This window comes from Salvelinus fontinalis, chromosome 35 (genome assembly GCF_029448725.1).
Source record: "Salvelinus fontinalis isolate EN_2023a chromosome 35, ASM2944872v1, whole genome shotgun sequence".
In the NCBI taxonomy this organism is placed as follows: Eukaryota; Metazoa; Chordata; class Actinopteri; order Salmoniformes; family Salmonidae; genus Salvelinus; species Salvelinus fontinalis.
The window spans coordinates 1,018,699-1,086,198 of NC_074699.1; the positions used below are offsets into that span (position 1 = coordinate 1,018,699).

Sequence of the window (67,500 nt, forward strand, 5' to 3'; positions counted from 1 at the left end):
ACAGATATATCCTATCCTTATACACCATATCCTGATATATCCTATCCTAATACATCCTATCCTGATATATCCTATCCTGATATATCCTATCCTGATATATCCTATCCTTATACACCATATCCTGATATATCCTATCCTAATACATCCTATCCTGATATATCCTATCCTGATATATCCTATCCTGATATATCCTATCCTAATATATCCTATCCTGATATATCTATTCTATCCTATCCTGATATATTCTATCCTTATACACCATATCCTGATATATCCTATCCTGATATATCCTATCCTTATACACCATATCCTGATATATCCTATCCTATCCTTATACACCATATCCTGATATATCCTATCCTGATATTTCCTATCCTATCCTGATATATCCTATCCTTATACATCATTTCCTGATATATCCTATCCTATCCTGATATATCCTGTCCTATCCTGATACATCCTATCCTGATATATCCTATCCTATCCTGATATATCCTATCCTGATATATCTATTCTATCATATCCTGATATATTCTATCCTATCCTGATATATCCTATCATATTCTGATATATCCTATCCTGATATATCTATTCTATCCTATCCTGATATATCCTATCCTGTCCCACAATATACATGACTTGTAGCCTATGCAGTACAAAGCCATCAAGACAATTTTATTGTCTGCAAACAGTGTCAAATATGAAATATATTTATGTCAAATTCTGGACTGCATTGATGATACATTGTGTCTTGGTTTGGCAGGGACAGAGCACATCACAGGAGGTTGGCGGTAATGGCTGGAGTGGAATCAGTGGAATTATATTCGCTCAGTTCCAGACATTATTATGAGCCGTCCTCCCCTCAGCAGCCTCCACTGGTGCACATTAATCAACATTTCAGTAAAAGTGCTGGTTTTAGCCAGCCTGCTAATTTTCAACTGTAGTCCCTGGACAGGTTACCCACAATTTGATAGACACACATCTCTGACAGCATGCCAGCACGGATTGGGTGCGTTCAAGAAATACAAATTTGAAGACCGTTAGCGCTTATGCAGACATTGTAAATCTATGACATTCAGCGCAGGTCTGGGCCAAATGTGTGTATCTGGAACGCACCCATTTGCAATGCGCATGCGCAGCTGCCTTAACTCCTGGAACGCACCCATCATCACATGATTTTGACTCGACGTCGACATTGTCAGGTGATAAAATTCTGTTGTTGTTATCTCAGGTCAAATTGTCCAGTCATTGTGCTGGCGGATCGGGTTGTAGCTAAAGTTATTCTGCAGCTGTAAAATGAAGGTTTTGTACCTGTGTCTTTTCGCGGCACTTGCTTTGGCATCTGATGCACTCGTCCGGTAAGTAAAGTCAAGTTATATTAGCCAAGCTAGCTTGTCAGCTAGAAAAGCAATGATCTTCAAGCAGTTGAGCTAACGTTACGTCCTCAATCAAATAGCTAGCTAGTATTACAAAATAGATATGCCTAGCTAGGTTTGTAAATATTTACTTTGCTGAATGAATAGTGAAGATGACCTGGGGCTACAAAGTGACGATAGCTAAATGTGATCAAGTCGCGCTAGAGAAAGGTGTTTTTTTTAAATTCCCATTAGCTAGTGTTAAGTTTCTCGCCCGAGCAAACATGTGACAATGTCAAAATAGATATCCCAAACACGATTTAAGGCTGGTTTACAGACTGTCTGACCTGTGTCATGTAGTAGTAAATTAGATTAAGGCTGGTTTACAGACCGTCTGACCTGTGTCATGTAGTAGTAAATTAGATTAAGGCTGGTTTACAGACCGTCTGACCTGTGTCATGTAGTAGTAAATTAGATTAAGGCTGGTTTACAGACCGTCTGACCTGTGTCATGTAGTAGTACATTAGATTAAGGCTGGTTTACAGACCGTCTGACCTGTGTCATGTAGTAGTAAATTAGATTAAGGCTGGTTTACAGACCGTCTGACCTGTGTCATGTAGTAGTAAATTAGATTAAGGCTGGTTTACAGACCGTCTGACCTGTGTCATGTAGTAGTAAATTAGATTAAGGCTGGTTTACAGACCGTCTGACATGTGTCATGTAGTAGTAAATTAGATTAAGGCTGGTTTACAGACCGTCTGACCTGTGTCATGTAGAAGTAAATTAGATTAAGGCTGGTTTACAGACCGTCTGACCTGTGTCATGTAGTAGTAAATTAGATTAAGGCTGGTTTACAGACCGTCTGACCTGTGTCATGTAGTAGTAAATTAGATTAAGGCTGGTTTACAGACCGTCTGACCTGTGTCATGTAGTAGTAAATTAGATTAAGGCTGGTTTACAGACCGTCTGACCTGTGTCATGTAGTAGTACATTAGATTAAGGCTGGTTTACAGACCGTCTGACCTGTGTCATGTAGTAGTAAATTAGATTAAGGCTGGTTTATAGACCGTCTGACCTGTGTCATGTAGTAGTAAATTAGATTAAGGCTGGTTTATAGACCGTCTGACCTGTGTCATGTAGTAACACAACTGTCGTAGCGAAATCATGAACATTTATATTGTCGTCCGACATCAAACTTGTCGCATTAAATCAGCACAGCAGCCCGGTGCTCCAAATTGTATACTTTATCTATTTTAACATAAATAAACCCATCCGTTAATGTTAATTAATGGTAACCCAGGCAACTAAAAGCTATTTTCTAAACAATGTTTTGGTTCGTTGCTAGCTAACTAATTGGCTCGCTAGTTCAAATAACGTTAATGACTATAGTATAACTGACGTCTTAACGTCAGCTACTTTTTATTCATTTTTACAGGAAACTAAACCCACACCATTATTTACAAGGTAGTGGTGAATTTACAGAAAATGGTGGGATGAAATAAAAGTAGGTCATTCTATCGGAGGATTTTATAATTCCTGCATCAACTTGTCACAGTACGATTTGGTCTGGTTGCGGTGGCTGTCCGGTAACCACGACAACGGGCGTTGCGACAGTTGCAGATAACATTTTTAAGTGTCGTTTAGACCAGTGACACTTGTCCCATTATAAATGTCTACAGACATGTCGTTAGACCAACTATAAACTGGCCTTAACCTGTCTGATAACATAACCATCTGCTTCGTCAATTGAACTGGGACCTTCCTATGTATTCTTGTCATGTTGTCTTTGATTAATGTATGCCTCATTGATTGTTATATTGTTCATTTTTCCCATTCGGCAATGTCCTTGTAAAACAGATATTACACATAGCTAGGTTACCACATGCAGCACTTGTTCTAGCTAGCAAAGGATGTTGGCACCAGTGTTCTTCACTGTGTCTGTCTGAGATTAGGAGACCTGACACTATTCAGAAGTTGTTTCCCAGCAGGAACTAGGTTGAGTAGATACTGGACAGGGCTGACCAGTAGGCCTGCTGAGATTCTGCTTGACCTACCAACTGTTCAGGGCTGGCTAACCATTTCAAAGGAGTTCTCTAATGGATTCTCTCTCGCTATGTCTCCCTCTCTTTCCCTCCCCCTGTATCTATCTCTCTTCCCCTTTCTCTCCTTCTCTCTCTCCTACAGAATTCCGTTGAGGAAGTTCCGTTCCATCAGGCGTACCCTGACTGACTCGGGCAGGGCAGCAGAAGAGCTGTTGGCCGGGAAGGAACACACTAAGTACAGTAACCTGGGCTTCCCCTCCTCCAGCAATGGACCCACTCCAGAAACCCTGAAGAACTTTATGGATGTAAGAAGATCCTCTAGTCACTACTAACCAGGGACCTGGGAGTGGACTAGTTACCCTTTGGGATGTGTCCCAGATGGCTCTCTATGTAGTGCACTACATTTGATCAGAGCCGTGCTATGGACCCTGGTCAAAAGTAGTGCACTTTAATAGGAAGTAGGGTGCCATTTGGGATGTAGGTGACCTGTGCCAATGGAGTGGTCACCCTTGACTTCCCTAATGCACTGTAGCACAAGCTAAAAGCCAGGTAGGCAGGCCAGGAGAAAACCAACAAAGAATCTCTTGTCGCCAGTCCGGCCTTTCCTTCTAGTCCTCCTAGCTAGCTGAATTAGTAGCGTTACAAGGCAAAGCCCAATCCCCCTCCCTGTCCTGAAGGGAAGATCTCTTCTGATTTCACATTTCCCATTAAAGTTGGGTAATCAGATTTGTTAGTTTCTATGTGTGACGGAACAAGAATGTTTGTCATATGACAAGTAACTCAGCTTCCCATCAGTGTTGGGTCTAGTGATGGGATCGTTTTCTCTGTGTGACCGAACAGGAACTAGGAATAGTTGGTCATATGACCGGTGACTGAGAGCAAGGAAGGCCTGATCTTCTAAGCTCCCTGAGCCTGATCAGCTGACAATTTGTAGACATAATGTACGGTTTATCCTCGGCAAATCCACTAGGCTATGTGTTGTTTATGTAGTTTAATCTAAACACCAAAGAAAATAGGGCTTGGAAACTCTAGGGACAGTTTATTTTTTTTTAGGTCACCATCTAGTACTGGGTCAGACCCCCCCCCCCCCCCCCTTGCATACAGAACATCTAGAGTTATTCGGGGCACTGGCTGTTGCTCAATTGGTATCAAGGGACTTAACGTGTGCCATGAAAACATTCAATGGAACAGTAACTGAATGCCTCGATGCCGGTCTGCCTGCTTTATATAGCAAGCCCTGGCCACTTGACTCACTATCTGTAGGAGGAAAACATATTAGTGGTGTACCTAATAAACTGGCCAACGAGTGTGTTGATGAGATCAGTTCCCCAGCATTGGATAAACATTCTGAGTAGCCTACACAGTACAGTAATCGTTCTGGTTTCTGAGTGTTTTGTCCGGGACTCTGATAGTTCCTTCCACCGAGCTGAGTGATGCGCAAACACAGGAAACGGTTGTGGTTTCCACTGTTTCCTAGACTCTCACAGAAAGTGAGTTGCGATACTGTTTCCTAGACTCTCACAGAAAGAGAGTTGCGATATGTTGATTAATCCAACGGTCGGTACAAGGTTACACACACACACACACACACACACATCTACCATATAAAATGTAATGCAATTCCTCCTATGAAGCTTGAAAAGTTTGAATTGTGAATGAATACAGTTTTAAACATGGAAGGGTTTCAGCCACTTCATAACAACTTGCAGAGTAATTGAACTTTCACGTCAAACCACTTGGATATCAACCAACCACAATACAACAACAGTAAATGAATGAACCTGTTGTCCCTTCAATAGTCAGCTCAATAATTAAGAGAAAGGTTGTGTCCAAAAATGGCTCCCTATTCCAAACAAGGCTCTGGTCTAAAGTAGTGCACTATATAAGGAATAGGGTCCTGGTCTAAAGTAGTGCACTATATAGGAAGTTGGGCCATTTGTTGCGCACACACTAAGACTGCTGATCTAATCACAATGAAGTGGTCGAGCAGTCTCAAGAGATTGAATTGACTGAAGAGGTTCATTTCCTATGAGTCCTAGAAAGAGGAAGTTGAGTCACGTATTGTTAAATGTTGAGTAATGGTTCATTCTCTGCTTGCAACAGAAGGTTAGTTTGACTGTTAGAAGGTGACTAGGAGAAGAGAAATCACTGAGACCTATTGGATTGACCGAAGATATATAAAGTGCTAGATTGGAGTCCTAGAAAGAGGGAAGTTGACTCATCGGTTTAAACTGTGTAAATATTATTTGCTCTTGAACAGAAGGTGACTTGTATGTTCAACAGCATGACTAGGGAAAAGAGATCACTCTGACCTGTTTTACTATCAGACAAACAGTTTCTGACACTGGCAGAGCCAACTTTTCTGTTAGTCTTGGAAGTAGAATGGACTGAACTAATCACATGACGTGCATGAACAGACAAGTTTAGGTAGATCGTGCCAGATGTGTTCAGGCCAGCTCAACCTGTTGGAAGGGATTTACCAGATGTGTTCAGGCCAGCTCAACCTGTTGGAAGGGATTTACCAGATGTGTTCAGGCCAGCTCAACCTGTTGGAAGGGATTTACCAGATGTGTTCAGGCCAGCTCAACCTGTTGGAAGGGATTACCAGATGTGTTCAGGCCAGCTCAACCTGTTGGAAGGGATTACCAGATGTGTTCAGGCCAGCTCAACCTGTTGGAAGGGATTACCAGATGTGTTCAGGCCAGCTCAACCCGTTGGAAGGGATTTACCAGATGTGTTCAGGCCAGCTCAACCTGTTGGAAGGGATTACCAGATGTGTTCAGGCCAGCTCAACCTGTTGGAAGGGATTACCAGATGTGTTCAGGCCAGCTCAACCTGTTGGAAGGGATTACCAGATGTGTTCAGGCCAGCTCAACCTGTTGGAAGGGATTTACCAGATGTGTTCAGGCCAGCTCAACCTGTTGGAAGGGATTACCAGATGTGTTCAGGCCAGCTCAACCTGTTGGAAGGGATTACCAGATGTGTTCAGGCCAGCTCAACCTGTTGGAAGGGATTACCTTCACTGTATCCCTACAACGTGACAATAGCAAAGCATAGTGGTGCTTGTTCTTCTGAGGGAATAGGTATATGAAGAACCAGCAGAAACTGGCCCTCCTTCCTCCACCAGTTTGGAGTCCACTTTAATGTAAAGATCCTACTACCTGCTTTCTAGTCCGGGAGCAGTCTGCTTGATTGGGGTCCTTGAAACCACAGTTTTTATTTGATGCAGCCGTGTGTGTGTGTGTTTTCCAGGCTCAGTACTACGGTGAGATCGGCCTGGGGACTCCCGTCCAGACATTCACTGTGGTGTTTGATACAGGCTCCTCCAACTTGTGGGTCCCTTCTATCCACTGCTCCTTCACAGACATCGCCTGCTGTAAGTCTACACTACACTGACTCAATCCCATATGTATTCATACACTTTGTCACGTCCTCTCAGATCCTCCACAAGTCCATAGGGGTCTAGGGTTGCGTTTTGGGAAGGGGCCATTGACTCGTACACACGTGACTGGAGCTAGAAGGACCTACTCACCTCCAGAACACTGATTTTTATAAGCAGCACAAATATTAACAAGCTGTATGTTCATTTTAGTCCAATTCTAGTTTTAATCTGTTTCTAAGGATCCTGTTTTATTGTTTCTTTGTTTGTGCTTCCTGCCAAATGCCTTTCCTCCATGAATGCTTCAACGTGTTTTTCCTTCTATGTTATATAACCATTGATATTGGCCATTTTTGACAGATTAAAGTGACCCTTCCCTTCTCTCTGTGTGTCAGTGCTTCACCACAAGTATAACGGTGCCAAGTCCAGCACGTATGTAAAGAATGGAACGGCCTTCGCCATCCAGTATGGGTCTGGCAGTCTGTCTGGGTACCTCAGCCAAGACACATGCACGGTAGGTTCCAAGGTTACACTCTTGTTGAATAGGCCTAGCATCTAAAAAAGGTGCCGTATAAATCAAATCCATTGTCACTATTGTACTATTCTCCAAAGCAATAACCTTTTTTTTAAGGATGTTTTTTTTGTGTTCTTAATGATTTTAAACAGCGTTAACCACTTTTCTGCCTGAAATGTATTTTATTTGACGATATAAAAATACAATCTCTGTGTGTTAGGTGTCAGTTTGGAGACCTGACGGTCTATAGAGGTTTTTAATGGATGTGCTGCTCATCTCTCTGGTAGATTGGAGGCCTGTCCATAGAGGAACAGGGGTTCGGTGAGGCCATCAAGCAGCCTGGTGTAGCCTTCATCGCTGCTAAGTTTGATGGCATTCTGGGCATGGCCTACCCCCGGATCTCTGTGGACGGGGTCGCTCCACCGTTCGACAACATCATGAGCCAGAAGAAAGTAGAGCAGAACGTGTTCTCCTTCTACCTCAACAGGTGACACGGAGAGGAGTGCCTCACCTATTTATTTTTTGTCTCCGGAGTCCTTTTTGGAGGTTTAGGCCTGGTTACCTTGACACGGATTAAGCCTAGTACTGAACTAAAAAGCCCATGTCTATTGAAATAGCTGGTTATTTTTATTTAACCTTTTATTTAACTAGGCAAGTCAGTTAAGAAAAATTATTTACAATGACGGCCTAGCAAAAGGCCTCAAGTACCAGGTTTAATCTGTATCCAGGAAACTAGCACAACAAGTCTGAGTTTGTTTCTGCTCCGCAAAGACATTATAAAAATAGTAAAATGACTGTTTGGTCCTGTGTGTGTCAGGAACCCAGACTCTGAGCCCGGTGGTGAGCTCCTACTGGGAGGAACTGACCCCAAGTACTACAGTGGAGACTTCCAATACCTCAACGTCAGCCGCCAGGCCTACTGGCAGATCCACATGGACGGGTGAGGGCTCTTCCTTGACCCGTTGTTTATATGCTGCCACTTCTGCCGCTGCTTGTGTTAGTTAGTGTATTCTAACGCCGCCATAACAATCTACATTAACCATCTGTTGTTGGTGGAAACTATATTAGTATGTCTGTGGTCAGTTCTGTGTCAGAATTATTCCGTTTACAACATTTGAGGACTTTTTGAGCAAGTGAAATGGACGCCACAAACATTTTGTGAATACCCACCGTATTCCCTTGAGAATCTCAGAAAACTTACCCGTGACCTCTGGCTCCACACGTCAAACAGAAGCTTCTGGAAAACAACATTCTGCGAGCTAGAAGCCTTCTAAGAGGAACCAAGGCTGGCCGAGGTAAACGAAGATTTGCACTGTTGGTTTCAGTCTCATGTAGAAGTGCCAAGAGACTTAACTACAATTAAGAAGGCATAAGATGCTAAATCTCCCCACTGTCTGCTAAATATCCTAACCTGCAATTCTATATCTCTGCAAAACTAAGTCAATGAGTTTGAACTTCTGCTCCGATCATCCAGGACAGAAATTGGTTGTTTAACAGAAACATGGACACATGAGAACATTCCAGATGAGTCTCTAAACAGAGGCTGTTCAGAAAGGACAGAAATCTGTCTCGATGTGAAAGGAAGAGTGGATGTATGTGTATAGTCCCCAGGTTAGGAGACGGGCGGACCTAAAGGGATGAGGTTGTGTCTGGATACAGTTGCGGCTAATGAGAAGAAACTGCCACAGGAAGCCATTGGATGATCTCATGAACACCATCGACTCTGAAGTTGAAGTCGCCTAAAGCAGGTGTTGTCTTATGTGGGGACTTCAATCATCTACCTACCAAGGCCCTCATCAAATCCCAACCAGATCTAAAACAGGCTGACAAAAACAATGACTAACAATGTACCTTCAGTCTGGAAGACCACTAACACCTCCCTCCTTAGTTACCACCTATCAACTGGTCTCGTTCCTGAGGTCCTGGAGGGAAAAGTGATTGTCCAACTAAAAAAAAAAAAAAAAAAAAATGCCCCAACCAGCTCCACTAATCCCGGGTGGACGGCCTGTTCCAGGTGGAACCAGCTCCACTAATCCCGGGTGGACGGCCTGTTCCAGGTGGAACCAGCTCCACTAATCCCGGGTGGACGGCCTGTTCCAGGTGGAACCAGCTCCACTAATCCCGGGTGGACGGCCTGTTCCAGGTGGAACCAGCTCCACTAATCCCGGGTGGACGGCCTGTTCCAGGTGGAACCAGCTCCACTAATCCCGGGTGGACGGCCTGTTCCAGGTGGAACGTGCACAAAAAGGGTAAGCAAGATGGTAACAAAACGGAGACATCCCACTGACCCTTCCACCACTACAGTCACAGAGGTCAAGCAGCAGTAAGATTGGTCACTGACATGATGCACCAACCTGACCACCCGATCTACTGGTACAGAGAAGAGGAGATGGTACTGGACCCTCCTCTATATGATCTACTACCACAGAGGAGATGGTACTGGACCCTCCTCTATATGATCTACTACCACAGAGGAGATGGTACTGGACCCTCCTCTATATGATCTACTACCACAGAGGAGATGGTACTGGACCCTCCTCTATATGATCTACTACCACAGAGAAGAGGAGATGGTACTGGACCCTCCTCTATATGATCTACTACCACAGAGAAGAGGAGATGGTACTGGACCCTCCTCTACATGATCTACTACCACAGAGAAGAGGAGATGGTACTGGACCCTCCTCTACATGATCTACTACCACAGAGAAGAGGAGATGGTACTGGACCCTCCTCTATATGATCTACTACCACAGAGAAGAGGAGATGGTACTGGACCCTCCTCTATATGATCTACTACCACAGAGAAGAGGAGATGGTACTGGACCCTCTTCTACATGATCTACTACCACAGAGAAGAGGAGATGGTACTGGACCCTCCTCTACATGATCTACTACCACAGAGAAGAGGAGATGGTACTGGACCCTCCTCTACATGATCTACTACCACAGAGAAGAGGAGATGGTACTGGACCCTCCTCTATATGATCTACTACCACAGAGAAGAGGAGATGGTACTGGACCCTCCTCTATATGATCTACTACCACAGAGGAGATGGTACTGGACCCTCCTCTACATGATCTACTACCACAGAGGAGATGGTACTGGACCCTCCTCTACATGATCTACTACCACAGAAGAGGAGATGGTACTGGACCCTCCTCTACATGATCTACTGGTACAGAGAAGAGGAGATGGTACTGGACCCTCCTCTATATGATCTATTACCACAGAGAAGAGGAGATGGTACTGGACCCTCCTCTATATGATCTACTACCACAGAGAAGAGGAGATGGTACTGGACCCTCCTCTATATGATCTACTACCACAGAGAAGAGGAGATGGTACTGGACCCTCCTCTATATGATCTACTACCACAGAGAAGAGGAGATGGTACTGGACCCTCCTCTATATGATCTACTACCACAGAGAAGAGGAGATGGTACTGGACCCTCCTCTATATGATCTACTACCACAGAGAAGAGGAGATGGTACTGGACCCTCCTCTATATGATCTACTACCACAGAGAAGAGGAGATGGTACTGGACCCTCCTCTATATGATCTACTACCACAGAGAAGAGGAGATGGTACTGGACCCTCCTCTATATGATCTACTACCACAGAGAAGAGGAGATGGTACTGAACCCTCTATATGATCTACTACCACAGAGAAGAGTAGATGGAACTGGACCCTCCTCTATATGATCTACTACCACAGAAAAGAGGAGATGGTACTGGACCCTCCTCTACATGATATACTACCACAGAGAAGAGGAGATGGTACTGGACCCTCCTCTACATGATCTACCTCCACAGAGAAGAGGAGATGGTACTGGACCCTCCTCTACATGATCTACCACCACAGAGAAGAGGAGATGGTACTGGACCCTCCTCTATATGATCTACTACCACAGAGAAGAGGAGATGGTACTGGACCCTCCTCTATATGATCTACTACCACAGAGAAGAGGAGATGGTACTGGACCCTCCTCTATATGATCTACTACCACAGAGAAGAGGAGATGGTACTGGACCCTCCTCTACATGATCTACTACCACAGAGGAGACGGTACTGGACCCTCCTCTACGTGATCTACTACCACAGAGAAGAGGAGATGGTACTGGACCCTCCTCTACATGATCTACTACCACAGAGAAGAGATGGTACTGGACCCTCCTCTACATGATCTACTATCACAGAGAAGAGGAGATGGTACTGGACCCTCCTCTATATGATCTACTACCACAGAGAAGAGGAGATGGTACTGGACCCTCCTCTATATGATCTACTACCACAGAGAAGAGGAGATGGTACTGGACCCTCCTCTACATGATCTACTACCACAGAGAAGAGGAGATGGTACTGGACCCTCCTCTACATGATCTACTACCACAGAGAAGAGGAGATGGTACTGGACCCTCCTCTACATGATCTACTACCACAGAGGAGACGGTACTGGACCCTCCTCTACGTGATCTACTACCACAGAGAAGAGGAGATGGTACTGGACCCTCCTCTACATGATCTACTACCACAGAGAAGAGATGGTACTGGACCCTCCTCTACATGATCTACTATCACAGAGAAGAGGAGATGGTACTGGACCCTCCTCTATATGATCTACTACCACAGAGAAGAGGAGATGGTACTGGACCCTCCTCTACATGATCTACTACCACAGAGAAGAGGAGATGGTACTGGACCCTCCTCTACATGATCTACTACCACAGAGAAGAGGAGATGGTACTGGACCCTCCTCTACATGATCTACTACCACAGAGGAGACGGTACTGGACCCTCCTCTACGTGATCTACTACCACAGAGAAGAGGAGATGGTACTGGACCCTCCTCTACATGATCTACTACCACAGAGAAGAGGCGATGGTACTGGACCCTCCTCTACATGATCTACTATCACAGAGAAGAGGAGATGGTACTGGACCCTCCTCTATATGATCTACTACCACAGAGAAGAGGAGATGGTACTGGACCCTCCTCTACATGATCTACTATCACAGAGAAGAGGAGATGGTACTGGACCCTCCTCTATATGATCTACTACCACAGAGAAGAGGAGATGGTACTGGACCCTCCTCTACATGATCTACTACCACAGAGAAGAGGAGATGGTACTGGACCCTCCTCTACATGATCTACTACCACAGAGAAGAGGAGATGGTACTGGACCCTCCTCTATATGATCTACTACCACAGAGAAGAGGAGATGGTACTGGACCCTCCTCTACATGATCTACTACCACAGAGAAGAGGAGATGGTACTGGACCCTCCTCTACCTGATCTACTACCACAGAGAAGAGGAGATGGTACTGGACCCTCCTCTATATGATCTACTACCACAGAGAAGAGGAGATGGTACTGGACCCTCCTCTACATGATCTACTACCACAGAGAAGAGGAGATGGTACTGGACCCTCCTCTACATGATCTACTACCACAGAGAAGAGGAGATGGTACTGGACCCTCCTCTACATGATCTACTACCACAGAGGAGACGGTACTGGACCCTCCTCTACGTGATCTACTACCACAGAGAAGACGAGATGGTACTGGACCCTCCTCTACATGATCTACTACCACAGAGAAGAGGAGATGGTACTGGACCCTCCTCTACATGATCTACTACCACAGAGGAGACGGTACTGGACCCTCCTCTACGTGATCTACTACCACAGAGAAGAGGAGATGGTACTGGACCCTCCTCTACATGATCTACTACCACAGAGAAGAGGCGATGGTACTGGACCCTCCTCTACATGATCTACTATCACAGAGAAGAGGAGATGGTACTGGACCCTCCTCTATATGATCTACTACCACAGAGAAGAGGAGATGGTACTGGACCCTCCTCTACATGATCTACTATCACAGAGAAGAGGAGATGGTACTGGACCCTCCTCTATATGATCTACTACCACAGAGAAGAGGAGATGGTACTGGACCCTCCTCTACATGATCTACTACCACAGAGAAGAGGAGATGGTACTGGACCCTCCTCTACATGATCTACTACCACAGAGAAGAGGAGATGGTACTGGACCCTCCTCTATATGATCTACTACCACAGAGAAGAGGAGATGGTACTGGACCCTCCTCTACATGATCTACTACCACAGAGAAGAGGAGATGGTACTGGACCCTCCTCTACCTGATCTACTACCACAGAGAAGAGGAGATGGTACTGGACCCTCCTCTATATGATCTACTACCACAGAGAAGAGGAGATGGTACTGGACCCTCCTCTACATGATCTACTACCACAGAGAAGAGGAGATGGTACTGGACCCTCCTCTACATGATCTACTACCACAGAGGAGACGGTACTGGACCCTCCTCTACATGATCTACTACCACAGAGAAGAGGAGATGGTACTGGACCCTCCTCTACGTGATCTACTACCACAGAGAAGACGAGATGGTACTGGACCCTCCTCTACATGATCTACTACCACAGAGAAGAGGAGATGGTACTGGACCCTCCTCTATATGATCTACTACCACAGAGAAGAGGAGATGGTACTGGACCCTCCTCTATATGATCTACTACCACAGAGAAGAGGAGATGGTACTGGACCCTCCTCTATATGATCTACTACCACAGAGAAGAGGAGATGGTACTGGACCCTCCTCTACATGATCTACTACCACAGAGAAGAGGAGATGGTACTGGACCCTCCTCTACCTGATCTACTACCACAGAGAAGAGGAGATGGTACTGGACCCTCCTCTATATGATCTACTACCACAGAGAAGAGGAGATGGTACTGGACCCTCCTCTACCTGATCTACTACCACAGAGAAGAGGAGATGGTACTGGACCCTCTATATGATCTACTACCACAGAGAAGAGGAGATGGTACTGGACCCTCCTCTACATGATCTACTACCACAGAGAAGAGGAGACGGTACTGGCAAAGTCCTCCAGAGTCAACTACACAGCATCAAATTTGTTTACCGTAGCCACTGCAATCAGACATTTTAATGGCCAAATGTGACTTTAAACAAATTTCTTGTCATTGAGGACCTTTTTAAATTGAATGTTTTATATATTTTTTTATCTTGTTTTAAAGTATTGTCTAGATTTAACTGTGCATTCTGCAAAATTCAGTTTTGTGGACTGCGAGCATGAATGAAATCAACACTGTTTTCACTATGTAGGGAGGGAACTGTAAACCTAAATGACTTATTGGTTTGGTGTTTTAAATAGAGAAGCCTGTGAAAAGGCTTTTACTGCTTTGAGGACAATTAATCTATTGTTACCTTGTGTAACCATGCAGCCCTGCTTCCACCAAGAGAGCTGGATTCAACCCTGTGTGTGTTTGTACAGGATGGCTGTGGGGAGCCAGCTGAGTCTGTGTAAGGGAGGCTGTGAGGCCATCGTGGACACCGGCACGTCCCTCATCACCGGCCCCGCGGCCGAGGTCAAGGTCCTGCAGAAGGCCATCGGAGCAACCCCACTCATCCAGGGAGAGGTAAGACACAGGATCAACCCCACTCCTCTAGTTCAACACTGTGGTCCCCGACTACACCTACGTTCCTCCTCCTCTAGTTCAACACTGTGGTCCCCGACTACAGCTACGTTCCTCCTCCTCCTCTAGTTCAACACTGTGGTCCCCGACTACACCTACGTTCCTCCTCCTCTAGTTCAACACTGTGGTCCCCGACTACAGCTACGTTCCTCCTCCTCTAGTTCAACACTGTGGTCCCCGACTACAGCTACGTTCCTCCTCCTCCTCTAGTTCAACACTGTGGTCCCCGACTACAGCTACGTTCCTCCTCCTCTAGTTCAACACTGTGGTCCCCGACTACAGCTACGTTCCTCCTCCTCTAGTTCAACACTGTGGTCCCCGACTACAGCTACGTTCCTCCTCCTCTAGTTCAACACTGTGGTCCCCGACTACAGCTACGTTCCTCCTCCTCCTCTAGTTCAACACTGTGGTCCCCGACTACAGCTAAATGAAGTCCCACTTGACCTGGCCCGTCTCCTATTACTTAGAGAACTGTACTCCACTTTATTTCCTGAATACAGTAGCACCTTCACTGACTGTTTCTGCTTGTGTTTCAGTACCTGGTGAACTGTGATAAGATTCCCACCATGCCTGTCATCACATTCAACCTGGGAGGACAGTCCTACAGTCTGACTGCAGAGCAGTACGTCCTCAAGGTGAGTCTCTCACTATCTTTATTTTTTTCTCTCCTCTCTGTCTCTATCTGGAGATGCTACATGTAAATGTGCAGTGGAGGCAGATATCCAGCAGAGGGCGGTAGAGTCTAATTCAACATTCATAGCAACAGTGTCCGCTCAGTCACTATACCACACAAACAGGGCATTGTTTAGTTCACTCAGCCATTCTCACAACCATGGCAGATAACGTACATTGATTTGAATGTTTGTCTCAGAATGTAATTGTTATTTAAACAATTACTACTGCGTAATAATGGCCTATTGAACTTTCCTTACAAACCGTCCCTCTGTTGGCTACAATGTTAGTATTTTTTGTCGTTTGGTCATTACATATCAGGCGCTTGTTCATTAGTGCACACCGTAGCAAAACATTGTGCAACAGAAAACAAAAATGAGCATTTCAGCAATGAACAAGTTCAGATAGATAGTACCCCTCTGTTTCAAACTGTTACGTGCTTACTGGACACGATCTGGGCCCTGTGTGGGACTGTCTCTGTATTGCTTCCCCCTTCTGCTCTGCGTCTGACTGTGCGTCTCTGTATTGCTTCCCCCTTCTGCTCTGCGTCTGACTGTGCGTCTCTGTATTGCTTCCCCCTTCTGCTCTGCGTCTGACTGTATTCCTTTCCTCCTCCAGGAGAGCCAGGCTGGTAAGACCATCTGCCTGAGTGGCTTCATGGGCCTGGACATCCCCGCCCCCGCCGGGCCGCTGTGGATCCTGGGAGATGTATTCATTGGTCAATACTACACTGTGTTCGACCGTGACAACAACAGGGTGGGCTTCGCTAAGTCCAAGTAGAACTACAACCATGGCTACGTCCTCATTCTCCACTATCCATCATCTACCCTTCTCCTGAAGTGTGCACTTGTTCTGCACACTACTTGTCATGGGTTTGGAGAATTGGGAAGCAGTCAATGTTTTAGGACAATGTTTTGCGGTACGTTTAAAGTGGATGAAGATTTGACAGGCAAAATCAAAGTGTGGGGGAAAGACACTACTTGTAACTTGCACAAGCTTTCCGTTGCTTTAATGAAATCTTTTAAACTAGCAATTAGATTTGTGTCGAGTTCAAATGCACTGATCTAAACAAGCATTATTTGCTGTGAAAGTGAAGCAGAAAACATGGTGTTGGAGGTACAGGATCGGGAGTCCAAGATGACTATCAGAACAGACCGTTTGAGTGTTTCCATCTGAGTGATCTGCTGTACGTGTTAAATCAGGGACTTGGTGTTTTTTTTAAAGCAACCGAACAATCTAACATTTTAATTTGCGTTTTGTAGGCAATGGACCTCTTGTCAATGACTTTTAAGATGTATCTTCAAATGATTGGATTCAATAAAATGATTGTAAAAAGTGAAGTGCTCCTTTCTCTGAATGTCACTGTCGTTCCCCCTTCTAATAGATGTTGTACAGTAGGGGTACTCCACTCCTGCTTCAGAAGATCAGCTCACACAAAGGTCAAAGGTCAGGGTTGATATTGTCATTTATCAGCGTAGTAACAAACCCACCACCAAGTGACCCATGTGACCCCCCCAAACTGGTCACACCCCTCTTGTTAGTGGAGATCATTTAAAAGCTCATTTCCTGCAGTTCTATACATTTTGACCTGCCTTGCGTGTTCATATGATACCCGAGTGACTCAACATCAATGGCGGGCCACTGGGGATGAGGCCTCTGGTCATTGTGATCTGGATGACTACATGCTTTTAGATGGGTAAGTTAGGCTCACCAGCTATCTAGCACAACCAAATTTCAAAATTAAAACCTTGTACATTTTTTCCCCACATCAGTCACTTCAATCAAACTGTATTATTTGATCAAACATCTCTAATAACCAGGGTTGGGGTCCAGTCAGATTCATAGAATAAACCACATTAGAAATGTTCCCCTTTCTAAAAGGCATTGAAGAGAATTGGAATGTCTGTGTACTTCCTGAATTGACCACAAGCCTGCTTTAATAACTCATAAATAGTATAAAATGTCAGAATTTGTATCCACATACTTTACATACTGTAATAAGGTTATTACATTTCATACTTTTTCTTCAAACATAAATAAAATTGTAATACAACATGTCCTCAATTTGTTTAGTATTCAGTAGATGTGTTCTCCTTCCAAACTTTATTTCAGTGGTAAAAAAAAATGTCCTCATTTTAAATAGTATTTTTTCCCCTCATTAGTAATGCTCGTAAAATCTTTCCCACGGACTTGATGGATTCGCTCTCAGAACAATCATTAAAAGATACCAAGTTAAAAAAGTATTGTATCCAACTTGATCCCCTTCTTGTGGTTCTTCATGGAAAATGTCTTTATATATTGAATAACTCACCATACATTGAAAGAATAACTCCCCATGTATTGAATTTAATATCTCACCATAGTGTGATGGAAGCCACATAATGTAGACACACACTTATCCAAAAAGGTCATATCCCTCCAATCTGTGAACTAATGTCCATATTCTAGAATCCCACTCTGGAATCAGGTTTTCCCTTGATGATGGAAACTCCACTTCTCTTCCTGGCTGGGGTTTGTTCTGTAGAGCGGTCCGGCTGGGGTTTGTTCTGTAGAGCGGTCCGGCTGGGGTTTGTTCTGTAGAGCGGTCCGGCTGGGGTTTGTTCTGTAGAGCGGTCCGTTCGTACTGGACATCTTCACATACCTTCTTGTTTTACTCTGTTTTCTTCTGTTTAGTGCCTCAACATCCTCTCCCTATAGAATATAACCCAGATATCCTCTCCCTGTAGAATATAACCCAGATATCCTCTCCCTGTAGACTATAACCCAGATATCCTCTCTCTGTAGACTATAACCCAGATATCCTCTCCCTATAGACTATAACCCAGATATCCTCTCCCTGTAGACTATAACCCAGATATCCTCTCCCTATAGACTATAACCCAGATATCCTCTCCCTATAGACTATAACCCAGATATCCTCTCCCTGTAGACTATAACCCAGATATCCTCTGTAGACTATAACCCAGATATCCTCTCCCTGTAGACTGTAACCCAGATATCCTCTCCCTATAGAATATAACCCAGATATCCTCTCAACCCTCCTTCTCTTTTTCCTCTTTAGTAGCTGAATCAGACTCTCCATGGCTCTCCTGGTCGCCATGCCCACCATCGATCTCTGTCTGACTAGACATGCTCCTGTCTCCCCCCTCCATCTCCTCCATATCCAACACCTCCTCCTCAGTCTCCTCCTCCTGACCCAGAGTATCCGGGATGATCTCCACCTCGATCCCAGACGCATCCTCGTTCTCCTTAAACCACACTGACTTCCCTCCTTCCTTCCTTCCCCCCTTGGCGAGGATGGACCTCATCCCGTCCTTGTCTCCTCCTTCTCCTCTCCCAGCTCCCCTAGCAGGGCTGCTGGCCGGGCTGGGCTTGGCATGGTGGTTGTGGTTGGCGTACAGGCCGCAGAAGCCACAGTGGCGGTCGCTCCGGCGTCGCTCCAGGGGGATGGCCCTGCCTCTGTCCCCAGGGACTGTAGCACCTCGGCCCCTCTTGTCTACCGGCTCTGGGCGTCTGGGTCCGCCGCGCAGGGCATCACCCTCGGTACCCTGGTAGCCATCGTTGGTGTACTGCAGGGTGTCCTTGGGTCTCCCTTGGGGCCTCGCCATCTTCAGACATGGAGCCAAACACTACAGACAGGACAGAAGACAGGACAGCAACCATGTCAAATCTGACAGGTACAAGGATCACAGGATCAGGGCTTTATGTGTTCTGTATATCACTTGGTTGAATAAATAGTAACAAAATAAATAATACAAGTAGATAAATAGTCATAAATAATAGCAATAAAGTTGTCCTATGAGTTAAAAACTAAAGCACTAGAGAGAGGAGTAGAGAGAGAGAGAACTGTCATCTACACAGAAGTTAATGAACCATTGATCTCTAGGCATTGTTCAATGTCACAGACGCTTCTGCCTTCCTATAGCGTTAGGTTCATTTATTCTGCTTTAACAGACAGACAGACAGACAGACAGAGCCCTTCTGTGAAGTACTACTCATAAATATTCAGTGAAGCTGTTCAATTCGATCAGGATAAATGCCTTGTTCACAGGCCTTCCATCAGCGTCTAATCCTGTCCAGGGTGTTTCAACCAGCCATCACAGCTCCATCCAACAGCCCCGGCTAGCCTGCTAACCTGGTCCCAGATCTGTTTGTTAAGGTGTTGGTGTTGGCAAGACAACACAAACAGTTCTGACACTAGGTTACCTTCCTGTTAGGGCTAATGGCCGCCTCAAAAACACTTGCAGGACAGGACTTTCACCAAGTGTCATGCTGCAGAACTTCCTCAATACCAGCATCCCACTGGGAGAAACCCACAAGAACGGCTCTCCAACTGGTGATGACTAGTGGGGAAACTCTATCGTCTCTGACTTCTCCCTCATACTGACCTCTGATGTTACATCCCACTGGGAGAAACCCACAAGAACGGCTCTCCAACTGGTGATGACTAGTGGGGAAACTCTATCGTCTCTGACTTCTCCCTCATACTGACCTCTGATGTTACATCCCACTGGGAGAAACGCACAAGAACGGCCCTCCAACTGGTGATTACTAGTGGGGAAACTCTATCGTCTCTGACTTCTCCCTCATACTGACCTCTGATGTTACATCCCACTGGGAGAAACGCACAAGAACGGCCCTCCAACTGGTGATTACTAGTGGGGGAAACTCTATCGTCTCTGACTTCTCCCTCATACTGACCTCTGATGTTACATCCCACTGGGAGAAACGCACAAGAACGGCCCTCCAACTGGTGATTACTAGTGGGGGAAACTCTATCGTCTCTGACTTCTCCCTCATACTGACCTCTGATGTCGAATACTAAAGGAAATGACCTCTATAACAATTTTGGCAGTAAAATACAACAAAACATTATTCATGCAAACAATAATCTATTAATATGGTTTTTGAACACTATAATTGGTTTGCGTGTCTGAAAGCTGTGCTGTTAGTGTGTGGTTGACGCAGCTTGTTTGCCATTAGAGTTTAAAGCACATCAAGGCATACAACTCGTTGATCCCAGTTTACAAGTAGTATTTTGGGAGTTTCCCAGTTGTCTTGAACGCAGCATCAGTTCTGAGCTGAACTCACAGAACGCTGCTCACCTCAGTTATCTTATCCAGGTTGGCGCCTCCTTTCTTCAGGCGGGAGATCAGGAAGCCAATCACGATGAAGCAGAGAACCAAGATGGCTGCCATGACCAATCCTAGCAGAGCCATGTCCCCCGCCCGGTACCCTGCCCCCGAGGGCAAAGGGACCGCCACAGCTGTAGAGGGTCAGAGGTCAGGGAAAATAGTCAGTCAAGGCAACCAGTCAAGATATCAATCAACCAATCAAGACATCAAATCAAGATATCAATCAACCAATATATTAATCATCACAATAGTATAATAATATAGCCTTTAATTTGGAGAGTACAGATCCTGCTCTTGGTAGGAGTAGATCATCACCAATAACGCAGCCTTTAATATGGAGAGTACAGATCCTGCTGTTGGTAGGAGTAGATCATCACCAATAATACAGCCTTTAATATGGAGAGTACAGATCCTGCTGTTGGTAGGAGTAGATCATCACCAATAATACAGCCTTTAATATGGAGAGTACAGATCCTGCTGTTGGTAGGAGTAGATCATCACCAATAATACAGCCTTTAATATGGAGAGTACAGATCCTGCTGTTGGTAGGAGTAGATCATCACCAATAATACAGCCTTTAATATGGAGAGTACAGATCCTGCTGTTGGTAGGAGTAGATCATCTGAACAGTCAGTCGTCCACCATCAGGGGCTCATGTCCCTTTGCTGTGAGTTAACCTGCCCTTGTGGTGCTATGTGAAAGTCTTACCTGGTATAACCAGGACAGAGAGGGCCGCTGTACCAAACTCCCCTGTAGACAGGTCCATAGCACGTATCTACACACACATCACAAGGAAAAATACATTATTATCATGCCTATGAATATCTCTGCAACCCCTCCAGCGTTAACCAAAACATTCATCAAAACAATTATAGTAGTCTAGTAAGAGGCAGGTAACCACTCGGCTGCAGAGCGAAGGACTCTGCCTTTACAACCCTCTTCAGAAGAACAATGAGGCAGGTAACCACTCAGCTGCAGAGCGAAGGACTCTGCCTTTACAACCCTCTTCAGAAGAACAATGAGGCAGGTAACCACTCAGCTGCAGAGCGAAGGACTCTGCCTTTACAACCCTCTTCAGAAGAACAATGAGGCAGGTAACCACTCAGCTGAAGGACTCTGTCTTCACAACCCTCTTCAGAAGAACAATGAGGCAGGTAACCACTCAGCTGCAGAGCGAAGGACTCTGTCTACACAACCCTCTTCAGAAGAACAATGAGGCAGGTAACCACTCAGCTGAAGGACTCTGTCTACACAACCCTCTTCAGAAGAACAATGAGGCAGGTAACCACTCACCTGCAGAGCGAAGGACTCTGTCTTCACTATCCTCTTGAGAAGAACAAACCCTTCGGTTGTCACGTTGACATAACTGCTGTACTGCACCTCATATCTCATGTCTGGGTTTACACCCTAAAACACATACACACAAATAAACACCCACACACAAACAAGCTGATTAAAGTTGTGTGTCAGTGTTTCAAATCCCACACAGAACAGAAGCGTAACTACCCAGAATTGAAGGTAATTGTGTCATTTCTAGGACTTTCACGGTGCCAGACGAGTATGTCTCTACTGTATATGAGACGTAACATTACATTTAGAGGTCCCATGAACAAACACAGACTGAGATTGTAAGACAAGTGTCTGCTAAAATGATTCAAATGTAAATGTTGATCTCTTTTTGACTCTTACGGTGGCAAAGTCCTCGTCTCTGGCCCTGACTCTGAAGGGTCTGTTGGAGGTTCTGTCTCGTAGGATCATGGTCTCTGGGACTGAGTTACTGTAGATGTATCCTTCATAACGCTCCTTCTCGAACCGAGGAGGGTTCCTGCTCTTCCTCAGCACCTCGATGGTGACCTGAGTCACCGCAAACTGGTCCCTGTTGGTGACCTGGGAGGCCTGGGAGAGATGGGAGAGATTGAAGAGATGGGAGAGACGGAAAGATGGGAGAGATGGTGAGATGGGAGAGATGGATAGATGGAGAGATGGGAGAGATGGGAGAGATGGATAGATGGAGAGATGGGAGAAGTGGGTGAGATGGGAGAGAGTATTGTCCATCTCCAGTCCCCGAGGGCCTAGTGTCTGCAGGTTATCACTCCCCCCTTGTGATTAAGGTCATTGATTGGTTAGGAACTCCTGTTGTGGAAATTCTAACCAAGTGATTAAGACTTTATTAATTCTTCAAACAATTAACCTTTATTTAATAAGAATTGCAATAATGTAGCTGGTCGATCCCAACACTCTGAAGTGTGATGCCGAGAGCTCAATCATACAGAGAATAGAAAGGTCTTTTATAGCAAAGATACAACCCCTTAGTCTACATGTCAAACAACAGATGTGTGGAATGGGTCAGAAGGTGAGGCTTGGTATATGAGAAAGGAGCCAGATAGCATTTGCTGTGAAGACTGTTCTAATTGTATAGAAACCAGGGTTTGGTCCCATCATGGTCCCACTATTTATAAAGGCAACCTTTTGTTATTTAACTAGGCAAGTCAGTTATTAAGAACATATTCTTATTTACAATGACGGGCTAGGAACAGTGGGTTAACTGCCTTGTTCAGGGGCAGAACAACAGATTTTTACCTTGTCAGCTCAGGGATTCGATCTAGCAACCTTTTCTCTTACTGGCCCAATGCTCTAACCGCTAGGCTACTTGCTGGTTACTGACCCAATGCTCTAACCACTAGGCTACTTGCTGGTTACTGACCCAACGCTCTAACCACTAGTCTACCTGCTGGTTACTGACCTAACGCTCTAGAGTTACTGGACTTTGGATAATAAGAGATGACCAGCCGGGCAGCGTCAGGGAAACCAAAGTCTTTGTGTTCCGCTGGGAGAAGGATTCCAAAACGTAAGTCTTTGTGTTCCGCTGGGAGAAGGATTCCAAAACGTAAGTTTTTGTGTTCCGCTGGGAGAAGGATTCCAAAACGTAAGTCTTTGTGTTCCGCTGGGAGAAGGATTCCAAAACGTAAGTCTTTGTGTTCCGCTGGGAGAAGGATTCCAAAACGTAAGTCTTTGTGTTCCGCTGGGAGAAGGATTCCAAAACGTAAAACTTTGTGTTCCGCTGGGAGAAGGATTCCAAAACGTAAGTCTTTGGGTTCCGCTGGGAGAAGGATTCCAAAACGTAAAACTTTGTAGCAGCGGAGAGTAGTTGAAGAACGCACATGGTGTGGTTGTTGTGAGTACCTAAGATTTTTAAAGTTATTGATGGATTCTGTGAATATATATATATATATATATATATATATATATATATATATATATATATATATATATATATATATATATATATATATATATATATATATATATATATATATATATATATATAAATCAATAATTGTATGTGTGTATAATCGATTACTGGAGATTTTATCAAGTAATAATGGAAATAATAATGATATGCAACTTTTTTTTTTAAACATACGTAGATGTACATAAAATGTATTTAAAATGTTTTAAATAAAAAGTATTCTGAAAGGTTCAGCGTGGTCCCTTTATGGATAATTTGATAAAGATAAGGTTATTAGGCATTGACCATTGTATGACTGTCTAAAGGGTCTGGGAAATAGAGTTTTAATTCAATTAAATAAAAGATTGCCGTATGTTCACTTTTGGTAAAAGTACGGGGGAATTGACTTACCCTAACCAATAAAACGATAAAAAACTTATGGGATTTTCTCCGTCCTGGTAATACATTTTGTGGGGAAAAACCTGCCCATAATGCATGAAAATGAGTTTTTCTACCTCTCTCTTTTTCGCAGCAAGAGAGGAGTTGCTACATCTTATCGAATAAGCCCTTTTTCTATAAAGTTAGAGAGAATTCAGATGGAATATCGACGTAACTTGGAACGACGTAAAAAGCCAAAGTAGGTTTTCTATCAAAATAATTATCATTGCGGAGCAAATGTGATGTAATACAGGAATTTCAATATGTCGCAAGAGAAAATATAACCCGCTTTTATTCAACTCGCCAGATCTGTTTCCAAATCAATGGATGTCCATCTACTCGTTTGACTGCCATGATTGTAAATAAATCCCTTTGCGCATGTAACATTTCTGCAAAGGAACACTTGGACGAACTGTTAATTGTGTCGTTATTATTTGGCAGATGTTAAGACTACAAACTATTATAAATGGTCTATTTGCGGGATTTACTTGTCATTTCAATAGCATTGGGTCTGTGTTACTGACTCAAATCTGGGTTTCTGATTGTAATTCAACTGTTGCCATTCAACTGTTGCCATGGTTTTCTTAGCTAGACACAACAGCCGGTGTTTGTTTTAACATGTAAACTGAACGATTATCAGCTCGCTCAATTCAAATGAACAGACTGATTTATTCAACGTGAATAGCGAGGCGATTTCAAGATAATACGTTTTTTGTGTTGCCTAATAGCCTGCTAGAATAGGCTACTGAGAACGGTGTCGTAATTTCACTCCCTGAATGAACTATTAATAATATGGATATGAACTGAATATATCCTTGTCAACAACAGCCAGTGTTTGTTTTATTACCTGTAGTCTAATCAGAAGGGACTGTTACCTACATCTAATGCATTCTAAATCGGCAAATTGCGACAGAGCTGTAACCAGCAGCATACCACCCTGCATACCACTGCTGGCTTGCTTCTGAAGCTAAGCAGGGTTGGTCCTGGCCAGTCCCTGGATGGGAGACCAGATGCTGCTGGAAGTGGTGTTGGAGGGCCAGTAGGAGGCACTCTTTCCTCTGGTCTAAAAAAAATATCCCAATGCCCCAGGGCAGTGATTGGGGACACTGCCCTGTGTAGGGTGCTGTCTTTCGGATGGGACGTTAAACGGGTGTCCTGACTCTCTGAGGTCATTAAAGATCCCATGGCACTTATCGTAAGAGTAGGGGTGTTAACCCCGGTGTCCTGGCTAAATTCCCAATCTGGCCCTCAAACCATCATGGTCACCTAATAATCCCCAGTTTACAATTGGCTCATTCATCCCCCTCCTCTCCCCTGTAACTATTCCCCAGGTCGTTGCTGCAAATGAGAACGTGTTCTCAGTCAACTTACCTGGTAAAATAACGGTAAAATAAAAAATAAAACCATGACGGATGGGCAAATTACGACAGAGCTGTAACCATGACGGATCGGCAAATTGCGACAGAGCTGTAACCATGACGGATCGGCAAATTGCGACAGAGCTGTAACTATGACGGATCGGCAAATGGCGAAAGAGCTGTAACCGTGACGGATGGGTAAATTGCGTCAGAGCTGTAATATGACGGATCGGTAAATTGCGACAGAGCTGTAACCATGACGGATCGGCAAATTGCGACAGAGCTGTAACCGTGACGGATCGGTAAATGGCGACAGAGCTGTAACCGTGACGGATGGGTAAATTGCGTCAGAGCTGTAACCGTGATCATGACAAAACAAGGCTACAACTGCAATGGGTTGAAGTAGTGGGCAGTAAGAGGCTCTAGTATTGTGAACTATTTTAGCTCCCATCAAAATGTATCTTTTCCATTAGGAATTGGCTGATGTATTTTATACATTTGACGCATTACATGTTAAATCTTAAAATAATAGACATGTAATAAGTGTGAAGCAGATGTGTGGAATGGGTCAAAAGGTGAGGCTTGGTATATGAGAAAGGAGTATCCCCCTGAGCCAGATAGCATTTGTTGTGAAGACAGTTCCAATCATATAGAAAGCAGGGTTTGGCCCCTAAGACGAGGTTCTTCTCATCAGCTATCCATTCCAGAGACATTTACTTCCTGGTACCTCATAGTACAGAAACGCCAGCTCGTTCTATGTAATCGTAAATCAATTGCCAGTGTAACGGATGTGAAATGGCTAGCTAGTTAGCGGGTACGCGCTAGTAGCATTTCAATCAGTTACGTCACTTGCTCTGAGACTTAAGTAGTCTTGCTCTGCAAGGGCCGCGGCTTTTGTGGAGCGATGGTAACGATGCTTCGTGGGCGACTGTTGTTGATGTGTGCAGAGGGTCCCTGGTTCGCGCGAGGGGATGGACTAAAGTTAAACTGTTACACCAGCACCAAGCCCCAGAGGCCCAACTCAGTCCACACAGACACAGAAGAGAGAGTACTGAGAAACATTATTCGATGAATAAACAGTATTAAAACATTATCTTGTACCAAACTCCCTTAACCCGGTTGTCTAGGTCTTAATTTGACATTAGTTTTAACTCCCACCTTGTGATTAAGGTAATTCAGTCTAGTAGAGGGAGGTGGTCTATCTAGTAGAGAGAGGGAGGTAGTCTAGTCCTTGTATTTTCCTGTTATTTTACCTGGTAAATTGACTGAAACACATTCTCATTTACAGCAACGACCTGGGTAATAGTTACAGGGGAGAGGAGGGGGGATGAATGAGCCAATTGTAAGCTGGCGATGATTAGTTGACGATGATGGTATGTGGGAGAGCTTGGACATTTTAGCCAGGACACCAGGGTTAACACCCCTACTCTTATGATAAGTGCCATGGGATCTTCAGTGACCACAGAGAGTCAGGACACCTGTTTAACGTCCCCCTACACAGGGCACTGGGGCATTGGGATATTTTTTTTTAGACAAGAATAAAGAGTGCCTCCTACTGGCCCTCCAACATCACATCCAGCAGCACCTGGTCTCCCATCCAGGGACCGACCAGGACCAACCCTGCTTTGCTTCAGAAGCAAGCCAGCAGTGGGATGCAGGGTGGTATGCTTGCTTACTGTCGGTAGTCTCCTGTGACAGACTGACCAGCGCAGGCAACATTTGGTTCTGGGTTTCCAGATTACTATGTCATCAACTAGAATTCTTCTCAAACCCAAATGGGATCAGATCAAGTCACCACAATCTATCTTATATTAGTGACTTTTAGAAATATATTTTAGAAGTCTATAGCTACTTTATGAACTGTGTTAATAAAATGTTTTTCTGAAACCCCAAATTATGTTCTAGTTGCATCTCATTCATCATCATTTGAAATGATCCATGATCTGAAGATCAATTTCAATGTTGAACACAATCATAGCTTTCAATCGATTATATGCCAAAAGAAGAAATGGAGTACACAGATGGAAATATAGATTGAAAAGACATCTCGTACCAGGACAGTGAGGGTTATTGGACCTGCTATGTCTGCCGCTTTGGCCATGGAGATGTTCCCCGTCTCCTCGTCTATCTGGAAGATGCTGCCTTCATTCCCTGGGAGAGAAAGATACAAACCACGAAGTCAAGATCAGTCTGTTATGAGATACAGAGGAGAAACCATGAAGTCAAGATCCGTCTGCTATGAGATACAAAGGAGAAACCATGAAGTCAAGATCAGTCTGCTATGAGATACAGAGGAGAAACCATGAAGTCAAGATCAGTCTGCTATGAGATACAGAGGAGAAACAAGTACGATGATATCTGATCATGTATGATATATTTTTATAATATAGAAACCTTTGTGGTCATATGCACATCTGTCTTGATCGCGTTGACATGAACGAGAGGACCAAGGCGCAACATGATTGGAATACATCTTCTTTTTAATAACAACGACGAAGATGAACACGACACACTTATACAACACTAACGAAAACAACAAACGATCGTGAAAACTTCAAACGTAAGTGCACACACAAACTACTTACGTCGAACTATACATATACACAAACAATGACCCACAAACAGCTAAAGCCTATGGCAGCCTTAAATATGGCTCCCAATTAGAGACAACCGAAATCAGCTGTCTCTAATTGAGAACCCATTCCGGCCACCATAGACTTTCCTAGAACTACACCCAACATAGACACAGCTAGACACATACACTCAACACAAAACCATAACTACAACAAACACCCCCTCTACCATATAATACCCCAAAATACACACATACCCCATGTCACACCCTGACCTAACTAAAATAATAAATAAAACAAATAATACTAAGGCCAGGGCGTGACAACATCCTTATAAAAAAACGTTGATGCTCAGCTGATAACGTAAAGAGAACAGGAAGTCCCTGACATTGTATATGCTTCCAATTACCACCTTTACTGACAACGTCTCCATCTTTGTAAGGTAAAATAAATCTTACTGTGGGGATAACATTAAAACTAGATTACTGTGGAGAGAACATTAAAACTAGATTACTGTGGAGAGAACATTAAAACTAGATTACTGTGGAGAGAACATTAAAACTAGATTACTGTGGAGAGAACATTAAAACTAGATTACTGTGAGGAAAACATCAACACTAGATTACTGTGGAGAGAACATTAAAACTAGATTACTGTGGAGAGAACATTAAAACTAGATTACTGTGGAGAGAACATTAAAACTAGATTACTGTGGAGAGAACATTAAAACTAGATTACTGTGGAACATTAAAACTAGATTACTGTGGAACATTAAAACTAGATTACTGTGGAACATTAAAACTAGATTACTGTGGAGAGAACATTAAAACTAGATTACTGTGGAGAGAACATTAAAACTAGATTACTGTGGAGAGAACATTAAAACTAGATTACTGTGGAGAGAACATTAAAACTAGATTACTGTGGAGAGAACATTAAAAATAGATTACTGTGGAACATTAAAACTAGATTACTGTGGAACATTAAAACTAGATTACTGTGGAGAGAACATTAAAACTAGATTACTGTGGAACATTAAAACTAGATTACTGTGGAACATTAAAACTAGATTACTGTGGAACATTAAAACTAGATTACTGTGGAGAGAACATTAAAACTAGATTACTGTGGAGAGAACGTTAAAACTAGATTACTGTGGAGAGAACATTAAAACTAGATTACTGTGGAGAGAACATTAAAACTAGATTACTGTGGAGAGAACATTAAAACTAGATTACTGTGGAGAGAACATCAAAACTAGATTACTGTGAGGAAAACATCAACACTAGATTACAGTGGAGAGAACATTAAAACTAGATTACTGTGGAGAGAACATTAAAACTAGATTACTGTGGAGAGAACATTAAAACTAGATTACTGTGGAACATTAAAACTAGATTACTGTGGAGAGAACATTAAAACTAGATTACTGTGGAGAGAACATTAAAACTAGATTACTGTGGAGAGAACATTAAAACTAGATTACTGTGGAGAGAACATTAAAACTAGATTACTGTGGAGAGAACATTAAAACTAGATTACTGTGGAGAGAACATTAAAACTAGATTACTGTGGAGAGAACATTAAAACTAGATTACTGTGGAACATTAAAACTAGATTACTGTGGAGAGAACATTAAAACTAGATTACTGTGGAGAGAACATTAAAACTAGATTACTGTGGAGAGAACATTAAAACTAGATTACTGTGGAGAGAACATTAAAACTAGATTACTGTGGAGAGAGCATTAAAACTAGATTACTGTGGAGAGAACATTAAAACTAGATTACTGTGGAACATTAAAACTAGATTACTGTGGAACATTAAAACTAGATTACTGTGGAACATTAAAACTAGATTACTGTGGAACATTAAAACTAGATTACTGTGGAGAGAACATTAAAACTAGATTACTGTGGAGAGAACGTTAAAACTAGATTACTGTGGAGAGAACATTAAAACTAGATTACTGTGGAACATTAAAACTAGATTACTGTGGAACATTAAAACTAGATTACTGTGGAGAGAACATTAAAACTAGATTACTGTGGAGAGAACATTAAAACTAGATTACTGTGGAGAGAACATTAAAACTAGATTACTGTGGAGAGAACATTAAAACTAGATTACTGTGGAGAGAACATTAAAACTAGATTACTGTGGAGAGAACATTAAAACTAGATTACTGTGGAGAGAACATTAAAACTAGATTACTGTGGAGAGAACATCAACACTAGATTACTGTGGAGAGAACATCAAAACTAGATTACTGTGGAGAGAACATTAAAACTAGATTACTGTGGAGAGAACATTAAAACTAGATTACTGTGGAGAGAACATTAAAACTAGATTACTGTGGAGAGAACATTAAAACTAGATTACTGTGGAGAGAACATTAAAACTAGATTACTGTGGAGAGAACATTAAAACTAGATTACTGTGGAGAGAACATCAAAACTAGATTACTGTGGAGAGAACATTAAAACTAGATTACTGTGGAGAGAACATTAAAACTAGATTACTGTGGGGATAACATTACAACTAGATTACTGTGGAGAGAACATTAAAACTAGATTACTGTGGAGAGAACATTAAAACTAGACTACTGTGAGGAGAACATTAAAACCAGATTACTGTGAGGAGAAGATCAAAGACCTGTTGTACCTCTAAGTATCCTGTAGCTGATCAGCTCACTCCTGTTTCTGTCTCCATCCTTGGCGTATAACGGACCAGGCTCCAGAGATAAAGCACCATCCTGTGGACAACAATAGACCTGGGTCAAATACATACTGTATGTCAAATACTTGAGCTGCACTTGCTTGAGTTTGCCCTGTTAAATGGAACAAACAAAAGTGCAAACTCTAAGCTAAATCAAACTCACCGCGATTACTAAAATACACCGTAAGTACTCTACAAGTGGATGTTGCACTTCTATAAGATGTACGATGTGGACTGATGAAGCAGAACGGGTCAACTTTAACAACAAGAAGAAGAGACGTTCCTCTCTCTGTTCAGGTACACAGATATACTGTAACACACACCTCTCTCTGTTCAGGTACACAGATATACTGTAATACACACCTCTCTCTGTTCAGGTACACAGATATACTGTAACACACACCTCTTTCTCTGTGAGGTTGACCTTTGCCCTGTAGCCGGAGCTGACACACAGTTTGGCTATCCCCAGGTTGGTTCTGACACAGGGCTGGAACCACGGTGGACGGTTGTCAACGTCCTTCACGTTAACCGTGATGGTCACCACGGCAGTGAACGAAGGCTCGCCAGACTCAGAAACGTTGTACGTGTCCTGGGAAATGGTATTCATAGATTGTCAAGGAAGGTCAAAGGGCATTGAGCTGAGGACAGCAGATCCTGTTTCTCTACTATATAGGATGATGTTATTTTACAGATTCTAGTATATTTCTGGAATACTTTACCGATTCTAGCATATTCATTAAATATTTTACAGATTCTAGTATACTTCTTGAATATTTTACAGATTCTAGTATATTTCTTGAATATTTTACAGATTCTAGTATATTTATTGAATATTTTACATATTCTAGTATATTTATTGAATATTTTACAGATTCTAGTATACTTCTTGAATATTTTACAGATTCTAGTATATTTCTTGAATATTTTACAGATTCTAGTATATTTATTGAATATTTTACATATTCTAGTATATTTATTGAATATTTTACAGATTCTAGTATATTTATTGAATATTTTACAGATTCTAGTATATTTATTGAATATTTTACAGATTCTAGTATATTTATTGAATACTTTACAGATTCTAGTATATTTATTGAATATTTTACAGATTCTAGTATATTTCTGGAATACTTTACCGATTCTAGCATATTCATTAAATATTTTACAGATTCTAGTATACTTCTTGAATATTTTACAGATTCTAGTATATTTATTGAATACTTTACAGATTCTAGTATATTTATTGAATACTTTACATATTCTAGTATATTTATTGAATATTTTACAGATTCTAGTATCTTTACTGAATACTTTACAGATTCTAGTATATTTCTTGAATACTTTGTAATCCCATTTGACATCAACAGTAGGGCAGAAGGTAAAGAACAGTATACCTGTACATGTAAGACAAGGGAGATCTTTTGGACGGAGTCGTAGTCTATGATGTTTTGCACCAGTATGTTGGGGGTGTTGGCATTCTCCAGTCGTAGATACCTGTTCTGGTGACACCAACAATGACAAACGTGTTTAATCTCCTAACTGCTGAGCAATGATTTGCCTGAACCGTTATTTACACCAGCTTAGTCTTGTTGGGATACAAAAAAATAAACAATTTTTCAAGAGAGACCTGGACCAAGACAGCAGCATCAACAGATCAGTGATAGTGTCCATCGGTGATGGAGGGAAGGTCTTACCGTGGCTGGCTCTAAACGATAGTAAAGTGGCTCAGAATCAATGTCGGTGGCCTCTATCTGACCAACACTGGTGTTCACCGGAGTCAGCTGTGGGAGAGAGGGCTCAGAGTCAACATATTATGTTACAGAAATGTTACTTCATGGAAATGTACCGATATGGAAAGTTTATACATACAAACAGATGTGGTATTGTATGAAGGGTGCAAGTAGTTTATTACTATTGTCATCATTACATCATCACCATTGTATTTTTAGGCCCACAGATAAGTGTCTAATGCTGTAAGGTGTATAGTAAATAGGAGAAGGTCTCACCTCGTTCACCTGGAGAACGTAATGACTCTGAGCGAAGTTTGGAGGATTATCGTTCACATTTTCAATGAAAACTTCAACGGACACGTTCACCTTAGAAAAGAGTGAATCGTTATTAGTTTGCATTTGAAAGCAGCAGAACATTTTATAGAACTTATTTTTAGAGTTGAAGATTTGATGTGAAAGCAACTTGATATTCTACACATTGAAGTTCTTCACCCATTGCTTCAGAGCAGAAATATGGTTTGACCATTGACAGGCCCAGAAATAGCGAGGCCAACTGATGCTTAGGATTCCAGACCCCTATTCCATATATAGTGGTACTACTATAGACCAGAGCCCTATTCCCTATATACTTTAGTCCAGAGCCCTATTCCCTATATAGTGGTACTACTATAGACCAGAGCCCTATTCCCTATATACTTTAGACCAGAGCCCTATAAGGTACAATTTGGGACATAACCCATGACCATGAGGCATGTCATAACTACTACTAACTGATCTGGAGCCAGTTCTGTTGCAGCGCACCCGGACTCACAGCCCCATGACCACGAGGCATGTCATCACTACTACTCACTGATCTGGAGCCAGTTCTGTTGCAGCGCACCCGGACTCACAGCCCCATGACCACGAGGCATGTCATCACTACTACTCACTGATCTGGAGCCAGTTCTGTTGCAGCGCACCCGGACTCACAGCCCCATGACCACGAGGCATGTCATCACTACTACTCACTGATCTGGAGCCAGTTCTGTTGCAGCGTACCCGGACCCACAGAGCATCATCCACACTGGGCAGGGACTGGGAAACAAACACAAAAGCAGCAGCTGTTATTTCACATCATAGACAGAATGCAACGGCGTAGTCCCTCGACCTTTCTTTTGACCTTTTCGTCAATGGAAAAATGACCTTTGACCCCATAACTGAGTCAGTTCTCAGTTATGTATCCTTGATACATGTATCACTCGCCACTTTAAACTATGCCACTTTATGTTTATATACCCTACATTACTCATCTCATATGTATATACTGTACTCTATACCATCTACTGCATCTTGCCTATGCCGTTCTGTACCATCACTCATTCATATATCTTTATGTACATATTCTTTATCCCTTTACACTTGTGTGTATAAGGTAGTAGTTGTGGAATTGTTAGGTTAGATTACTCGTTGGTTATTACTGCATTGTCAGAACTAGAAGCACAAGCATTTCGCTACACTCGCATTAACATCTGCTAACCATGTGTATGTAACAAATAAAATGTGATTTGATTTGAGTTCATGGCCACGTTCCAGGCCAACTACTTTGCAGTTGGCATGCAAGCCAGATCTCACAACACTACCTGAACTTGTCCAATAAGAAAACACAGTTTTAAAATAAATGCACTTTGTGACATGTTATAAATGCTATGAATGTTAAGTTCTGACGCTGTACGCATAAATTGTCTCAGAGTAGGAGTTCTGATCCAGAATCAGGTCCCCCCCCTGCTTGTATTATTTGTATTCTACAAAGCAAAACTGATCCTAGATCAGCTTGATACATTGCCCCTGAGCTCTCACCTCAAAGTCCAGTCCTCTCTTGGCGATGAGGTCCGTCCCCCGCAGGTAGAAAGCCTCCGCAGGGTTCTCCGTGACGGTCAGCTGGACATCATCACTACAGTTGATCCTGGCTACGAGGACGTCCACAGTGCTGTTCTCTTTTATAGACACAGGGTCAGGAGATACTGTACAGACTGAGAGAGATGTGAAACAGACACAGATACAGGGGGTCAGGAGAAACTGTACAGACTGAGAGAGATGTGAAACAGACACAGATACAGGGGGTCAGGAGAAACTGTACAGACTGAGAGAGATGTGAAACAGACACGGATACAGGGGGTCAGGAGAAACTGTACAGACTGAGAGAGATGTGAAACAGACACAGATACAGGGGGTCAGGAGAAACTGTACAGACTGAGATGTGAAACAGACACAGATACAGGGGGTCAGGAGAAACTGTACAGACTGAGAGAGATGTGAAACAGACACAGATACAGGGGGTCAGGAGAAACTGTACAGACTGAGAGAGATGTGGAACAGACACAGATACAGGGGTCAGGAGATACTGTACAGACTGAGAGAGATGTGAAACAGACACAGATACAGGGGTCAGGAGAAACTGTACAGACTGAGAGAGATGTGAAACAGACACAGATACAGGGGGTCAGGAGAAACTGTACAGACTGAGAGAGATGTGAAACAGACACAGATACAGAGGTCAGGATAAACTGTACAGACTGAGAGAGATGTGAAACAGACACAGATACAGGGGGTCAGGAGAAACTGTACAGACTGAGAGAGATGTGAAACAGACACAAATACAGGGGGTCAGGAGAAACTGTACAGACTGAGAGAGATGTGAAACAGACACAGATACAGAGGTCAGGAGAAATTGTACAGACTGAGAGAGATGTGAAACAGACACAGATACAGAGGTCAGGAGAAACTGTACAGACTGAGAGAGATGTGAAACAGACACAGATACAGGGGTCAGGAGAAACTGTACAGACTGAGAGAGATGTGAAACAGACACAGATACAGAGGTCAGGAGAAACTGTACAGACTGAGATGTGAAACAGACACAGATACAGGGGGTCAGGAGAAACTGTACAGACTGAGAGAGATGTGAAACAGACACAGATACAGAGGTCAGGAGAAACTGTACAGACTGAGAGAGATGTGAAACAGACACAGATACAGAGGTCAGGAGAAACTGTACAGACTGAGAGAGATGTGAAACAGACACAGATACAGGGGGTCAGGAGAAACTGTACAGACTGAGAGAGATGTGAAACAGACACAGATACAGAGGTCAGGAGAAACTGTACAGACTGAGAGAGATGTGAAACAGACACAGATACAGAGGTCAGGAGAAACTGTACAGACTGAGAGAGATGTGAAACAGACACAGATACAGGGGTCAGGAGAAACTGTACAGACTGAGAGAGATGGGGATAATGAGAAAGGAGGTGAAACAGATACAGATTAAGGGTTGGGGTTCCATTTACATTCAGTTCATTCAGTAAGTACAAGACATTGGAATAGGCTGAATTTGAAAATGGATTGACCTCAGACATGCACACTAACAACAAACTATGGTGGAGGTGTGTCTACAGATACCTGTATTAATGGAGGTGTGTCTACATATACACTGTATTAATGGAGGTGTGTCTACAGATACCTGTATTAATGAAGGTGTGGTGGAGGAGGTGTGTCTACAGATACCTGTATTAATGGAGGTGTGTCTACAGATACCTGTATTAATGGAGGTGTGTCTACATATACACTGTATTAATGGAGGTGTGTCTACATATACACTGTATTAATGGAGGTGTGTCTACAGATACCTGTATTAATGGAGGTGTGGTGGAGGAGGTGTGTCTACAGATACCTGTATTAATGGAGGTGTGTCTACAGATACCTGTATTAATGGAGGTGTGTCTACATATACACTGTATTAATGGAGGTGTGTCTACATATACACTGTATTAATGAAGGTGTGGTGGAGGAGGTGTGTCTACAGATACCTGTATTAATGGAGGTGTGTCTACAGATACCTGTATTAATGGAGGTGTGGTGGAGGAGGTGTGTCTACAGATACCTGTATTAATGGAGGTGTGGTGGAGGAGGTGTGTCTACAGATACCTGTATTAATGGAGGTGTGTCTACAGATACCTGTATTAATGGAGGTGTGGTGGAGGAGGTGTGTCTACAGATACCTGTATTAATGGAGGTGTGGTGGAGGAGGTGTGTCTACAGATACCTGTATTAATGGAGGTGTGTCTACAGATACCTGTATTAATGGAGGTGTGGTGGAGGAGGTGTGTCTAAAGATACCTGTATTAATGGAGGTGTGGTGGAGGAGGTGTGTCTACAGATACCTGAATTAATGGAGGTGTGGTGGAGGAGGTGTGTCTACAGATACCTGTATTAATGGAGGTGTGGTGGAGGAGATGTGTCTACAGATACCTGAATTAATGGAGGTGTGGTGGAGGAGGTGTGTCTACAGATACACTGTATTAATGAAGGTGTGGTGGAGGAGGTGTGTCTACAGATACCTGTATTAATGGAGGTGTGGTGGAGGAGGTGTGTCTACAGATACCTGTATTAATGGAGGTGTGGTGGAGGAGGTGTGTCTACAGATACCTGTATTAATGGAGGTGTGGTGGAGGAGGTGTGTCTACAGATACCTGAATTAATGGAGGTGTGGTGGAGGAGGTGTGTCTACCGATACACTGTATTAATGAAGGTGTGGTGGAGGAGGTGTGTCTACAGATACGCCATATTTTGACCTCGACTTAATTCTCTCATAATTCCACCACCTTAATGCGGGAGGAAACCATGAATAAGGTCTTGCGAACCTGTCAATTCCAAGTGGAAAAAGCCTCTTCTTTTTTCTCTCGACGTAATAGCACCATTCTCCACGCACTGTAATTTACAACCTGATCAGAGCTATTGATAAGATCTAAGTAAATGAGTAATCCGTTTGAACAAGGAGATTATAAATAGAAATGGCACTTGTTATGGATATATTTGACCTAATAATCGCAATAGACAAATGTGAAACCAGTCATGTCAACATATTAACTTTCCCACAATAAAGTTGATGAAAAGGGACCCATGCGCCTATCATCGATGTCTATGTTATTTTTGTATAATAAATCACTTTGAGAGTAACCCTCCAACAAGTCATTCATTACCCTTTTTCATTTCCATATGTACTAGGGAACTGAGTGTTTGTTTGTTTATTGGGCTTCAGGAATGTGACTGAAAAGGTGAAAAATTAAAAATAAACTGATTGAAAGTATAAGGGGATATCGGTGAACAAATGTTGTGGTCAAGACTACGACGGCGCCAGTGTAATGAGCGAAGTTTACTCAGGTGTTCAACAGCGCATATCAGACCTAGAGCCTAATGCTTCTTACGTAGTTCTTAATGAGTTTCAATTTAGAGAACGATCTCTCCGCAGAAGCAACAGTTTCAGGGAAGGTAAACAAAAAACTTCTTGATTGCCATAGCAACATCAGGGAAAATGGGCAGAAGGGAGTTGTTCTTCAAATACGACAGTTCTCTTCTATTCTGTACCGTCTTTAACTGAGCCTCGCATTCTCCTTAATTCCCGCTCTCAACACGTTACGGAAAGAGATGAACTCTGTAGGAAGCTCTGGGGACAGGTCGTCTGGATACCGGACAGCCCATACATTTGCAGATGCGAACAGACCTTCATCTTTAGCAGACAACAGTTCTTGAGGGCTTGAACAAAAAAAATGTATTTCTAATTTCGTTCATAGGCTACTGGTGAACCGGCGTTTGAGTTGTGTGGTTGCAATATCAAATGTCCCTTATCTTTGGTATATCTTGGCATCCATCATCCAACACTAAATTTGAATTATGTGCAGCGCAATGGTCATATAATGCCCAATGCCTCGGGAAGGTCTGGGTTTGCAGTACTCAGCATAGAAAACAGTTGGGGCGGCAACTTGGGTCTACAGGCCGTGGTGGATTAAATTTGATTTAATTTATTTGACTTTAGCCCATTTGTTGAGGCTATTAGCCAGACAAAACCCGTGGAGTTCAACAATAAATAATGTCTGAAAGTACAGTATCCTCAAGCCGACTACTTTTTCCCTTATTGTTAGGCTATTTGATGTGTCATTTTTATAAGAAGTTTATAAATACTGTATATAGCTATATATAGTACACTGCATAATGAAACAATCGCTAGTAAACTCGTGTTTTGAGGGTGGATTGTTTTACGCACAACAACGTCCTATTCAAACTGGGAGAAGCGCGGGGACATCTCATGTCATGCAGGTTCAGGTAGCCTGTACAGGACAGTTGTATATCCTAAGAAACATATATATTGGTAGCTGATCATTATGCTGCTGCATCGAACATTTATTTTATAATCTGCAATGTTTCAATTCCCGAACTTTAATTACTTAACAAGTAATTACCTTATTGCCACTGGGTAGTGGTGTAAAATACTTTAAGTAGTATTTTGAGGTATCTGTACTTTACTATTTTTATTTTTAACTACTTTTACTTTCACTTCACTACATTCCTAAAGAAAATAATGTACTTTTTACTCCATACATTGTCCCTGACACCCAAAAGTACGAGTTACATTTTGAATGCTTAGCAGGACAGGAAAACGGTCAAATTCACACACTTATCAAGAGAACGTCCCTGGTCATCTCTACTGACTCTGATCTGGTGAACTCACTAAACATAAATGCTTCGTTTGTAAATTATGTCTTGAGTTTTGGAGTGTGTCCCTGGCTGTCAAAAAAAAGTTATACAAAAAGTGAATTGTTCCATCTGGTTTGCTAAATATAAGGAATTTGATGTATAGCATTGACTTTTAGTTTGTACTTTTACTCACGTATGACAATGTAATACTTTTTCCACCACTGTACTTAAGTACATTTAAATTATGATACTTTTAGACTTTTAGTCAAGTAGTATTTTACTGGGTTACTTTCACTTTTACTTTCACATTTTATATTAAGGTATCTTTACTTTTACTCAAGTATGACAATTGAGTACTTTTTCCACCTCTGCCACCGGGAAACAGTCTGAAAATCGCAGCATTGGGACGCCCTGTAGAGCTTCGTGAACTGTTAGGCTTTAAGAGAAAACGACGAACAAATAGGTCTACCAATAAACATTTATCCATTAGCTAAAACAAAGCTAAGCCCTGGCGCCACACAAGTCCTGTAATCGATTCGATAGGTACGCAGCCGCATAGACATGTCGCAATTTCAGCACCATGGACAACGATCAGCAGTCTATATATCCTGCGGGGGACCAGAGAAGCTGCGTTAAAGTCAGTGCATGTAGTCTAATTAAGTCGTTATGGAACGGAGAGCAGACCAAGCTGTAACCGTTTGAGCCCGACACATGGGGCAATACTTGGCTGTGCAATCACACAGTTCCATGGTTAGTGCAGGCAATAGACGAGGGCATAGCCTACTATTGTACACTATTCACTATTATCCCTATTCTAATTATATATACACTAAGCGTCCAACATTACCGTGGGTTAAATAACTATTTAAGGGGATGGCTTAAGATAAATGTACTGAAAACCCTTATCGAATTAAAACTTCACGAGAAAATATGTTGACCAGCAAGTTGGGAGGGTTTTCAGCGGTTGAATTAGGACTACGTTTATTTATTCAGCAAGCGCAAGGGAACCACACCTGCAAAACCCCATGAATTAATTAATTACCTTAATTAAGGTCTGAATATCAGCTACGGAGAAGTGAGAAGGAAAGGTGTGATGGGTCGGTTGACTCATAACCGCATAACCCGCAGTCTCCGCGTTATTCGCGGGGCGGGTGGGTTTGGGGTTATGGAATATTGTGTGGGTGAAAGCAGTGCAGGCGGCGAGCGGGTTGAATAAAGAGAAAATACCTTAAAAAAAATATCCATAGATGTATAATTATTGTGCAATTATATCTATAGGCTACATTGAGGTTTTTCGTTCATTATTTTAGGCTATCGGGCGTTATTAGTAGCCAATATAAGCCTAAACTTTAGGGCCTAAATGGTGCGCGCCAAACATCTTATTGCCAAATGCTTTTGGGAAGGGAAGAAAAAGTTCATGTCGATCCACAGAGGCTAAAAGGACAATAGCGAAGTTTAATTAAATAAGTGAGAAGCTGCGAAATGCGTGAGTTAAAAATAAAGATTTGGTAAAGTGGTTAAAGAGGATGATAGCAGTGCCAGCTAGCTATGTTTTTTATATATATTTTTACAATATATTTATTGGCATTATTATTTTTTTATTTTAAACAATCATCAAAATATGACACAGATAATGCCCCGTTATTCCTTCCACCTACACAAAACACCATGCTACACGGGAGCACATCGTACAAAACCCTTCTCTCCCCTCTACCGGTATTAGCTTCAATGACAACAAAAATAAACAGAATGAACTTCACATTCAATGCTAGAAAATAAATAATTCAACGCAAAAACAAATAATAATAATAATAATACATTAATGAAGAAAAATAATAATGAAGCTGCTAATGTGACGACTCAGAACCTACTGAAAGTCCCCCAGACATCAGAAAATTCAAAGGGTTTATCACGTAAATTGTACGTTATTTTTTCCGCTAGCTATGTAATGTGTGATGATTGTGAGGCGCTATACAAATTCGACAGTTACAAGATGGCGGCTTCGAATATGCCTATGGCGTGTCAAGGGAACTGTAGTCTACTATTCTGATGGGTTAAATGAAAACTGAAATCTGGACACTGATTGTAGGTCTATAACCTCTCGCATTGCCTTAATATCAACTCGTGCAGAATTTCTTGTAGTTAAACGATAGGCCTACACCAAATGTAAGCTACATTTTGACTTGGGAAGAGGAGTGGAGAAATAGGATTTATTTCTTTCAGCATCTTGACAGGATGTGAAAACTCAGCATGCGAATACATAGTTAGATAAACTACATGGCCACTACTCAACAAACCATTTCTGTACGTCTGTACTCACCTCGCTTTAAAGCACGGGGGCATTGTCATGCTGAAACAAGAAACGGCCTTCCCCAAACTGTTGCCACAAAGTTGTAAGCACAGAATCATCTAGAATATCATTGTATCCTGGGGGGGCCAAGCTCGAACCATGAAAAACAGCCCCCGACCATTATTCCTCCTCCACCAAACTTTACAGTTGACACTATGCATTCGGGCAGATAGCGTTGACCCGGGGCAGCTCTAGCAGGGCAGAAATTTGACGAACTGGCTTGTATGACGATGCCACGTTGAAAGTCACTGAGCTCTTCAGTACGGCCCATTCTACTGCCAATGTTTGTCTATGGAGATTGCATGGCTGTGTGTTCGATTTTATACACCTGTCAGCAACGAGTGTGGCTGAAATTGCCGAATCCAGTGATTTGAAGGGGAGTCCACATACCTTTGTCCATATAGTGGACCATCTGTAGAGATGCTGCCTTTTTCAGCATCATAAAACCTGATAGAGTGGTTAGGGACCGTCTCTAAAGGTGAAGGTGCTGTCTTTATCAGCATCATAAAACTTGATAGCGTGGTTAGGGACCATCTCTAAAGGTGAAGGTGCTGTCTTTATCAGCATCATAAAACCTGATAGCGTGGTTAGGGACCGTCTCTAAAGGTGAAGGTGCTGTCTTTATCAGCATCATAAAACCTGATAGCGTGGTTAGGGACCGTCTCTAAAGGTGAAGGTGCTGTCTTTATCAGCATCATAAAACCTGATAATGTGGTTAGGGACCATCTCTAAAGGTGAAGGTGCTGTCTTTATCAGCATCATAAAATCTGATAGCGTGGTTAGGGACCGTCTCTAAAGGTGGAGATGCTGTCTTTATCAGCATCATAAAACCTGATAGCGTGGTTAGGGACCGTCTCTAAAGGTGAAGGTGCTGTCTTTATCAGCAGCATAAAACCTGATAGCGTGGTTAGGGACCGTCTCTAAAGGTGAAGGTGCTGTCTTTTTCAGCATCATTAAACCTCATACTATTTCAAACACATAAAATATGCATCTAAGCCAAACTGAAATCTTATCATAAACATGTTGGGTCGTTTTCACATATTTCTATTTCCTTACAACCGGTGAAACCGGACATTTGGCACAGAAAATCTTTCCCGTTTTTTAAGAATGAATGCATTTTATCGGTGGTCCCTAAAGTTCTTTGCTCCGAGAATGAATCAGAGATGACGGAGAACATTTTTACTGATGTCAACTACATTGAAGCATTCATTCTATCGATGACATTATTCTGTTGAGTAAGGGCTGATTTAGTCTTCTAGGTCCATGTATAAATGACAGAAGAGAAGCTGCATCTAATTATAGACTAATTAAGATCTAATTATAGACAAGACCAACAAATAGCCTACCAAAATGTTGGAAATTATAAGCAGAAACATATCTATATCAGGCAACAACAAAAAACATCCTGCACTTCCTGTAAAAAAAAAAAATCCTTCTGCTGTCTCTGACTGTAGCCCACAGCACATGTTGTATATTAGCGGGTTGGGGTTGGGTGCGGGTCTCAGATGTTCACTTTATCACATATAGTCGCGCGGTTGCAGATGGGTTATTAGCAATTGCGGGCGAGTGAGCTAACGGTTGACCTGCGCACCACTAGCGTGTGGAGGAAAGGCATAACTTCCCAAGTCAGAATCTGGCCCGTGGTCAGTATGACGTACAGGCCTCAAGGCCTGTGAAACAGTGACAGAGGTAGTTACCAGTAGATAAAACCCATTTTTGATAGAGGTCAGATTGCACTGTGCTTGAGTACAGTGCATTTGATTCATGTTTAATTCTGCTTTTTTTTTTTGCTTATGAAGCTTTCAAGCAATGTCCTATAATCCTGGATGTCTATATGGGTGTGTGTGTGTGTGGGGGGGGGGGGGGGGGGGGGGGTTAAGAACTGGTTCTAGGCAGACTTATTCACTTTAAACAAAATGAACCAAATCAGCCTGTGTAACCTAAGATGGACACTGTGTGTATCCCCCCCTATTAAAAAATAAACAACAATCCACAACCCCTCTCACAACAGACCAAGATAACCACCTGACCAAAGCAGCCAATGGAACCATCACTACTCACGTTTCTCAGCTGGACAAAGTATAGAAAGTAAGAACAAAACCAGACAACCCAGGAGGATATTTGCAGTTTGCTGTTGTCCTTTATATTTATATAGTTCCATGTCCTGGTTTTCAGACGACACAACAAATGAAGTCCGTAGAGAGGACGAGGAGAGGAGACGATGGTACCAGCTGGTACTCACTGGGCATAATGCTTTGTCTGTGTTGCCCTGCCTTACGTGTGGGAGTCGACTACAGTTGCAATGTTTGTGACTTCATCTTAGGGTCATATTATTGGCTAAAGAGCCGACCAACAGTGGCCTGCTAGCCTCCTACTAAAATACTTGCATCTGTTTTGCTGCTTGAAGGGGGTTACACTGGAAGCATCTGATATGGCATCCTATTTCCTTATGGGCCCTGGTTAAAAGTAGTGCACTATATAGGGAATAGGGCTCTGGTTAAAAGTAGTGCACTATATAGGGAATAGGGCTCTGGTCTATAGTAGTACCACTATATAGGGAATAGGGCTCTGGTCTATAGTAGTACCACTATATAGGGAATAGGGCTCTGGTCTATAGTATCACCACCTGTATAGGGAATAGGGCTCTGGTTAAAAGTAGTGCACTATATAGGGAATAGGGCTCTGGTCTATAGTAGTACCACTATATAGGGAATAGGGCTCTGGTCTATAGTAGTACCACTATATAGGGAATAGGACTCTGGTCTATAGTAGTACCACTATATAGGGAATAGGGCTCTGGTCTATAGTAGTACCACTATATAGGGAATAGGGCTCTGGTCTATAGTAGTACACTATATAGGGAATAGGACTCTGGTCTATGGTGGATGGGTGGGTGGGGCATTTGAATACCTTTTATTTCATATTTGTGAAACTGAAATGTCAGATGTTACCAGTCAGATGTAACCAGTCAGATGTAACCAGATGTAACCAGTCAGATGTAACCAGTCAGATGTAACCAGTAACCAGTCAGATGTAACCAGTCAGATGTAACCAGTCAGATGTAACCAGTCAGATGTAACCAGTCAGATGTAACCAGTAACCAGTCAGATGTAACCAGTTAGATGTAACCAGTCAGATGTAACCAGTCAGATGTAACCAGTCAGATGTAACCAGTCAGATGTTACCAGTCAGATGTAACCAGTAACCAGTCAGATGTAACCAGTAACCAGTCAGATGTAACCAGTAACCAGTCAGATGTAACCAGTTAAATGTAACCAGTCAGACCTAACCAGTCAGATGTAACCAGTCAGATGTAACCAGTCAGATGTAACCAGTCAGATGTAACCAGTCAGATGTAACCAGATGTAACCAGTCAGATGTAACCAGTCAGATGTAACCAGTCAGACGTAACCAGTCAGATGTAACCAGTCAGATGTAACCAGTCAGTTCTAACCAGTCAGACGTAACCAGTCAGATGTAACCAGTCAGACGTAACCAGTCAGTTCTAACCAGTCAGACGTAACCAGTCAGATCTAACCAGTCAGATGTAACCAGTCAGATGTAACCAGTCAGATGTAACCAGTCAGATGTAACCAGTCAGATGTAACCAGTCAGATGTAACCAGTCAGATGCAACCAGTCAGTTCTAACCAGTAACCAGTCAGACCTAACCAGTCAGATGTAACCAGTCAGATGTAACCAGATGTAACCAGTCAGATGTAACCAGTCAGATGTAACCAGTCAGATGTAACCAGTTAAAAGTAGTGCACTATATAGGGAATAGGGCTCTGGTCTATAGTAGTACCACTATATAGGGAATAGGGCTCTGGTCTATAGTAGTACCACTATATAGGGAATAGGGCTCTGGTCTATAGTATCACCACCTATATAGGGAATAGGGCTCTGGTTAAAAGTAGTGCACTATATAGGGAATAGGGCTCTGGTCTATAGTAGTACCACTATATAGGGAATAGGGCTCTGGTCTATAGTAGTACCACTATATAGGGAATAGGACTCTGGTCTATAGTAGTACCACTATATAGGGAATAGGGCTCTGGTCTATAGTAGTACCACTATATAGGGAATAGGGCTCTGGTCTATAGTAGTACACTATATAGGGAATAGGACTCTGGTCTATGGTGGATGGGTGGGTGGGGCATTTGAATACCTTTTATTTCATATTTGTGAAACTGAAATGTCAGATGTTACCAGTCAGATGTAACCAGTCAGATGTAACCAGATGTAACCAGTCAGATGTAACCAGTCAGATGTAACCAGTAACCAGTCAGATGTAACCAGTCAGATGTAACCAGTCAGATGTAACCAGTCAGATGTAACCAGTCAGATGTAACCAGTAACCAGTCAGATGTAACCAGTTAGATGTAACCAGTCAGATGTAACCAGTCAGATGTAACCAGTCAGATGTAACCAGTCAGATGTTACCAGTCAGATGTAACCAGTAACCAGTCAGATGTAACCAGTAACCAGTCAGATGTAACCAGTAACCAGTCAGATGTAACCAGTTAAATGTAACCAGTCAGACCTAACCAGTCAGATGTAACCAGTCAGATGTAACCAGTCAGATGTAACCAGTCAGATGTAACCAGTCAGATGTAACCAGATGTAACCAGTCAGATGTAACCAGTCAGATGTAACCAGTCAGATGTAACCAGTCAGACGTAACCAGTCAGATGTAACCAGTCAGATGTAACCAGTCAGTTCTAACCAGTCAGACGTAACCAGTCAGATGTAACCAGTCAGACGTAACCAGTCAGTTCTAACCAGTCAGACGTAACCAGTCAGATCTAACCAGTCAGATGTAACCAGTCAGATGTAACCAGTCAGATGTAACCAGTCAGATGTAACCAGTCAGATGCAACCAGTCAGTTCTAACCAGTAACCAGTCAGACCTAACCAGTCAGATGTAACCAGTCAGATGTAACCAGATGTAACCAGTCAGATGTAACCAGTCAGATGTAACCAGTCAGATGTAACCAGTCAGTTCTAACCAGTCAGATGTAACCAGTCAGATGTAACCAGTCAGATGTAACCAGTCAGATGCAACCAGTCAGTTCTAACCAGTAACCAGTCAGACCTAACCAGTCAGATGTAACCAGTCAGATGTAACCAGATGTAACCAGTCAGATGTAACCAGTCAGATGTAACCAGTCAGATGTAACCAGTCAGATGCAACCAGTCAGTTCTAACCAGTAACCAGTCAGACCTAACTAGTCAGATGTAACCAGTCAGATGTAACCAGATGTAACCAGTCAGATGTAACCAGTCAGATGTAACCAGTCAGATGTAACCAGTCAGATGTAACCAGTCAGATGTAACCAGTCAGACGTAACCAGTCAGATCTAACCAGTCAGTTCTAACCAGTCAGATGTAACCAGTCAGATGTAACCAGTCAGATGTAACCAGTCAGATGTAACCAGTCAGTTCTAACCAGTCAGACGTAACCAGTCAGATGTAACCAGTCAGACGTAACCAGTCAGTTCTAACCAGTCAGATGTAACCAGTCAGTTCTAACCAGTCAGACGTAACCAGTCAGATCTAACCAGTCAGATGTAACCAGTCAGATGTAACCAGTCAGACGTAACCAGTCAGATGTAACCAGTCAGATGTAACCAGTCAGATGTAACCAGTCAGATGTAACCAGTCAGATGTAACCAGTCAGATGTAACCAGATGTAACCAGTCAGATGTAACCAGTCAGATGTAACCAGTCAGATGTAACCAGTCAGATGTAACCAGATGTGACCAGTCAGATGTAACCAGTCAGATGTAACCAGTCAGACGTAACCAGTCAGATCTAACCAGTCAGACGTAACCAGTCAGTTCTAACCAGTCAGACGTAACCAGTCAGATCTAACCAGTCAGATGTAACCAGTCAGATGTAACCAGTCAGATGTAACCAGTCAGATGTAACCAGTCAGATGTAACCAGTCAGATGTAACCAGTCAGATCTAACCAGTCAGATGTAACCAGTCAGACGTAACCAGTCAGATCTAACCAGTCAGATGTAACCAGTCAGACGTAACCAGTCAGTTCTAACCAGTCAGACGTAACCAGTCAGATCTAACCAGTCAGATGTAACCAGTCAGATGTAACCAGTCAGATGTAACCAGATGTAACCAGTCAGATGTAACCAGATGTAACCAGTCAGATGTAACCAGTCAGATGTAACCAGTCAGATGTAACCAGTCAGATGTAACCAGATAGAACCAGTCAGATGTAATCAGTCAGATGTAACCAGTCAGATGTTACCAGTCAGATGTAACCAGTCAGATGTAACCAGTCAGACGTAACCAGTCAGATCTAACCAGTCAGACGTAACCAGTCAGTTCTAACCAGTCAGATCTAACCAGTCAGATGTAACCAGTCAGATGTAACCAGTCAGATGTAACCAGTCAGATGTAACCAGTCAGATGTAACCAGTCAGATGTAACCAGATGTAACCAGTCAGATGTAACCAGTCAGATGTAACCAGTCAGATGTAACCAGTCAGATGTAACCAGATGTAACCAGTCAGATGTAATCAGTCAGATGTAACCAGTCAGATGTTACCAGTCAGATGTAACCAGTCAGATGTAATCAGTCAGATGTAACCAGTAACCAGTCAGATGTAACCAGTCAGACCTAACCAGTCAGATGTAACCAGTCAGATGTAACCAGTCAGATGTAACCAGTCAGATGTAACCAGCCAGATGTAACCAGTCAGACCTAACCAGTCAGATGTAACCAGTCAGATGTAACCAGTCAGATGTAACCAGTCAGATGTTACCAGTCAGTTCTAGCCAGTCAGATGTAACCAGATGTAACCAGTCAGATGTAACCAGTCAGACCTAACCAGTCAGATGTAACCAGTCAGATGTAACCAGTCAGATGTTACCAGTCAGATGTAACCAGTCAGATGTAACCAGTCAGATGTAATCAGTCAGATGTAACCAGTCAGATGTAACCAGTCAGATGTAACCAGTCAGATGTAACCAGATGTAACCAGCCAGATCTAACCAGTCAGATGTAACCAGATGTAACCAGTCAGAAGTAACCAGTCAGATGTAACCAGTCAGATGTAACCAGTCAGATGTAACCAGTCAGATGTTACCAGTCAGATGTAACCAGTAACCAGTCAGATGTAACCAGTCAGATGTAACCAGTCAGATGTAACCAGTCAGATGTAACCAGTCAGATGTAACCAGACAGATGTAACCAGTCAGATGTAACCAGATGTAACCAGTCAGATGTAACCAGATGTAACCAGTCAGATGTAACCAGTCAGATGTAACCAGTCAGATGTAACCAGATGTAACCAGTCAGATGTAACCAGATGTAACCAGTCAGATGTAACCAGTCAGATGTTACCAGTCAGATGTAACCAGTCAGATGTAACCAGTCAGATGTAATCAGTCAGATGTAACCAGTCAGATGTAACCAGTCAGATGTAACCAGTCAGATGTAACCAGATGTAACCAGCCAGATCTAACCAGTCAGATGTAACCAGATGTAACCAGTCCGATGTAACCAGTCAGATGTAACCAGTCAGATGTAACCAGTCAGATGTTACCAGTCAGATGTAACCAGTAACCAGTCAGATGTAACCAGTCAGATGTAACCAGTCAGATGTAACCAGTCAGATGTAACCAGTCAGATGTAACCAGACAGATGTAACCAGTCAGATGTAACCAGATGTAACCAGTCAGATGTAACCAGATGTAACCAGTCAGATGTAACCAGTCAGATGTAACCAGTCAGATGTAACCAGTCAGATGTAACCAGTCAGATGTTACCAGTCAGATGTAACCAGTAACCAGTCAGATGTAACCAGTCAGATGTAACCAGTCAGATGTAACCATTTGTAACCAGTCAGATGTAACCAGATGTAACCAGTCAGATGTAACCAGATGTAACCAGTCAGATGTAACCAGATGTAACCAGTCAGATGTAACCAGATGTAACCAGTCAGATGTAACCAGTCAGATGTAACCAGTAACCAGTCAGATGTAACCAGATGTAACCAGTCAGATGTAACCAGATGTAACCAGTCAGATGTAACCAGTCAGATGTAACCAGTCAGATGTAACCAGTCAGATGTAACCAGTCAGATGTTACCAGTCAGATGTAACCAGTAACCAGTCAGATGTAACCAGTCAGATGTAACCAGTCAGATGTAACCAGATGTAACCAGTCAGATGTAACCAGATGTAACCAGTCAGATGTAACCAGACAGATGTAACCAGATGTAACCGGTCAGATGTAACCAGTCAGATGTAACCAGTCAGATGTAACCAGTCAGATGTAACCAGTCAGATGTAACCAGTCAGATGTAACCAGATGTAACCAGTCAGATGTAACCAGTCAGATGTAACCAGTCAGATGTAACCAGTCAGATGTAACCAGTCAGACGTAACCAGTCAGATGTTACCAGTCAGATGTTACCAGTCAGATGTAACCAGTAACCAGTCAGATGTAACCAGTAACCAGTCAGATGTAACCAGTAACCAGTCAGATGTAACCAGTCAGATGTAACCAATCAGATGTAACCAGTCAGACCTAACCAGTCAGTTCTAACCAGTAACCAGTCAGATGTAACCAGTCAGATGTAACCAGTCAGATGTAACCAGTCAGATGTAACCAGTCAAATGTAACCAGTTAGTTCTAACCAGTCAGTTCTAACCAGTAACCAGTCAGATGTAACCAGTCAGATGTAACCAGTCAGATGTAACCAGTCAGATGTCACCAGTCAAATGTAACCAGTCAGATGTAACCAGATGTAACCAGTCAGATGTAACCAGTCAGATGTAACCAGTCAGATGTAACCAGTCAGATGTTACCAGTCAAATGTAACCAGTCAGATGTAACCAGATGTAACCAGTCAGATGTCACCAGTCAAATGTAACCAGTCAGATGTAACCAGATGTAACCAGTCAGATGTAACCAGCCAGATCTAACCAGCCAGATCTAACCAGTCAGATGTAACCAGTCAGATGTTACCAGTCAGATGTAACCAGTCAGACGTAACCAGTCAGATGTAACCAGTCAGATGTAACCAGTCAGATGTAACCAGACAGATGTAACCAGTAACCAGTCAGATGTAACCAGTCAGATGTTACCAGTCAGACCTAACCAGATGTAACCAGTCAGATGTAACCAGTCAGATGTAACCAGTCAGATGTAACCAGTCAGATGTAACCAGTCAGACATAACCAGTCAGATGTAACCAGTCAGATGTAACCAGACAGATGTAACCAGTAACCAGTCAGATGTAACCAGTCAGATGTTACCAGTCAGACCTAACCAGATGTAACCAGTCAGATGTAACCAGTCAGACATAACCAGTCAGATGTAACCAGTCAGATGTAACCAGTCAGATTTAACCAGTCAGATGTAACCAGTCAGATGTAACCAGTCAGATGTTACCAGTCAGATGTAACCAGTCAGACATAACCAGTCAGATGTAACCAGTCAGATGTAACCAGTCAGATGTAACCAGTCAGATGTAACCAGTCAGATGTAACCAGTCAGATGTTACCAGTCAGACATAACCAGTCAGATGTAACCAGTCAGACATAACCAGTCAGATGTAACCAGTCAGATGTTACCAGTCAGACATAACCAGTCAGATGTAACCAGTCAGACATAACCAGTCAGATGTAACCAGCCAGATGTTACCAGTCAGACATAACCAGTCAGATGTAACCAGTCAGACATAACCAGTCAGATGTAACCAGCCAGATGTAACCAGTCAGATGTAACCAGTCAGATGTAACCAGTCAAATGTAACCAGTCAGATGTAACCAGATGTAACCAGTCAGATGTAACCAGTCAGATGTAACCAGTCAGATGTAACCAGTAAGATGTAACCAGTCAGATGTAACCAGTCAGACATAACCAGTCAGATGTAACCAGTGTAATGATCAGAAGTTCTGCCTCTACAACAACACGTGGATCACATTAACTCATCGCTGAAATCAAAAGCTCTGCGTGCCATCATGATCAAAAAACACAATTCATCTTATTACTAAATCATATCGAGGTGTTTATAAAATGACTTGTTTTCTGGACTTGGCCCTGTTTAGAGCGTCAGTAGGAGATATTTCACATGAATATGACCACCACCATCCACTTTCTCCCGTTCTCTCAAGGGGTTTGAAAATAGGGGCCCTATTCCCTACATAGCGCCCTACTTTTCACCAAAGCGTACTATAAGGTATAGGGTGCCTAGTCAGACACAACCTAGGGGTTTCTCTTCTGGGTCTTTGTGGTCCCCAACCTGTCCCCCGTCTCTGTCTTCGTCTTTGTGGTCCCCAACCCGTCCCCCGTCTCTGTCTCTGTCTTTGTGGTCCCCAACCTGTCCCCCGTCTCTGTCTCCGTCTTTGTGGTCCCCAACCTGTCCCCCGTCTCTGTCTCTGTCTTTGTGGTCCCCAACCTGTCCCCCGTCTCTGTCTCCGTCTTTGTGGTCCCCAACCTGTCCCCCGTCTCTGTCTCCGTCTTCGTGGTCCCCAACCTGTCCCCCGTCTCTGTCTCCGTCTTCGTGGTCCCCAACCTGTCCCCCGTCTCTGTCTCCGTCTTTGTGGTCCCCAACCTGTCCCCCGTCTCTGTCTCCGTCTTTGTGGTCCCCAACCTGTCCCCCGTCTCTGTCCTGTTGGACATCTAATGACATACACACGGGTACATAATGGGACACATGTGGACACAGGAACCATATCACACTCCTCCACACACACACACACACACACACACACACACACACACACACACACACACACACACACACACACACACACACACACACACACACACACACACACACACACACACACACACACACACACACACACACACACCACTCCCACGCCCATCTACCCCCCACTATAGACCTACTTTGTGTGGTAATAACAGACACACAGTGTCATAGTGTCATAGTGTCACATGAAACAAACACGTTGTGTTGTGGGAGGCTGCCATACACCAGACACCATGGTATACTGACATGCTATAAGAGGTAGGGAACCCCTAGGAACACCCAGCTGTTGGCTTGGAACAGTGTGGTCTCATTCTTCATGTCATTGCAGATTGAACTGTATGACTTACCTGGCTGAATTTAATTGATTTACCTGACTACCCAGTGCTTGACTTGGTCAGGAGCTCACAGGAACTGAGTACCGGGCCGACGCATCAAATGTTCTACTGAGTTCCTGAACCTCCTATTAGGTCAAAACTATTGTGGAGTTCCGGAACCTCTTATCAGGTCAAAAGTATTGTGTAGTTCCGGAACCTCTTATCAGATCAAAAGGATTGTGTAGTTCCGGAACCTCTTATCAGGTCAAAAGTATTGTGCAGTTCCAGAACCTCTTATCAGGTTAAAAGTATTATGGAGTTCCAGAACCTCTTACCAGGTCAAAACTATTGTGGAGTTCCGGAACCTCTTATCAGGTCAAAACTATTGTGGAGTTCCAGAACCTCTTATCAGGTCAAAACTATTGTGGAGTTCCGGAACCTCTTATCAGGTCAAAAGTATTGTGTAGTTCCGGAACCTCTTATCAGGTCAAAAGTATTGTGCAGTTCCAGAACCTCTTATCAGGTCAAAAGTATTGTGGAGTTCCGGAACCTCTTATCAGGTCAAAAGTATTGTGCAGTTCCAGAACCTCTTATCAGGTCAAAAGTATTGTGCAGTTCCAGAACCTCTTATCAGGTCAAAAGTATTGTGCAGTTCCAGAACCTCTTATCAGGTCAAAAGTATTGTGGAGTTCCAGAACCTCTTATCAGGTCAAAACTATTGTGGAGTTCCAGAACCTTTTATCAGGTTAAAACTATTGTGGAGTTCCAGAACCTCTTATCAGGTTAAAACTATTGTGGAGTTCCAGAACCTCTTATCAGGTCAAAACTATTGTGGAGTTCCAGAACCTTTTATCAGGTTAAAACTATTGTGGAGTTCCAGAACCTCTTATCAGGTTAAAACTATTGTGGAGTTCCAGAACCTTTTATCAGGTTAAAACTATTGTGGAGTTCCAGAACCTTTTATCAGGTTAAAACTATTGTGGAGTTCCAGAACCTCTTATCAGGTCAAAACTATTGTGGAGTTCCAGAACCTCTTATCAGGTCAAAACTATTGTGGAGTTCCAGAACCTCTTATCAGGTTAAAAGTATTGTGGAGTTCCAGAACCTCTTATCAGGTCAAAAGTATTGTGGAGTTCCAGAACCTCTTATCAGGTCAAAAGTATTGTGGAGTTCCGGAACCTCTTATCAGGTCAAAAGTATTGTGGAGTTCCAGAACCTCTTATCAGGTCAAAGTATTGTGGAGTTCCGGAACCTCTTATCAGGTCAAAAGTATTGTGGAGTTCTGGAACCTCTTATTAGGTCAAAAGTATTGTGGAGTTCCGGAACCTCTTATCAGATCAAAAGTATTGTGGAGTTCCTGAACCTCTTATCAGGTCAAAAGTATTGTGGAGTTCCTGAACCTCTTATCAGGTCAAAAGTATTGTGGAGTTCCAGAACCTCTTATCAGATCAAAAGTATTGTGGAGTTCCAGAACCTCTTATCAGATCAAAAGTATTGTGGAGTTCCAGAACCTCTTATCAGGTCAAAAGTATTGTGGAGTTCCAGAACCTCTTATCAGGTCAAAAGTATTGTGGAGTCCCGGAACCTCTTATCAGATCAAAAGTATTGTGGAGTTCCAGAACCTCTTATCAGGTCAAAAGTATTGTGGAGTTCCAGAACCTCTTATCAGATCAAAAGTATTGTGGAGTTCCAGAACCTCTTATCAGGTCAAAAGTATTGTGGAGTTCCGGAACCTCTTATCAGGTCAAAAGTATTGTGGAGTTCCAGAACCTCTTATCAGGTCAAAAGTATTGTGGAGTTCCGGAACCTCTTATCAGGTCAAAAGTATTGTGGAGTTCCAGAACCTCTTATCAGATCAAAAGTATTGTGGAGTTCCAGAACCTCTTATCAGGTCAAAAGTATTGTGGAGTTCCGGAACCTCTTATCAGGTCAAAAGTATTGTGGAGTTCCAGAACCTCTTATCAGGTCAAAAGTATTGTGGAGTTCCAGAACCTCTTATCAGGTCAAAAGTATTGTGGAGTTCCGGAACCTCTTATCAGGTCAAAAGTATTGTGGAGTTCCAGAACCTTTTATCAGGTCAAAAGTATTGTGGAGTTCCAGAACCTCTTATCAGATCAAAAGTATTGTGGAGTTCCTGAACCTCTTATCAGGTCAAAAGTATTGTGGAGTTCCAGAACCTCGTATCAGGTCAAAAGTATTGTGGAGTTCCTGAACCTCTTATCAGGTCAAAAGTATTGTGGAGTTCCGGAACCTCTTATCAGGTCAAAAGTATTGTGCAGTTTCTGAACCTCGTATCAGGTCAAAAGTATTGTGCAGTTTCTGAACCTCGTATCAGGTCAAAAGTATTGTGCAGTTCCTGCACCTACATATATAAACAGTACCAGCACCTATTTCAGTCCAAGTCAAGCACTGGACTTACCATGAAATGTAAAACTGTTGACACTTTAAAAAATCGAAATCGAGAATAGTTAATTGTCTCTCACGTGAGGGCTGTGTAACCAGGAGACTGGGGAGGTGTGATGTCATTGTGAATATGTAATGAAGCTTAATTTTGCCAGCCAAGGGCTGTGGCATGGCGTCAGACAGACAGGTCTACAGTAACCACTACTACCAGTGCTGTAGCATGGTGAGACAGACAGGTCTACAGTAACCACTATTACCAGTACTGTAGCATGGTGAGACAGACAGACAGGTCTACAGTAACCACTACTACCAGTACTGTGGCATGGTGAGCCAGACAGACAGGTCTACAGTAACCACTACTACCAGTACTGTAGCATGGTGAGACAGACAGACAGGTCTACAGTAACCACTACTACCAGTACTGTGGCATGGTGAGCCAGACAGACAGGTCTACAGTAACCACTACTACCAGTACTGTAGCATGGTGAGACAGACAGACAGGTCTACAGTAACCACTACTACCAGTACTGTAGCATGGTGAGACAGACAGACAGGTCTACAGTAACCACTACTACCAGTACTGTAGCATGGTGAGACAGACAGACAGGTCTGCAGTAACCACGACCACCAGTACTGTAGCATGGTGAGACAGACCGGTCTGCAGTAACCACTACCACCAGCAGAGAGCAGCACAGTAGAGGGTAGAATAGAACAGCCTGTGGTTACAGTAACAGCACTTTCATTTTCAACATCGTTTAAGTTTCAAGTTAGATAAAGCAGAAATAGGCTGGGTGATGAACTATGAACCGTCTCACAGACTAGCTGAACAATCTAGCCCACTCAAACCAATCACAACAATAGATTGCAGTAGGAATATCATGCCATTATCCCACATCCCTATACTAGGGGTATAACTGTTCTGAGTGTGATTTGAATCAGCTGTTGCTATGTAACCAGCCATCATGCACTGACAGGCCTAATCAACCCAATCAGACAAGGTAAACAATCTAAACAGTGAGACTTTCAGAAGGGCAGTTTCCAGGATAGGATTTGATTATCCCTGCCCTTACAGGCCCAAGATAGTAGGAATACAACCCGGGCCCAGGTTATATACCCAGTCAGTCTCATACAGTAGGAATACAACCCGGGCCCAGGCTCCATACCCAGTCAGTCTCATACAGTAGGAATACAACCCGGGCCCAGGTTCCATACCCAGTCAGTTTTATACAGTAGGAATACGACCCGGGCCCAGGTTCCATACCCAGTCAGTCTCATACAGTAGGAATACGACCCGGGCCCAGGTTCCATACCCAGTCAGTCTCATACAGTAGGAACACGACCCAGGCCCAGGTTCCAAACCCAGTCAGTCTCATACAGTAGGAATACGACCCGGGACCAGGTTCCATACCCAGTCAGTCTTATACAGTAGAAACACGACCCTGGCCCAGGTTCTATACCCAGTCAGTCTCATACAGTAGAAATACGACCCGGGCTCCATACCCAGTCAGTCTCATACAGTAGGAATATGACCCGGGGCCAGATTCCATACCTAGTCAGTCTCATACAGTACGCAGCTCCAGTATAGAGGTACACAACCCAGGGCAACACAGTTTCAAAAGCAGCAAATGAGCCTCAGCAGTCTTAAGACTCCCTCCCAGAATGCTTTGCACTAATCTACAGTAGCTGCTTACAGTGGCTGGAGGCTCACCCTGGGTTAGAGTTAGACGAGGTCAGCCAGGTATGAGTCCTGTTTGGGACAGGATCACTGCCTGGTCTGGTGTTGTCTAAGGATGCTTGTCTAGGTCAGCCAGGTATGAGTCCTGTTAGGGACAGGATCACTGACTGGCCTGGTGTTGTCTAAGGATGCTTGTCTAGGTCAGCCAGGTATGAGTCCTGTTTGGGACAGGATCACTGCCTGGCCTGGTGTTGTCTAAGGACGCTTGTCTAGGTCAGCCAGGTATGAGTCCTGTTTGGGACAGGATCACTGCCTGGCCTGGTGTTGTCTAAGGACGCGTGTCTAGGTCAGCCAGGTATGAGTCCTGTTTGGGACAGGATCACTGCCTGGTCTGGTGTTGTCTAAGGACGCTTGTCTAGGTCAGCCAGGTATGAGTCCTGTTTGGGACAGGATCACTGCCTGGTCTGGTGTTGTCTAAGGACGCTTGTCTAGGTCAGCCAGGTATGAGTCCTGTTTGGGACAGGATCACTGCCTGGTCTGGTGTTGTCTAAGGACGCTTGTCTAGGTCAGCCAGGTATGAGTCCTGTTTGGGACAGGATCACTGCCTGGCCTGGTGTTGTCTAAGGATGCTTGTCTAGGTCAGCCAGGTATGAGTCCTGTTTGGGACAGGATTACTGCCTGGCCTGGTGTTGTCTAAGGATGCTTGTCTAGGTCAGCCAGGTATGAGTCCTGTTTGGGACAGGATCACTGCCTGGTCTGTTGTTGTCTAAGGATGCTTGTCTAGGTCAGCCAGGTATGAGTCCTGTTTGGGACAGGATCACTGCCTGGCCTGGTGTTGTCTAAGGACGCTTGTCTAGGTCAGCCAGGTATGAGTCCTGTTTGGGACAGGATCACTACCTGGTCTGGTGTTGTCTAAGGATGCTTGTCTAGGTCAGCCAGGTATGAGTCCTGTTTGGGACAGGATCACTGCCTGGCCTGGTGTTGTCTAAGGACGCTTGTCTAGGTCAGCCAGGTATGAGTCCTGTTTGGGACAGGATCACTGCCTGGCCTGGTGTTGTCTAAGGACGCTTGTCTAGGTCAGCCAGGTATGAGTACTGTTTGGGACAGGATCACTGCCTGGCCTGGTGTTGTCTAAGGATGCTTGTCTAGGTCAGCCAGGTATGAGTACTGTTTGGGACAGGATCACTGCCTGGTCTGGTGTTGTCTAAGGATGCTTGTCTAGGTCAGTCATGTATGAGTCCTGTTTGGGACAGGATCCCTAACTGGTCTGGTGTTGTCTAAGGACGCTTGTATAGGTCAACCAGCTATGAGTCCTGTTTGGGACAGGATCACTGCCTGGCCTGTTGTTGTCTAAGGACGCTTGTCTAGGTCAGCCAGGTATGAGTCCTGTTTGGGACATGATCACTGCCTGGCCTGGTGTTGTCTAAGAACGCTTGTCTAGGTCAGCCAGGTATGAGTCCTGTTTGGGACAGGATCACTGCCTGGTCTGGTGTTGTCTAAGGACGCTTGTCTAGGTCAGCCAGGTATGAGTACTGTTTGGGACAGGATCACTGCCTGGCCTGGTGTTGTCTAACGATGCTTGTCTAGGTCAGCCAGGTATGAGTCCTGTTTGGGACAGGATCACTGCCTGGCCTGGTGTTGTCTAAGGACGCTTGTCTAGGTCAGCCAGGTATGAGTCCTGTTTGGGACAGGATCACTGCCTGGCCTGGTGTTGTCTAAGGACGCGTGTCTAGGTCAGCCAGGTATGAGTCCTGTTTGGGACAGGATCACTGCCTGGTCTGGTGTTGTCTAAGGACGCTTGTCTAGGTCAGCCAGGTATGAGTCCTGTTTGGGACAGGATCACTGCCTGGTCTGGTGTTGTCTAAAAACACTTATCTACTAAACTCTTATGGGGTGAGACAGAGTCCATCTGAGGACAAGGAGATCCTATAAGTCTACTGTACATACAGTATATCCTCAGTGATAACTCTTACGAGGTGAGACAGGGCCCATCTGAGGACAAGGGGATCCTATAAATCTACTGTACATACAGTATATCCTCAGTGATAACTCTTATGGGGTGAGACAGAGTCCATCTGATGACAAGGAGATCCTACACGCATACAGTATAGAAAAAATATTATGCCACTTAGAAGAGTCAATACATTACTGCAGAATGATCCTTGTGAAAACACTGTGAGGTGAGACAGAGTCATCTGTAGAATGTGTCTGTGAACCCAGACAGTGGTCTGGATGGTGGGAGGTATGGAGGAGACAGTGGTCTGGATGGTGGGAGGTATGGAGGAGGCAGTGGTCTGGATGGTGGGAGGTATGGAGGAGACAGTGGTCTGGATGGTGGGAGGTATGGAGGAGACAGTGGTCTGGATGGTGGGAGGTATGGAGGAGACAGTGGTCTGGATGGTGGGTATCATGGAGGAGACAGTGGTCTGGATTGTGGGTATCATGGAGGAGGCAGTGGTCTGGATGGTGGGTATCATGGAGGAGACAGTGGTCTGGATGGTGGGTATCATGGAGGAGACAGTGGTCTGGATGGTGGGAGGTATGGAGGAGACAGTGGTCTGGATGGTGGGAGGTATGGAGGAGACAGTGGTCTGGATGGTGGGAGGTATGGAGGAGACAGTGGTCTGGGTGGTGGGAGGTATGGAGGAGACAGTGGTCTGGATGGTGGGTAACATGGAGGAGACAGTGGTCTGGATGGTGGGAGGTATGGAGGAGACAGTGGTCTGGATAGTGGGAGGTATGGAGGAGACAGTGGTCTGGATGGTGGGAGGTATGGAGGAGACAGTGGTCTGGGTGGTGGGAGGTATGGAGGAGACAGTAGTCTGGATGGTGGGAGGTATGGAGGAGGCAGTGGTCTGGATGGTGGGTATCATGGAGGAGACAGTGGTCTGGATGGTGGGAGGTATGGAGGAGTCAGTGGTCTGGATGGTGGTCTTTATAGAGCCTGACAGATGGTAGGTGTCTTTATAGAGCCTGAGGTGATAGTTGTCTTTATAGAGTCTGAGGTGGTAGGTGTCTTTATAGAGCCTGACAGGTGATAGTTGTCTTTATAGAGCCTGAGGTGATAGTTGTCTTTATAGAGTCTGACAGGTGATAGTTGTCTTTATAGAGCCTGACAGGTGATAGTTGTCTTTATAGAGCCTGACAGGTGGTAGGTGTCTTTATAGAGCCTGACAGGTGGTAGGTGTCTTTATAGAGCCTGACAGGTGGTAGTTGTCTTTATAGAGCCTGACAGGTGATAGTTGTCTTTATAGAGCCTGACAGGTGGTAGGTGTCTTTATAGAGTCTGACAGGTGGTAGGTGTCTTTATAGAGCCTGACAGGTGGTAGTTGTCTTTATAGAGCCTGACAGGTGATAGTTGTCTTTATAGAGCCTGACAGGTGGTAGGTGTCTTTATAGAGCCTGACAGGTGGTAGGTGTCTTTATAGAGCCTGACAGGTGGTAGTGGTCTTTATAGAACCTGAGGTGATAGTTGTCTTTATAGAGCCTGACAGGTGGTAGTTGTCTTTATAGAGCCTGACAGGTGATAGTTGTCTTTATAGAGCCTGACAGGTGGTAGGTGTCTTTATAGAGCCTGACAGGTGGTAGGTGTCTTTATAGAGTCTGACAGGTGGTAGGTGTCTTTATAGAACCTGACAGGTGATAGTTGTCTTTATAGAGCCTGACAGGTGGTAGGTGTCTTTATAGAGCCTGACAGGTGATAGTTGTCTTTATAGAGCCTGACAGGTGATAGTTGTCTTTATAGAGCCTGACAGGTGGTAGGTGTCTTTATAGAGCCTGACAGGTGGTAGGTGTCTTTATAGAGCCTGACAGGTGATAGTTGTCTTTATAGAGCCTGACAGGTGGTAGGTGTCTTTATAGAGCCTGACAGGTGGTAGGTGTCTTTATAGAACCTGACAGGTGGTAGTTGTCTTTATAGAGCCTGACAGGTGGTAGTTGTCTTTATAGAGCCTGACAGGTGGTAGTTGTCTTTATAGAGCCTGACAGGTGATAGTTGTCTTTATAGAGCCTGACAGGTGATAGGTGTCTTTATAGAGTCTGACAGGTGGTAGGTGTCTTTATAGAGTCTGACAGGTGATAGTTGTCTTTATAGAGCCTGAGGTGGTAGTTGTCTTTATAGAGCCTGACAGGTGGTAGGTGTCTTTATAGAGCCTGACAGGTGATAGTTGTCTTTATAGAGTCTGACAGGTGGTAGGTGTCTTTATAGAGTCTGACAGGTGGTAGTTGTCTTTATAGAACCTGACAGGTGGTAGTTGTCTTTATAGAGCCTGACAGGTGGTAGTTGTCTTTATAGAACCTGACAGGTGGTAGTTGTCTTTATAGAGCCTGACAGGTGGTAGGTGTCTTTATAGAGCCTGACAGGTGGTAGTGGTCTTTATAGAGCCTGACAGGTGGTAGTGGTCTTTATAGAACCTGAGGTGATAGTTGTCTTTATAGAGCCTGACAGGTGGTAGTTGTCTTTATAGAGTCTGACAGGTGGAAGTTTTCTTTATAGAGTCTGACAGGTGATAGTTGTCTTTATAGAGTCTGACAGGTGATAGTTGTCTTTATAGAGCCTGACAGGTGATAGGTGTCTTTATAGAGTCTGACAGGTGGTAGTTGTCTTTATAGAGCCTGACAGGTGGTAGTTGTCTTTATAGAGTCTGACAGGTGGTAGGTGTCTTTATAGAGCCTGACAGGTGATAGTTGTCTTTATAGAGTCTGACAGTTGGTAGGTGTCTTTATAGAGCCTGACAGGTGTTAGTTGTCTTTATAGAGCCTGACAGGTGATAGTTGTCTTTATAGAACCTGACAGGTGGTAGTTGTCTTTATAGAACCTGACAGGTGGTAGTTGTCTTTATAGAACCTGACAGGTGATAGTTTTCTTTATAGAGTCTGACAGGTGGTAGTTGTCTTTATAGAGTCTGACAGGTGATAGTTGTCTTTATAGAGTCTGACAGGTGGTAGTTGTCTTTATAGAGTCTGACAGGTGGTAGGTGTCTTTATAGAGCCTGACAGGTGGTAGGTGTCTTTATAGAGTCTGACAGGTGATAGTTGTCTTTATAGAGCCTGACAGGTGGTAGTTGTCTTTATAGAGCCTGACAGGTGATAGTTGTCTTTATAGAGCCTGACAGGTGATAGTTGTCTTTATAGAGTCTGAGGTGATAGTTGTCTTTATAGAGCCTGACAGGTGGTAGGTGTCTTTATAGAGCCTGACAGGTGGTAGGTGTCTTTATAGAGTCTGACAGGTGATAGTTGTCTTTATAGAGCCTGACAGGTGGTAGTGGTCTTTATAGAGCCTGACAGGTGGTAGGTGTCTTTATAGAGTCTGACAGGTGGTAGGTGTCTTTATAGAGCCTGAGGTGATAGTTGTCTTTATAGAGCCTGAGGTGATAGTTGTCTTTATAGAGCCTGACAGGTGGTAGTTGTCTTTATAGAGTCTGACAGGTGGTAGGTGTCTTTATAGAGTCTGACAGGTGGTAGGTGTCTTTATAGAGTCTGACAGGTGATAGTTGTCTTTATAGAGCCTGAGGTGGTAGTGGTCTTTATAGAGCCTGACAGGTGGTAGTTGTCTTTATAGAGTCTGACAGGTGTTAGGTGTCTTTATAGAGCCTGACAGGTGGTAGTTGTCTTTATAGAGCCTGAGGTGATAGTTGTCTTTATAGAGTCTGACAGGTGATAGTTGTCTTTATAGAGCCTGAGGTGGTAGTGGTCTTTATAGAGCCTGACAGGTGGTAGTTGTCTTTATAGAGTCTGACAGGTGTTAGGTGTCTTTATAGAGCCTGACAGGTGGTAGTTGTCTTTATAGAGTCTGAGGTGGTAGTTGTCTTTATAGAGTCTGAGGTGGTAGTTGTCTTTATAGAGCCTGACAGGTGGTAGGTGTCTTTATAGAGCCTGACAGGTGATAGTTGTCTTTATAGAGCCTGACAGGTGATAGTTGTCTTTATAGAGCCTGACAGGTGGTAGGTGTCTTTATAGAGCCTGACAGGTGGTAGTGGTCTTTATAGAGTCTGACAGGTGGTAGGTGTCTTTATAGAGCCTGACAGGTGATAGTTGTCTTTATAGAGCCTGACAGGTGGTAGTTGTCTTTATAGAGTCTGACAGGTGGTAGGTGTCTTTATAGAGTCTGACAGGTGATAGTTGTCTTTATAGAGCCTGACAGGTGATAGTTGTCTTTATAGAGCCTGACAGGTGATAGTTGTCTTTATAGAGCCTGAGGTGGTAGTGGTCTTTATAGAGCCTGACAGGTGGTAGTTGTCTTTATAGAGTCTGACAGGTGGTAGGTGTCTTTATAGAGTCTGACAGGTGGTAGGTGTCTTTATAGAGTCTGACAGGTGATAGTTGTCTTTATAGAGCCTGAGGTGGTAGTGGTCTTTATAGAGCCTGACAGGTGGTAGTTGTCTTTATAGAGTCTGACAGGTGTTAGGTGTCTTTATAGAGCCTGACAGGTGGTAGTTGTCTTTATAGAGTCTGAGGTGGTAGTTGTCTTTATAGAGTCTGACAGGTGGTAGTTGTCTTTATAGAGCCTGACAGGTGGTAGGTGTCTTTATAGAGTCTGACAGGTGGTAGTTGTCTTTATAGAGCCTGACAGGTGGTAGTTGTCTTTATAGAGTCTGACAGGTGATAGTTGTCTTTATAGAGCCTGACAGGTGATAGTTGTCTTTATAGAGTCTGACAGGTGATAGTTGTCTTTATAGAGCCTGACAGGTGGTAGGTGTCTTCGTGGACACAGGGGGTAAAGAGATCCCTTTTTGGAGCCATTTACCACTGGAGTCATAGTTCCTTCAACCCGATGAGAGGTTGAAACTCAACTTCAGAGAGTCACTGACACAGAAACACGTTATGACTTGAGAACAGCGGGAGAGAAAACTTGCGTGTGTGTGTGTGTGTGTGTGTGTGTGTGTGTGTGTGTGTGTGTGTGTGTGTGTGTGTGTGTGTGTGTGTGTGTGTGTGTGTGTGTGTGTGTGTGTGTGTGTGTGTGTGTGTGTGTGTGTGTGTGTGTGTGTGTGTGTGTGCAACGCTTCACCATTCCCCTCTCAACTGGTCATGGAGATGGAGGGAGGGAAAGACATTAGCCTGTAATAAAGTCAGCGATGTGTCACAATCACATGACTCTTGTCTTCCCCTCTCTCTCCATCTCTCTCTCATTGTCTCTCTCAATTCAATTCAATTCAAGGGGCTTTATTGTCTTGGGAAACATGTGTTAACATTGCCAAAGCATGTGAATTAGATAATATACAAAAGTGAAATAAACAATAAAAATGAACAGTAAACATTACACTCTGTCACGACTTCCACCGAAGATGGCTCCTCTCCATGTTCGGGCGGCACTCGGCGGTCGTCGTCACCGGTCTACTAGCTGCCACTGATTCCTTTTTCTTTTCTGTTGGTTTTGTCTTGATTGTTTTCACCTGTACCTTATTTGTTGTTAATACTGTGCTATTTAAACTTCCAGGGCCCCCCTGCTTTTATGCGGGCTTATTCCTCTCTGTCAGTGGTCGATTTTTGTTTTGCTCATACATATTTTTGCTGTTCGTTATTTCCCCTGGTTTTGGGGGCCTTAACTGTTTATTGGTCATTGTGCCTGCATGTTGGCTAGACCCAGCTGAATAAATACGTCTACATTGGAAGCTTTGCTCTCTGCGCCTGACTCCACACCCACCACTCCTAGCTTTCGTGACAGAAGCCCGCACCCTAAGCCATGGAGTCAGCAGGAGCAGCTGCGTCCCCTCTCCCATCCATGGAAGAGCGTGTCCTCCATCACACGGCCATCCTATACTGGATCGGGACGGCGATGGACCAGATGATGGAGAGAATGGACAGATGGGAGAGGAGCGGCCTCCCTACCTCGTCTCCAGCTCCTCTTCAGCCTGCGCTACCAACTTCTCCGGCGGCATCCGGACCCAGTGCTCTTCGGCTCGCGCCCCCGAGGGAGTACGATGGAACGGCTGCCGGGTGCAAGGGATTCTTGCTCCAGCTAGAGCTTTACCTGGCTACCGTTCGCCCGACTCCCTCTGGAGAGGAGATTGTGAGCGTCCTCGGCAGAGCCCTGGAGTGGGCCGACGCGGTCTGGGAGGGTCCAGACTCAGCGAGGGACCACTACCCTGAGTTCATACGCCGGTTCCGGGCTGTGTTCGACCACCCACCAGAGGGTCGAGCAGCGGGTGAACGGCTGTTCCACATTAGGCAGGAGACGAGGAGCGCGCAGGACTTCACGCTGGAGTTTCGGACCCTGGCCGCTGGAGCGGGGTGGAACAACAGGGCCCTGATGGACCACTACCGGTGTAGCTTCCGGGAGGACGCCGGTGTAGCTTCCGGGAGGACGCCGGTGTAGCTTCCGGGAGGACGTCCGCAGTTGGGTCGGGACGCCACCCTCACCCTAGACGAACTCATAGACATGTCAATCCGACTAGACAACCTGCTAGCTGCTCACGGGCGTCCAGAGCAGTTCCTGTTTGTTCCGCCCCTCAGCACTCCCGCTCCAACACCCATGGAGTTAGGGGGTGCTGCATCCAGGGGGACCGGAGGAGGAGGAGTTCGTCTGGGAGTCGAGAGGGCAGGCAGAGCACTGCTCGGACACCCCAGGTGAGTCAGCACCAGACTCACCCAGAGCTCCCTGTTGGTCACATGTTCATACTAATCTCTTTTCCTGAGTTTTCCGCCTCTTTCCAGCATAAGGCGCTAGTCGATTCAGGTGCAGCTGGGAGTTTTATGGACCACGTGCTCGCTCATAGATTAGGGATTCTGCTGGTGCAGATAGGCCAACCCTTCCCCGTGCACTCCCTAGATAGTCGACCGTTAGGGTCAGGGCTGGTCAGGGAGGCCACGGTTCCACTGGACATGGTAACGCAGGGGGTCATAGGGAGCGGATTAGTCTCTTCCTCATTGATTCTCCTGCGTTTCCAGTGGTGCTGGGGATTCCCTGGTTGGCTAGTCACAATCCTAGGACTTCATGGAAAACAGGGGGCTCTAAAGGGGTGGTCAGAGGAGTGTTCAGGTAGGTGTATAAGAGTTTCCATCGAGTCAACGACGGTGGAGAGTCCAGACCAGGTTTCAAATGTGCGCATTCCCTCAGAATATGTCGATTTGGCTATCGCTTTCTGTAAAAAGAGGGCGACCCAATTACCACCTCATCGACAAGGGGATTGCGCGATAAACCTCCAGGCAAATGCAGCACTTCCCAGGAGTCACGTGTTCCCGCTGTCACAGGAGGAGACAGTGGCTATGGAGACATATGTCACTGAGTCTCTGGGACAGGGGTACATTCGGCCCTCCTCGTCACCCGTCTCCTCCAGTTTCTTTTTTGTGAAGAAGAAGGAGGGAGGTCTGCGTACGTGCATTGATTATAGAGGTCTAAATGCTATCACAGTGGGGTTTGGTTACCCGCTATCTCTCATCGCTACGGCGGTGGAATCATTTCACGGTGTGCGCTTTTTCACAAAACTGGATTTCAGGAGTGCATATAACTTGGTGCGTATCCGGGAGAGAGATGAGTGGAAGACCGTGTTTAGTACTACATCTGGCCATTATGAGTACCTCGTCATTCCGTATGGGTTGAAGAGAACTCCAGCCGTCTTTCAAACCTTCGTAGATGAGATTCTCAGGGATGTGGTGGTTTATATCGATGACATTCTGATCTATTCCACCGCACGCGCCGCGCATGTGTCTCTGGTGCCCAGGGTACTTGGGCGACTGTTGGAGCATGACCTGTACGTCAAGGCTGAGAAATGTGTGTTCTCCAAAAAAGCCGTCTCTTTCCTGGGGTATCGCATTTCCACATCTGGGGTGGTGATGGAGTGTGACAGCGTTGCAACCGTGTGCGTAATTGGCCGACTCCGACCACGGTAAAGGAGGTGCAGCGGTTCTTAGGGTTTGCCAACTACTACCGGAGGTTTATCCGGGGTTTTGGCAAGGTGGCTGCTTCCATTACCTCACTGCTGAAGGGGGGGCCTTTGCGTTTGGGGTGGTCAGCGGAGGCGGGCAGAGCTTTTAGTCGTCTGAAGGCGCTGTTTACCGAAGCTCCCGTATTGGCTCATCCGGACCCTCTTTGGCATTCATAGTGGAGGTGGACGCGCCCGAGGCTGGGGTTGGAGCCGTGCTATCACAGCGCTCGGGCACGCCACCGAAGCTCCGCCACTGCGCCATTTTTTTCAAAATGCTCGGTCCGGCGGAGCGAAACTATGACGTGGGGGACCGGGAGTTGCTGGCTGTGGTAAAAGCTCTGAAGGTGTGGAGACATTGGCTTGAGGGGGCTAAACACCCTTTTCTCATCTGGACTGACCACCGTAATCTGGAGTACATCCGGGCAGCGAGGAGACTGAATCTTCGCCAGGCAAGGTGGGCCATGTTTTTCACCAGATTTCGGTTCACCATCTCCTATAGACCAGGTTCCCTTAACACTAAGGCTGACGCGCTGTCCCGTCTCTATGATACCGAGGAGCGGTCCATCGATCCTACTCCCATACTTCCGGCCTCATGTCTGGTGGCACCGGTGGTATGGGAGGTGGACGCGGACATCGAGCGGGCGTCACGGTTAGAACCCGCACCACCACAGTGTCCAGCGGGCCGGAAGTACGTGTTGCTTGGTGTTCGTGACAAATTGATCCGGTGGGCCCACACACTACCCTCTTCGGGTCATCCGGGAATTGGGAGGACGGTGCGGGGTCTTAGGGGGAAGTACTGGTGGCCCACTTTAGCGAAGGACGTGAGGTTTTATGTCTCCTCCTGTTCAGTGTGCGCTCAGAGTAAGGCTCCTAGACACCTGCCTAGAAGGAAGTTACACCTCCCCGTTCCACAACGGCCCTGGTCACATCTGTCGGTGGAC

The 67,500-nt window shown here is 44.1% G+C and overlaps 2 protein-coding genes across 2 annotated transcripts; one reads left to right on the forward strand and one right to left on the reverse strand.

The window, feature by feature from the left end:
• Window positions 1–1,231: 1,231 nt before the first annotated feature.
• On the forward strand, window positions 1,232–16,855 carry ctsd (cathepsin D; the record flags this gene model as incomplete). Its single annotated transcript, XM_055898909.1, is given in 9 exon segments — window positions 1,232–1,358; window positions 3,540–3,702; window positions 6,650–6,773; window positions 7,172–7,290; window positions 7,578–7,777; window positions 8,108–8,230; window positions 14,642–14,786; window positions 15,380–15,478; window positions 16,134–16,855. Coding segments are annotated over 9 exon segments (1,197 nt in total). The 3' UTR covers window positions 16,296–16,855.
• Window positions 16,856–17,430: 575 nt separating this feature from the next.
• On the reverse strand, window positions 17,431–43,820 carry cdhr5a (cadherin-related family member 5a). Its single transcript, XM_055898908.1, has 14 exons — window positions 43,618–43,820; window positions 34,536–34,708; window positions 33,708–33,773; window positions 32,976–33,065; window positions 32,664–32,750; window positions 32,364–32,468; window positions 31,370–31,555; window positions 30,913–31,003; window positions 27,729–27,826; window positions 22,340–22,546; window positions 21,944–22,057; window positions 21,359–21,425; window positions 20,621–20,781; window positions 17,431–19,144 (listed from the first exon to the last, which is right to left on the reverse strand). The coding sequence occupies exons 1-14, from the start codon at window positions 43,715–43,717 to the stop codon at window positions 18,548–18,550; spliced, it is 2,142 nt and encodes a 713-aa protein (XP_055754883.1). The 5' UTR covers window positions 43,718–43,820; the 3' UTR covers window positions 17,431–18,547.
• Between the last annotated feature and the right edge of the window lie 23,680 nt (window positions 43,821–67,500).

Bases quoted from the DNA above. Each gene is read 5' to 3' on its own strand.
- cdhr5a (XM_055898908.1), bottom strand. From the start codon at position 43,717: ATGGAACTATATAAATATAAAGGACAACAGCAAACTGCAAATATCCTC. The intron at 32,751-32,975 runs GTGAGACCTTCT...TCTCTCCCACAG, and splicing joins ACGTTCTCCAGGTGAACGAG to CTGACTCCGGTGAACACCAG. The intron at 19,145-20,620 runs GTGAGCAGCGTT...TCCTGTCTGTAG, and splicing joins ACCTGGATAAGATAACTGAG to TGTTTGGCTCCATGTCTGAA.